We start from the raw sequence: 72,089 nt of genomic DNA, 5'->3' as shown, positions 1-72,089 counted from the left end.
TCCTACCTATCCTTTAAATAAATAGCATTATCTCTCATGTGTGTGAGTCCCCACTAACTTTCAGAACTACATGATGATGATGATGATGGTGATGATGATGATGATGATGATGACTATAATGATGATGATAATGATATATTTATTTCCATTGCATCTGGAAGGTTTACATCCCCTTGCCACCCCAAATATCTTTTGCCCCTTGGCACAATGGTCATTAGGATATTAAGGATACATTGCTTTGGGTCAAGTATACACTCTTCTTATGTGTTCTCATTAGCAATGTAAATTTACTTAATTTAGCTTAACTTTCATAGTTTTTTCCAAGATGAGTAACTAAGAACAGGTAACAAGTAGAGTGGAAGTGGGGGGCAGTCAGGAAGAATAATTTCAGAGCATGAACTTCTCCTCCCCAGGAGTAGCAGACCAAGGAGACAGAGCTGTGGGAATGAAGGGAATCTATGCAGTCAGGAAATCAGACAAATGGGAAGCATTGAAAGTAGCCAAGAAAGCTAAAAAGAGGGCTAGAGGGAGTGAGAGAGTCACTCTCCAGACCTGCTGGGCTCCTCCACAGGCACGATACTGTGAACTTGTCAGCTCAGACCCTTGACTTATACATCTACCTATTGGAGTATATTCTGAGCTTGGGTCCTGCCCATGGACCAAGTGGATGTTCCAGTGAGACTGTGTACCACATGGCTCCCTTCCCCCTCATAAATTACATTCAGGCTTGGACATAAGTGTGATGTAGCAGATCAGTCCAGTTGGTTTGGTAAGACAGATTGGGGCAAAATGAGATTAAAGGCAGAAACAAGTATTGGAAAGTGATGTCCTAATCCAAGAGTGAAGTGAGGAGACCAAGTAGAAGAGGATATCTTTGCCTTTTCCTTGAGGATTATGCACATCTGGGGCCATGTTTCTGCATGACCACCAAGTCTGCATCCCAATAGTGATTCACTTTTGTCATCATCTTAAGAATTTCCGCATAAGAGTCAGCTTGGTCTAGAAGTTGTTTCATTTTAGTATTTAGGATTGAAGACTGTATCCACACTTTCCCACAGTTAATTCAGTTATGGTCCCATTAGACAAGCAAGTGTCTCCTTTACTAAGCCAGCAGGTGTCAGTATTGATCAATTGGAAATAAATATGGTAGACTCCATGGTAGGTGTAGACCAACCTGTGATTAGGAAAAAAGTTGAGTTTGGCATTTCAGGTTAAAGAGCTACTGCTTATGATCTGTTGGCTTCCTGACTGCTGAGTTCTCAAAAGGATGCATGTTGTGTCAACACCGACTCTCTGTAAGTGGAAGGCAAGGTCTTCATGGAAAATGGTCCTGATGGTTCCACTTTCTAGTTCCAAAGCTCTGAGAGTTACTTTATTGCCTTATTTTCTATATTCTTTCTTTCTCTTTCTAGCTAATTGTAGCCAGTTCCTCATAGGCCATTAAATGCATCTTACATGGTAGATTTTAGCTCCAGAATGGCATCTCTTCTTCAGTTTATTCCTCAGATATTAAACTTAATTTGAGAGAAATCTATGCCAGAAATAATCAGGTAAATAAATCATGTAGTATGCTTCAAAATCAAAATGTAAACTTGAGGAGAGATGTTTTTGACTATGCATCATTCAAGGCACTGTTCTCTCCTCTAACATGAAACTCAATTAAGACAGTTTGGTAAATGTTTCCAGGCATATTCCTTTCCTCCATAAATATATACTGAATTATTTATGTGCAAATTTCTAGGCTTCCTCTTGAAGCCTACTCCAACCTCTTTCCTCTGGAGAATCAATTATCTAATACGATTCCTTCATCTTTAACATTTATTTTCTCTCAATATTTCTCGTTTAGTTTGTTATATGTGCATTTTTGTACTGCTGGACTGTGACTTCTAGATTTTTTAAGAAAGACACAGATATTAGATGTTATCTACCCATACCTCCTTCATTTCACGTGTATGTTATGACAATAGCTAGCATTAGTTAATTCACTTTTGTAATTGAAACACATAGAGTAATGCCCTACATACAAGAGGTACTCAATAAATATTTGAATGGCAGGCATTTCAGTTACATTAAAAAAAAATCCCCTTCTGTACCCACTTAGTGGGAAGCTCATAGTCTGCTAGAGGACATAAAATACCTTGTAGTAAGTCCTATAGAAATGGTACACATAATGTACATTGGAAATTCAGAAAGAAAATGGCTCTGAGTGGCTGGTCATAGAAGGTTTGTGTGAAAAGTGGCTTATAATTTAGAGATATACATGTAGAAAAGAAAGAGGAGAAAAGAGGGAGATAAAGATATTTGAGATAAAGCAGACAGCAGATAGATATTTGGCCTAGGGACAGGGGATCCCAAATATGTATGTTGTTCAGTTAAATGGAAACTTGACTCAATTTTCTAAAAAGTATGAAATATGATAAGAAAAATAATTTAGGTCTTGAACACATTACATTTTATGAGGCTAGTAGGGAATTATTGAGTTTTGATCGAGCAAATCACATCAGAGAAGATGATGATATTCCATGTTTTAAGAAGGTGCAATGTTATAATTTAATATTTTAAATTGCACTGTATTATCACTTTTGAAATTCTTCTGGTGCTTCGAGTAACTTAACTTCTTTGGATAATCCTTGATAATTTCCTATGTGACAAACTTTTCTTTTAAATCCATGCATTCCCAAAATTGAGGCAACAAGAATTTCAGATAGAAGGGAGAGCAAGTGCAAAAGCCTTACATGTGCTTGAGAAAGAGGTAAAAAAAGAAGCTATTGATAGGAATTGGAGACTTACACTTGAAAATGGGAAGAAAGTAGGAAGTACGGAAATGGTTTTCTAAGGGGGACTAGCAGTCTGGCCAAGAGGCCAGCCCGGCACCTGGAGTTTGGGGAGGGAGCATCTGATTGTCTGGGCTCTGGTCAACTCTCAGTCTCCTGGGTGAGCCAGAGGAATGAGAGGAAAAAAATCTATGAGAGAGGGCTTCCAGGGCCTCTTGGGAGCTTCTTGTGTTGTTGACATGCCTGCATTTTTTTTTTATTTTACCAGAACAGTGCCCAGTGAGAAAAGTTAAAACCCTGGTGAAACTAAGGCATTGTGAGGAAGAGGGACGAGCCGCTGAGTAGCCTGACAGGAACAAATACCACTTCAAGGGGAGAAACATTGCTTTCAGCAACAAGAAAATAGCTAGTGGAACGTGGCTAGTAGAGAGGAGTGGAGTTGAATGTATTTGGGCCTTTCTTTCTTTCTTTCTTTCTTTCTTTCTTTCTTTCTTTCTTTCTTTCTTTCTTCCTTCCTTCCTTCCTTCCTTCCTTCCTTCCTTCCTTCCTTTCTTTCTTTCTTTCTTTCTTTCTTTCTTTCTTTCTTTCTTTCTGATGATATTACTCAAGAACCACATAAAAAGATTTTTGACTCCCCTGCTTGTCAGGACTCTCTCATCCCAGTGTATTCAAATTTCCATTGAGAGAGATATAAAGTGTGTGTTCTGAACTCATAGACATTTGAAGAGTGAAGATAAAAATTTTTAAGATCAGAGAGGCTTTGAATAACTGGAGCTTAGAAGCAATTCATAAACACTGACAATAGTGTGAGAATATTATAAAATCATAAACCTTGGATGAATTGTGTGGAATGCCTATCCAGAAGAGAGCAAGATGATATGCCATAAAAACCTGAGAACCGGACCATGTCAGCTGTTTTCTGTTGCACTGCTCACATGTGGAATGCCCAGGATTTATAGGTGTGGTGAATGAACCCTGATCAGATATATTGTAGAACTTTTCTCACCTCCTTTTCAGGGTTCTGTCACTCAGTCCAAGGCTGCTTATAACATTACGTAAACATTCATGCCTCAATTATTGCCATGCTTTTACTCACATGATTTTTCTCTACCTGTCAAAAACCTCATCTTGCCCAAATGTCAGCTTTCCTGTGAATGATTCTATAATTGATCCCATCAGCTAGAAGCTATTTGTCCCCCTAAAAGCCCATAGAATTACAAATGCCTCTGTCATAAAGTCCTCACTATATTTTTGCTCATTTTCTAGCCAACTTTTTAACCCTCATTTTTCTTAAGAATGAATAGTAATCATTAGGAACAGACTAATTGAAATCTATACTTATGAGAAATTTACACATTTTGTTAACTCTGGAAATGCACATTTCTAAAATAGATCAAATTTACCTCAGTAAACAGATGAGTCATTATCTCAGTCTGAAGCATCTGCATTTCGACCCATGATGACCTTATAATTTTGTATAAGAACCATGAAATTGCATTGAGTTAAGTACCCATTGTGGCTTCCTCAAAGCAAAGTGATATTCATTTTTGTATGTAATGAGTGAAAACTGCTGGCATTTTTTAAATGACATTTTATTTTTTCTACCTTTATAAAAATACACATGGATTCCAGGCTACAGCTTTTTGGGGTTAGGGACTGTGTCTGTATTAGTACCATCCAACACTTACACAGTACCTGCATGTAGCAGTGAACAGTGACTCATCTCAGAAATGATGAATAAATAATCCCTTAAGTCTAGGAGGAGGACTTCGCATTTATTGTAGAATAACCAGTACTTTCAGCTGTGTCTCAGTGTGGAATTAGGTCTAGTAGAAGATCCATTAGCAGATTAAGGGTATTGGAGAATTTGTTGTACTAGAATAATGGCTCAACCTTGTCTAAGGAGACTGAATTTTTTTCTGGCATGTCTTTCTGAGGAAGTCTTTCAGAACTATTGGGTTCATTTTTAAGGAAAGCCTTAGCAGTGAGTAGTAGTAGTTGGCCAATCCAGCATGCCATTCACCTTGTTGAATCTTAGAATCACTCTCACCTATATTATTAGAATGGTAGACAGCATAAGTATAAGAGACTTGTGGAGTTATTAGCTCAGTTGACTTTGTTGAGCTATCAGATTAGAAAGGGGATTTTAGGATGAGAGCCAGAAGAAATTGCTAGTATACAAAACCACTTTATAGGACCTGGTCCTTCAAAAATTTCAATTCTCTCTAGTGTGACTTTTGAGAGGGGCAGCCAGTAACAGAGAGACCACCAGGACAAAGACCCCAGGCTCAGATTTCCCTCTGTTTTTATGAGCAACAACTATAGAAGAAAGCATATTTATAGCTAGTTGGTTAAAGTTTTGGAGTCAGACCTTAGTTTGAATCTTGCCTCTGCCATAACTTACCTTGAAATAGGAATGTCTTTATAATATATGAGTGACAGTAAATTCTTCACTGTGTTGTCATAAAATTTAAATGAAATAAATCATATAAAATGTTTAGTGTTATGCTTGAAAGATGTTTAGTAAGTGTTAGCTGTTGAAGTTGTACTGCTACTAGCACTCTGTTATTATTCCATAGTCATGGAAAACAACCTGTATAGTACATTCAGGTGCTCAACATTTTTTACTTTATGGAAACTTCCATACATGGATCCCCTTCCTTCCTTCCTTCCTTCCTTCCTTCCTTCCTTCCTTCCTTCCTTCCTTCCTTCCATATTTATATTGAATAGCTGGCCAAGACCTACACCAGATGCTAGTGATGCAATGATAAACTTAATATCTGTTTCTGAGGAGGACATCAATGGGTAGAGAAGACAGGTACATCAATTCGTTATTATAATGCATTGTGATGACAACAGTAGTGTGCGCCCAGTGTATAAAGTAGGATGAAAAGAAACAATGAGTAACTCCAATAGAGAGAGAATGGCCATAGGTCAAAATGAATGATCGTTTACCAGGAAGAATGAATGATGAGGAAGACCATTTTAACAGAGGGTGGGAAAAACCCAGGCATAATGGTGTTAGGGGTTTGTTACAAAAATGTAACACAGTGAATTCAAAGGACTATTGGGACAACAGGCTGGGACCCTGGCACAGAGAACTGAGTGTGAAGTTTGTAATTTAGGGAAAAGACATGGATTGCTACATGTCAGAATAATCCCTCTGGTGGAAGTGGGGAGAAGGGACTATTGAATTCCACATACTTCTTTTTAACAGTTGTCTCCTCATTTGGTTGGCTATGGTCATGTCACACACCACTCCTGAACCAGTCACTGCAAGGGGAATGGAAAGGCTGTTATTGGCTTAGACTAATCAAAATTCACCCAGTGTCCCCTGAAGCACGTGGTCACTCACCACATGAAGAAAGATGGAATTTTCTCAGCAAGAAAGGAGGCCAGAAACAGCTGTTGGATGCATTGTGTTGTCTGTCACAGAAGTCAGATAAGTTTAGTGATCAAGTGCATGTTAGGGCCGAGGAGCGAGAGATGTCTCTTAGGCTCTGGTTTAGGCCTCTCAAATAACTCTAATAATTAGCTATTTGATGTTGTTCAGTAGGCTCAGATTCAGAAAAGGGACTGTATTAGAGCACGTTCATCGAGTCCCAAGAGGGTAAAGAAAGGCCTTGAAATGTGAATTTATCTTAACTGCTCTGTGGAGTCAGGTCTGTTTTGAATGAAAGCTGAATATTCACTAAATTGTTGCCTCAAATTGAGCACATTTGGGAACAATATGTGCATATCCAATGGTTTGATCCCATTTGTCAATAAGGTAAACATAATTATGAATGCCAACATTAATACAAAATAAAATATTCTGCTTGGAAAGAAATTCTTTTTAAGGCAGAACAAATTGGAGTTTTCTTCTATATAAAGTCCTTCAATAAATGTTCCACATGTTATTTCCTCCTTGTAGATTCACTAAAAGGTCTTAAACTTGATAGTTTATTTACCATGACCATGGATCCAGAGTTCTATTTCCAAAGCAGTCAATCTTTGCATTCTCATCAGAGCCACTGAAAAAAATGAGCTGCAATAAGGGTGTATTAGGTCTCTCCCTACAGTGGGAGGCCTGTCTATTTCTAGAAATACGTTGCTATGTTACAAATGCACATACTATAGGCAGGAAGATAGTGATGTGAAATTAGTCTATACAAAGCAAATAATGGGAAATGATAAATCAGAGTTCTCAAAGCATCAGTCTTTGTTCACCATTTCCTTCTCTTCCTCTTCAAATAAGTATAATTTTTCTCCCTTTATACTTTTTTCCTTTTCTTTTTTTTTCAGAGAAAACATACTCAGTGTTCCTCAGTAATTTGACACAAAGAGAACCTAGACGATAGATTGAATTTCAGTTCATAAGCCTTCCTATCCTGCAAATTTTCTACCACATTTCACATAAGATAAATAAAAATAAAGATTATCTCCAGCAACATGTTCATTTCTGTGCGGTGCGAGTAGTACAAGGGACATTCTGAATATTGATTCATGTTGGAGACAAACTCCAATTAGTGTGAACAGCATGGAGACATTTGACACTAATTTACAACAAGGGTGTTAAACCTTAGGGGAAACACTGAGCCCCGTAGGGTAAGATTTCACAGTGACAGCACAAGGGATGTGTTCGCCATGGTTCTGAAGCAGAGAAAAAGAGACTGGACTCTGCTGTACGTCTGACATAGTAAAAAGGTTATAATTTTATAACTTTCAAATTACATAGCATTATAATCTACTTTGTAGAGTATCAGGTAATCTTCCCAAAATATATTCAACGGGGCATTTCTATTTATAGGCATAAAGGCTCTTCCATCCCTCCACAGACATTTTCTAGCTACCTGTGGTGCACACTTTTATCCCAGCAGCAGAGAACTCCATATCTACAGCAACAGCCTGTGGTTGGTCTTCCTGGTCACCTTCTGTCTATCAACCCGAATCCACTCTGTTCATTGTTATTTTAGGGCAGTTCTAATCGTATAACTCAGATGCTTTGTTCCTTAGTGACGTCGGTCACCTGCCTGATAAATTTCATGCTCCTCAGCCTTACATTCACAGTCCTGTGATGTAGAGCCATATATGCTGTTATTTTACTTTTATCATATGCATTAATGCTATCACTTGAAGAAGGGGTTCATTAGCCTACCCAAATGCCTGCTTCTTTGGGGATACCCTATAAATAGAGGACCATTTTTCTTCTTTGGCTACATGTATAGTCTTCCTGCCTCTGTGTTTCTTCTTTCTTCTGCAAAGAAGAAACTCCCATTTCACTCTATCTCAAATCTTAAGTCTAAAGACTTATGGAATCTCTGCTCTCAGATATAACCCTTCCTATGTCTTACTTCCCTAACAATAGCTTATAGAGTTTCCTTATTCATGAATTTCTTACTGATGTCCATCTTTATGTGACATTCATGGTTGATATTTTGAGCAGAGAAGAACATAGAACATTGAAAACTCACTGAGTCTTGAAGGTAAAAATGGTTCCATGTCACTCTTTTGTTCATGTGATAACTGACAGAAACTGTAGAATTCCAACAGATCTGCCTGCACATAGGAGCTCACTGACCACACTGCTTTTATTCTTTTTATTTTTAAAGAGATTTTATTTGTTTATTTGAGAGAGAGAGAGAGAGAGATAGCAGAGCAGGGCGGAGGGGGGGTGGATAGAGGGAGAAGCAGACTCCCCGCTGAGCAGGGAGCCTGATGTGGGGCTCAACCCCAGGACCCTGGGATCACAGCCTGATCCGAAGGCAGACGCTTTACTGACTGACCCACCCAGGGGTTCCTCACTGACCGCACTGACTGCCTTTGGAAGAGAAATATGATGGAGAGGTTCAGAGTTTGGTCTCTGGAATCATATAGACATGGGTTAAACCTGGCTCTGTCACTTACTGTTTATAAGATTTGGGGCAAGTTTTTTGTTGTTGTTGTCGTTTTTAATATTGATTGATTGATTGATTTGAGAGAGAGACTGTGTGTGCTCATGAGCTGGCGGAGGAGAGAGAGGGAATTTCAAGAAGACGCCACACTGAGTGCAGAGCCTGTTTGGGCTCAATCCAATGACCTTGAGATCATGACCTGAGCTGAAATCAAGAGTCAATTGCTCAACTGACTGAGCCACCCAGGCGCCCCTCTAGCAAGGTTTGTATGCATTATCAACTTCTATATTTTCATAAAGGACTGGGAATTGAAATTATGTGGTTGTTATAAGATGGCAATGTGATTGGTGAAGACATACCAACTAAAACACTCAAAACATGTAAACTCTTCACAGAAAGAGAAATAGAAAATCATGGACATGTTACATAATGACATGAGACTGTAGGCTTCTGATTGGATATATTGATTTCTCAGGTCTTTAGATCTCCACAGGTCATAACGATTGTCAAAGGTTCTACCCCTCTCCCCTCCCCCAGTGAGAGGATTCTGGAAAATATGAGCTTGCTCTTATCATTTTCATAAGAATTTATATATCTTCTCACTTGACTCTTCTCCCTGGTTGCATCTGCCTGCCTGCTAGTTATATAGCATGAATACTAAACAATATCAAGCCATTCCAAAGTGTTTATTGTGATATGAAGTTGGTCATTTTCCCTTGGATATTCGAGTTCTCTTCCCGTTCTAATATTCCCTATTTCATTTGGTAGGTGAAAGGACTAAGTGAGGTACTTACAAATGTGTCAGATGCAGGCAAAGTGTTCATTAAATCGTAACTGGAATTAGGGGCACCTGGGTGGCTCAGTTGGTTAAGGATCTAACTCTTGATTTCAGCTCAGTTCATAATCTGAGGGTGCTGGGATCTCGCCCTGTGTTGAACTCCATGCTCAGCATAGAGTCTGCTTCAGAGTCTCTCTCTACCTCCTCCTTTGCCAACCCCACCCCGCCTCCACTCACAGGCTGTTTCTCTAAATAAATAAGTAAACAGAATCTAAAAAAGAACCATAGCTGGAATCATTATTTTAGCTTTTGCACATTATTTTTCCTTCAGTGGGGGGAATCCAGCGGAATAATGTAGAATAGGTTATATGAATCTTTTTATCAACTGGTACTACTTTTTCTTTCCCTCATGTCTTACTGTGACCAGTGGAGGCAATAGGAGGTAGAATGAGAGAAATAGTATTTTCCATATTAGAAAGGATATATTAACCAAGAGGAGTGCAGAGTCAGTGTCAGCCTCACTAAACTCTGGAATGAACATTCTTTTTGTTAAGGTAGAGCCAGAAAGCGGTGAAGAAAGACAATAAAAGGAGAAGCAGTTGTGATATTGTGATTTATAGTAAGAAATATGTATTTGTCTTCATCCCCATTTCTGGCACAGAGCTCCTAAAATTTGGAATTTCTTGTGTTGAGTGCCACAAAAGTGTCTTTTGTTATATTAATGAGGTGACTTTTGGACCACGCCTAAGGATGGGGGCTGTTGCAAAGAGAACCTGCCATGTGATTAGCAGGTTAGAACTTTCATTCCCACTCTCCTGACCTCTGGGAAGGGGAGAGGGGCTGGTGGTTGAACCAGTCGTCAATAGCCAGTGATTTAAGCAATCATGTCTATGTAATGAAGACACCCCTTGGGTTTCTATCCAAAAGAAAAGGACTGGGTTCAAAGAGCTTCTGGGTTGGTGAGCATGTAGAGGTTTGGGGAGAGTGGCATGCCAGAAAGCTTGGAAGCTCCATGCCCTTTCCTCATACCATCATGCCTTATAGGTCTCTGCCACCTGGCTGTCTCTGAGTTATACCCTTTGGTAATAAACTAATAACCTAGTGATGTAAAATGTTTCTCTGAGTTCTATGAGCTGTTCTGGAACCCAAGGAGGGAGCTGTGGGAACTCTGATTTATAGCCAGTCAGTTAGAATAGAGGTAATAACATGAATTTGTGACTGGTGTCTAAAGAAGAAGGGGATAGTTTTGTGGGATTTAGCTCTTAACCTGTGGGGTTTGCTACTATTCTCCAGGTAGATAGTGTTAATATTGAGTTCAATCATATGATATCCAGCTAGTTTCTGGGAATTGCTTGGTTACTTGGGAAAACCTTCCCCTACCCCACCCCCCACCCCATACAGACACATACACATTGAAATTGGTATCACAGCCCTTAACCAGTCATTTGAAATCTGTAGCTAATACTAAGAAAGAAAGAAAGAAAGAAAGAAAGAAAGAAAGAAAGAAAGAAAGAAAGAAAGAAAGAGAAAGAAAAGAAATCTGTAAGTAAACTGGCTGGCTGGCTGTTGGAGAACTTGTGGAATTTAAGAAATAAAACAGATGAACATAGGAGAAGGGAAGGAAAAATAGAACAAGATAAAAACAGAGAGGGAGGTAAACCGTAAGAGATTGAACAATGAGGAATAAACTGAGGGTTGCTGGACGTGGGTGGGAGGAAGGGGTAACTGGGTGATGGGCATTAAGGAGGGCATGGGATGTAATGAGTCCTGGATATCATATAAGGCTGATGAATCACTAAATTCTTCCCCTAAAACTAATACTACACTATATGTTAACTAACTACAATTTAAATAAAATCTTAGGAAAAAAACAAAACAAAAAATAAAATCTCATCAAGCAACATGTAGTTTTAGGCACTTCCTGTGTACTCAGTGTTTTCCTGAAGTTTTTGAAGGAATAAGAAGGAAAGTAGATGGTATGCTGCTACTTCTTTTTCAGTCTGACCTCTCACCACTGGGACACTCAAAGCTCAGCTTTTAGTCTTGTTTTCCTTCTTCTCTACCTCTACTCACAACTTTGGTGAGCTAATACAGTGTCATGGCTTTAAATACCAACCATATGCCAGTGATTCCCTAACATAATTCTCCATCTAGATATCTCCCCTGGACCCAATATTTACATGTCCAGCTGTCTGCTACAGATCTTCATTATGAGATCTAGAAGATCTCTTAAATCTGTCAACGAGTTTAGTCATAATTACATTCATCATCTCGCTGTCCCACCCACTGCCCCCACCCTCACTCCCCCCCACTCCCCCCCCCCCCCCCCCACCGGCATCCAGCCAGCCTCATCACTCACAACAAAAACCTATTCCACTGGCACCTCTCCCTCTTAGTAAATGGTAACTACATTCTTCTGGTTACTAGGACCAAAAACCTTGGAGTTGTCACTCTTCCTTCCAAACTCCCAAGATACTTTGTTAAAAATCCTACTGGATTTACCTTAAAAATGTGTCCAGAATCTGAGCATTTTTCATTAAGTCCACTAATCCCACCAAAGTCTGGATTCCTGGGTTACTGCCTCCGCCTCTTAACCAGTTTTCCTGTTGTCAGCCTTGTTTTCACCTCTGTGGTCTATTCTCAGTTCATGAGAGTGATGCTCTAAGGACATAAATCAGACCATGTCACCCCTCTCCCCAAAATCATGATGGCTTCCCATTCAGATAAAAAGCCAGAGTCCTTATAATGGCCTCTGGGACCCTACATGATCTGGTCCATTGCTTCTCTAATTCGTCTATAACTTCTCTACTCCTTCTTCATGCTGAGGCACTCCACTGACGTCCTTGCTGTTTTTTAAACATCAGTCCTTGCTCAGGCCTTTACCTCTACCCAGAGTGCTCTTTCCCTAGCTGTCCACCAGATGGCTACTCTTGTTTCCTTCACATTATTGCTCTACAAGTTACCTTCTCATTGAGACCAAGCCTGATCACCTGGTAATCTTAAAACTGGGACTCCACATGGTTAGTCTAATCAAAGAATTTTATTTAAAGAGACAGCTAACCTGCAGAGAAAAAAATAAAACTAATTCAATCTTTACCCAATATCTTCAATTTAAAAAAATCATCATCTTAGACATCAGCATTTTTTAGAGAATTTTCCTTTTTCTGTCCTCTCAGTCTCGATAACTCTCTCAAGCATGATGGCTATTCCAATTTCCCTCTCCACCTCATTTTGCCTTTCTCTCTGGAAAACAATCATATATATAATGTATATTACATATTCTCCCCACTCTCATGTGTACTCTCAACTGTTTCTATTTCCTTGATCTCTGCTCTTTAGTGTACGAAGCAGTTTAACCTCTCTGGAATCCACAGTTTTGTATTTTGTTCTGCCAATTTTTTTTGACATCCAATCTCCAAAGGAAACCCCTAGTCCTAACCTGCTGAGCAGAAATCTTCACTTTTGGAGAAGGAATATTACAAACATTCATAATTTATGAACCTACAGTCTATCCCTGTTGGATGGATGTCAAAGGACACAGACTGAGGAATTTTCATGGGTTATGTGAGAACTGAGCTGGACTTTGAGAGCTGGGTATAATGTCTATAGGCCAAAGGTAAGGGATTCAGATAAAGAAAAAATGCAAGCCTAAATATGAAGGGATGAACTAGAATCCCAACAAGGACAACATGATAAATGGAAAGGACAGGGAATCAGGTTGAGATATAATTGATATGGATGAACTAGAACTAAATGATCTGATTGTTAAAAGCTGGAGAAGAGCTTCCAGTAGGGAAGACTGAAGGTGTTTGAGTCATGCTTTATTTGTAGTAGGAATATTATCCATACTGAGGCAGTGGTAAAGGGGTTACACTAATCATTTACAGAAGGTTTTATAAACCTGTTGCTTCCTCAGGCCTCTTGTGTTCAATGAATGGCAACCTCATAATTCTAGCTTCTTCTGTACAAAACCTTGAAGTCTTTCTTAAGTCTTATCTTTCTCTCATAATCTTTATGAAATTCATCAGAAATCCCATCTTCTTCACCTTCAAAATACATTAAGAATCCACTCATTGCTCGTACCTTCTCAACTTCTACCCGATCCAAGCTGTCATTGTCTCTCCCCTGGGATTACTGCTATGGACTTCTAGATGGTCTTCCTGGCCCATCCTTGCTCTTCTTCAGTTCATTCTCATCATTAATAGATAGACTTTATATTTAAATATAAGTCGGATCATTTATTTATCTGCTCACATCATTCCAGTGGCTTCCCACCAAGATCACATAAAAGTCTAAAATGCCCCCCATACTCTGGCTCTCAAACTGCATTTTCTTTCACTTTCTCATCACTCTACTCCAACCATACTAGCCTCCTTATCATTCCTTAAATATGCTGAGTATGCTCCCCTCTCAGGGCCTTTGCACTTGCTATTTCCTAGGCCTGAAAAGTCCTTTCTCTTGTTCAAGAATGCTTATTCAACACATGGCACAATCTCCCCCTTCCTATATGCCTCCTCCAATCCAACAGAACCTGCTTAAGGAGGTCTTTCCTGACCATTTCATATAAAATAGCGTAGGAATGCTGGGTCTGCTACATGTCTCCCTCCCTCTTACCCTGCTTAATTTTTTTCCATGGTGCCTCCCACCATCTGTGGGAGATTACATATTAACTTGCTATGCTAGATTGTCTTTTATTCTTCCTGATTCACTCTACTCTTCTGCACTCACTCTGTGCCTTGGGAGGATCACCACTATGGACTGTGACACATAGGCATTCTGGCCTCTGGCTTTCTAGATTCCAGTTAGCTTCAGCCAGTGGTGGGCACTGGTGGGAGATGAGAGGAGGGCACAGTTTGAGTGTTAATTCCCTGTCTCCCTTCCTGCCATTCTGCTTTTTGGTAGTGTCTCTGTTTCTTTTCCCTAGGCCACAGCTCTCACTGGACAGTGTTCTCACTGCTCACAGCTATAGGCGTCTCTTACTGGGTTCCTCTCTAGGGCTAGAGGAAGGGAACAGAGGCCTACAGAGGCCTAGAGAGGTAGGAACTCTCTGCTATTGCTAGAGCCCCAGGGTACTTCACCAGACCTTATTAGTTTCCCTTCATCTTGTAACACCTTTCTAATCAGCCCCCTCAGTAAGCTCTCTCTAATCAATTATCCTGCTAGACTGAGCCATCTGTTTCCTATGGAGATCTCAATTTACATGTTTATTGGTTATGTCTTCTGTTCATGTGTGTACTCATCGACATACAATAAATGCATAGTGACTTAAGAGTAGGGATTTTGTGACTAGAACAATACCTGATACTTAATAGGCAATTCATAAATTTGTTGATGGATAGATAATGAATAAATAATGTATTTCTTTTCTGCTTACAAGAAATTAATGAGATAGAAATTATTGTCTCTATGTTGTCGATAAGGAAATTGAGGTTCAAAGGGGCATGATCATGCAGCTAGTATAAGACAACTCTGACTGGAATCACTGTGTCATATTTGCATTGCTACCTTGCATTATTTTTTCATTAAATCACATAATACCTTTCCTATTGCTATTATATGAAAGGTTGTCAATTTTATTATCCTTATCCCATGGTATTGGATTATGTCACATAGTTTGTGAATTCTTCAGCTGCCACGGCAGTTAAGAAATAGCCACAAAGAAAGACCTTAGCTTTTAGCACAGTAGAAGGCATAATGACCTATCAACCAGCAAAAAGAAGATATTTTAAATCTAACACATATTAAATCCAAACCACATGTAAATGTTCTCGGCTGATAAGGCTGTTTCTCAAGCATACTATTAGAACTGCTTCAGCAAAGTTGCATTAAGTTTCCAGTCAGATGAGAGAATGAAATCTGGGCCAGAGGAATAGCTGATTCAGAGCCAGCTAACAGGAAGTGCTTTCAACCCCAGATGAGTTTGCTGATTTAAGACAGAGAGGATCCCATGTCCCACAATGGAAAGCAAAGGCTCTAGTCCTAGTTTTGTGCCAGTCTAGCTGACTCCAAATCCACGATCTGTGCTCCTCTGAAAATTGAACATTCCGCCTCTTTTTTCCTCTAAAACCTACCAAAAATACTTCTTTTTAGTCTTTTATCCTCCTTCATAACAGCTAGCTTTTGAAGGTTTTGAGGAGAGATAATAAAGGTGCTAGTAGGTTAAGGTCTTTTGAGGGCAGCACATGGAGAAAGTCATAACAAACAAAGAAAAACCAAAATCTACTGTGGATATAATTTCCAAATGAAGATAACCAAAATATCCTTGTTATTAAAGGATCTTTTAGGTTCAGACTGCTCTTATAGGGCTTGAACATTCCAAATCCCTTAAAAAGGGACTTGTCCTCTCTCAGTGGTCCCATGGGAAGCAAAGGAATCATCATCCCAGCATCTTTTCCAACATAAAAAAAGCAGAGTAGAGGGAGGCTACTGCCAGTCACTTGACCAACAAATGCCCATTGGGCATCTGTCATGCGTCAGGTGATACAAAGGGTGCAGATGATTCAACGGGGAGCTAGACATGGATGGACCTTACCCTCACAGTGCTTAGACCCCACCAGGGAAAACAGAACCTGAAATAAATAAGTTACTTCTGAGTATACAAAGGGCAATGATGGAGAAGTGAAGAGTGTTGCTATACCTTATGAGAAGGGCAGCTCATTTGATAAGCAGAGGAAATATCCCTGAGAATGAGCCTGGGAGGATGACTAGATGTGGGAGGCTGGGGACTGTGCATATTGTACTTATAATTATAAACCCAGAACCAGCACAGGACCTGGAAGATACTCAGTTTGGGTTATCATTGCTGTGTCACAATCCACTCCAAATGTCAGTAGCCTAAAATCACAACTGTTTCGTTATTTTTCACAATTTGATGCGTTGGTGGGACTCCACTGGCCATTATCCTGCTCTACATGCCATTTGGCTTCACTTGTAGTCTACCAGAGGCTCAAATACCCAAGGTGGCTCACTCAGATCTCTGGTACCTTGGCAAGGGTAGCTAGAAGACATGGACTCAGCAGGGATGGCTGGGACAAGTGGGCCTCTCTGTCCCTGCAGTTCCAGGGACTCTTCTACTCCAAAAGTCCTCTCTGTGGTTTCCCCAGCAATGTGGCTGGACTTCTTAGGTGACAGCTAAGATATCTCAGAACTACAAAAATAGAAGCTGCCATGCATTTGTAAGGGACTCTGGAATAGAGACACTGTTGCTGCATCCTACTGGTAGAAGTGAGTCCTGTGCCAGTCTTGACTCAGTGAGGGAGAGGACCATATGGGGAGTATGACTGTCAGAGGTGTGGTTCATTGGAAAGGCATCATCTTCACAAACTACCTACTCTTCTAGGTGCTCAATAATTCAATAATTTTATTTTTAGTCATGGAATCAGGGTGAGAAATTAGTAGGAATCAGTCAATGTGGAGGGAGAGGCCTAAGCAGCATCTTTGATGATTAGAAGGCATGTGTACATAAGTCTTGTTGAAGGACCAGGGAGGGGTTCACTTCAGAGGAAGCCCAGAGAGAGGAGAGATAGGGATGAGGCCAGCGAGTGAGCTGGGAACAGGCTGAGCCTGAGCCTGACTCCCCCAAGCTTTTTAGTTATGTAAGCCAATCATTTCCCTTTCTCCCACTGCCAGTTTGAGCTGGTTTTCTATCTTTGAATCAAGAGGCCTGACTAATGGTAGGGAGGCAGCAAATCCTGCTGCCCAGGGAGGAAGGCCCTGAAGGTGACCTCACTGTTGAATGCAAAGCCATTTGGAAACAGCCTGTTCTGTACAAATGCAGAGCATTATGATTATCCCTGATGTGCAGGCTGTACACTCACCTTGAGTAGGATAGAATCTGCCCCTGACATCAAAAAGAAAAAGGTCTGTGGGTGGATGTTCCTAATGGCTTCAGAAAGCCCTTTCCACATGCATAATTAACAATGACAGCCAACCACTGCTCGGTATTCCTGCAGAAGCCAGTCAAGTATTTTAAAGGCTCTTCTCAGATCTCCACAATGTAAATTTGCTTGTGTTGGTTTTCACTAGCCACAATTCCTGCTTTCTGAATCCTCAACCCACACTGCCTTGAGGATTCCTATACTACAAGTTTGCTGAGCGAATTCAATAAGATAATTCATGTAAAATGCTCAGCATAGTACCTAGTCACAATCTAATAAAGCCCCGGGAAGCATAAGTTGCTTTTTTGTTGTTGCGGTTGTCTGATCTTATATATAGAATCCCAAGGGCTTTCATAAGTGTAGTTTTTTTAAAAAGTCCCTGCCTTTAGTCCCCTAAAAGACCAAAGAAAGGGAGAGCTAAATCAAATGGGAAGAAAGCTTGTCTAGGGTCCCCTTCCTTGGCCAAACTGAAACCCAGACATAACCATCATCTTAGGTATGAGGTCCTGGAGGACTTCAGAATGGAGATGTGTACATGTTATCCCTCTCTGACTCCTGTATTAAATCAAGGCTCATGTAAGGCTTGGGAAGCAGTGGTTGAGGTCCTCAGTGAGGGCTATAAGGCCCACTCCAGTGGCCTGACCCCTCATCTCTGAATGCACATATGTGTCTTGCTGCCTCCTGCCATATGGCCTCCACACCTGCCATCCTTCCTACACGCAGTAACTCACTTCCACCACATTCAGATCTCAGCTCAGCCTTTACTTCCACATTGAAGCATTTCCTAATCCCAGTCTAGGCCTGTTTGCATTCCTGCATGGTGTCCTATCACTTTAATTTTTGCCTTCAAACTTTGCATCACAGTTCATTTATGTGTGTCTATCAGTGCAGTTCTTGGATAATTAATGGATTCCTTCATCTTATTAAGTTTCATGAGAGCATGATCCAAAGAATTTGGTTTGTTTCTTTTCCTTTCTCTTAAGCACCCAGTACAGCACATGACACACAGTACATGCTCAGCAAATTCTGGTTGAGGAGTTGGAGAGAGAGAACGATGGATGCTATCCATTGGGATTAGGGACAGAACTCATCAGTTAATTCAATCAAGCCAGGCCATCCCTGAGAAATTATTGAGTTTCCAGAGAGGTAGGTAATAATTTATTCTAGGACACCAAGGGGGAATGGCTATGCTCCTTGTCTAACCCTTAAGTCAGTTGATTGTCCTTTGGGAATTGATTTCTTTTCAAATGTTTCTCTCCTTGAAAGATGGCCTTTCCCAGAGGAGTAGTTCTCACTTGCAAGAGACATACATATAGAGGCTAAGACTTTTTTCCTTTTGCCATAGGTTGCAAAACAAAGTCCAATGTACACTCCATACGACCTATATCTCCTTTCATTCTTTTTTTTTTAAAGATTTTACTTATTTATTCATGAGAGACACAGAGAAAGAGAGAGGGAGAGAGAAGCAGAGACATAGGCAGAGGGAGAAGCAGGCTCTCTGTGGGGACCTCGAAGCAGGACTTGATCCTGGACCCTAGGCTCATGCCCTGAGCCAAAGGCAGACACTCAACCACTGAGCCACCCAGGTGTCCCCCTATATCTCTTTTCTAAAGCTTTTTTCTAAAAGTCTAGAGAAAGAGGCAATATATAAAGATTAATAGACACTAGTTAAATATACCGGCTATCTAAAAGGGTCACTCATTTGTGGTTGTTTGTACTTAGCTGCCTACTTCAAGGTAGAGGCAATAAAGTATAATGATTTAAGGAATGCACTTCAGGGCAGGCGAGGCTGAGTCAAACCTAGGAGCTGGTACTTACTCTTTACAAACTTAGACAAATGAACTTACTCTCAATTTCCTCATTCAAAATGGAGAGATTTACTTCATTGCATTGTTAGTGGCTATGAAGCACTTGGTGCCAGACATACCGTAAAGGCTCAATTAGTGAAAGTTATATCATTGCTTTTATGTGGTTCTCTTTTTTTATACCATTGCCAAAGACTGGGGAAGGGTTTGTGAAGGGAAATAGAGTAGATTAATTTCCTTCTAGGCTAAAAGAGACATTTCCCTTCAATCCAAAGGGACTCTCCATGGACAAGCTGGAGCTGTTACTAGCTAAATTAACCAAAGTCTTTGCAGTCACCATATGTTGAGCCTTCCAATACAATCTTAACTCTACCTCTCTTGTTTTTCATGCTTAGTGGAAAACTTCTTCTGTTCTATTAATGTCATGCTCTTTTACAGCCAACACTTTGGTAATTCTTCTTTTTATTGGAAGCAGCATATTATTACAGAAGCCTCCTGGGTTGGAGTCATAAAAACCTGAGGTCAAATTCTAAGTCTGCCACTGGGTATCTTTGTGAGCCAGTACACACTGCTTTCCGTCTCTGATTTTCAGTGTTCTATGGGGGATGGATAGAGTGACGAGAAATGAGGTAGATACGATGCCTGCCATAGAGTACAGAGGTGACTGGGCAGGAGGTGTTTGTGAGGACTTTGTGATTTGCCTTTACAGGTGCATTTTCCCATGACAATGCAACCTAAGGAGGAACGATATGCATGAAGTGCTAGGCCAAAACTTGTCTTATTCTCCTTTTGCCAATGATTTGAGGTGTGTGTGTGTGACTAGAAAAGCTCTACAACTTCTTTGAGTTTCTGTTACTCTCATGTATAACAGGAATGATTCTTTTAATAAATATCTTATTGAGACTAATTTTTCTCTCATCTCTCACTTCAAAATGGTCAGGACAAGGAAGAGGTGATGGTTATTATAAAGTCATTCAAGTATCAGAGGAGCTCTCTCTTCTTTAACATCCAGGTATCAGGCTCTGTAAAATTCCTCTGCATGCTTATGGCCTAGCCTCCAAAGGTGCTCACCCACCTTCCATCATCCATTGATCAATCAAAGAATTCACTGCCAAGTTCCCACTTAGAACTATGTGCCATACACCATGGTAGAAATGGGGACAATGAGAGGGAAGATACAGGTTAATAGGGAACAGCTGAGGAAATAGATGATCACAGCATAGGATTGCAATGGAGAATGGTAGAGGTTGTGATAGGAGAGAGTCACAAGGGAGGGGAAGAAAACCACGAAATTAAGTGCATGAAGGTAGAAGACATTAGATCTTGAGCCTAGACTCAAAAGATAAGAAGAGGAAGGAGATGTATAATGCTGAGGCAAGATAGACCACAATAAATAGGTGGCACAGTAGTAATTTTGCAAAGCTTAGATGTAAGGTAGCAAAGGCACAATCACCCTTTCTGAGGAATATTCCTAGTAGTTGCCACTTTTTGAAGCATTCCAGGAGGAACCAGGTCTACAGACCAAGGGTGAGAGTAGGTTTTGTTTTGATCTCACTAGCTTACTCATTCAGAGCAAACCAAGTTAGACTATTTAGAAAAGCCAAGTGGAAAACTTTAGTGATTTGGTGATTTTATTGGTTGAGATACAAATTTAGTTACATATTTGGAACACAAAATGACTGAACACAAAATGACTGATGTCCAAAATGCATGAAACTATCCTCCAGGAAGTGTCCCTCAATGGGACATTTTTCTTCAACTTTAGGCATAAGCCTAGAAATATTGTGAGATCAGTAATTATTTGCTATTTGGTTCCTTTCAGTGGGCAGAAGTACAAACAGTGAAAACTCTGGACTATTATAGTTTTTCCAAAAAATGTAAAAAATAAAGCCCAACTTATTTCCCAATATCCACAACTTAGTTTCAAGATCCAGGGGACAAAATGTTCTGATGACAATTCCTGAGAGAGCTCCGTGTGGGCCACACATTAAAATGCTTCATTAAATCATCAAAAGTAAGTGACCTTTTAGAAGGAAAGAATATCTTGTACAGGAGGCAGAGATTTTGTGATCCCAAAGTCTCAAATTAGTCAAAGACCATAATTCTGATAGTCACTAATACAAGTTAATGTGAATTTTATTCTAATGCCATTGTGATGATGTCATAAATATATCATGCAGGAGATGCTTAATTCTGTTTCTCAAAAAGTGGTCTGTGGTCCCAACTCAACAAAATTAACAATTATTTATTTAGTCCTTTGCTGATACTATACCAGGAACATGAGATACATTAACAAATCCAAAAGACCAAACTCCTGCCCTCGTGGGGCCTCCATTCTAGTGGAGAGAGTTAAACAATAAAGAGCAGGCATAGCAAATAAGCAAACAATAGAGTTTTTAGAAACTGAGCATGAAAAGGGGATTAATAGTGTTAGAAGTATGGGGCAAGGGCTGTGGGTTTCGGTAGATTAACTGGGATGGGCTTTATTGAGTAGGTTGTGTTTGAACCTGGGAAATGACAGAGGTGCAGGTGTCTACAGGAAGAGCACTCTGGGGAGAAGGGACTGTCCTAAGACAGGAGCAGTATGCCTGAGATAGAGAGCAAGGTGGGAGTAGATGGAGATGATGTCAGGGAAGTAATGGCAGCATGGGGCAGCATTCAGGATTTTTAGACTTGTAGGTAAAATGAGATGCTGATGGTGGATTCTGAGCAAAGAATTGAGAGATCCGATATGTTACTCCATATGGCTCTGGTTTCTGAGTTGAGAATAGAATATGAAGGGCAAGATGGAATCAGGTGACCAGTGAAGATGCTGTTGCAGTGATATAGTAATCCGGTTGATGATTCAGCCAGGGTGATAGATAGGTAATTGAAAATGATTGGACTCTAAGGATAGTTTTGAAATCTTATCAATGCTAATTAGTGATTGATTTAAATATGGGATATGAGGGACGCCAGGGTGGCTCAGCATTGAGCGTCTGCCTTCGGCTCAGGGTGTGATCCCAGGATCTGGGATCAAGTCCCACAAAGGGGCTCTCTGCAAGGAGCCTGCTTTTCCCTCTTCCTATGTCTCTGCCTCTCTTTCTCTCCCTGTGTCTCTCATGAATAAATAAATAAGCCTTAAAAGGGGGGGGGGCATATGAGGCATCAAGAATGAGTTCCATGGTTTTGTCCTGAAATGAGGAAACTGAGATGCCTTCAGTTAAGATGAGGAAGTCTGTGAGTAGAGAAGCTTGAAGAGAGGGAAGGGGTATATTAGTAGTTTAGTTTTGGACAGGTCAAGCTTGAGATATCCTTTAGATTTACAGTTGGAGATGTAGACCAGGCAGTTAGATATGTGAGTCTGGACTTCAGGAGAAAAGTTCAGCAAAGAGTTTAAATTTAGGGATCTTTGGCAGAAAGTTGGTACTTGTAGCCTTGAGATTGGAAGACATTACCATGAGAATGAGTATAGAGAAGGAAGAGGACAAAGGACTTTTATCATAATTTTATGTGTATTAGTTTTCTATTGCTACAGTAACAAATTACTACAAATTGAGTGGCTTGAAAAACACATATTTACTATCTTATAGTTTTATATGTCAGAAATCTTAAATGAATCTCATTGGGTGAAAATCAAGGTATTAGCCCTCTTGTGTTACTTTTTGAAGGCTGAAGGGGAAAATCTGTTTTGTTGTCTTTTCCAGCTCCCAGTGGCTGTCTGCAGTCCTTGGATTGTGGGCTCCTTCCAGCTTCAAAGCCAACAATGGCTGGTGGAGTCTTTGTTCTACTAATATCACTTTTACCCTGACTTTTCTGCTTCCTCTTTCACATTTAAGGACCCTGTGATTACATCAGGCCCATCTGGATAAGCCAGAATAATCTCCCCATTTTAAGATCCTTAATTTAGTCACATCTGCTATGTCCTTTTTGCCATGGAAGGTCATATATTCACAAATTTTAGAAACAAAAATCTGGACCTCTTTCTTGTTGGTGAGGGAGCATTATTCTACTTACAACATTACAAGAGCCTATTAATAATGCAGAATCCTGGGCAGCCCGGTGACTCAGCAGTTTAGCGCCGTCTTCAGTCCAGGGTGAGATCCTGGAAACCCAGGATGGAGTCCCACGTTGGGCTCCTTGCATGGAGCCTGCTTCTCCCTCTGCCTGTGTCTCTGCCTCTCTCTCTCTCTCTCTCTCCCTCTCTCTCTCTCTCTGTGTCTCATGAATATATATACAAAAATCTTAAAAAAAAAAAAAAGCAGAATCCTGGGCTCTACCCTAGATGTGCTGATTCAGAGTCCCTAGGGAATAGTGTCCAGGAATGTTTTATATCAAATTCCCTGGGAGATTCTTATGTACTCACTGGCTTGATGGTGAAAAAAGATGGTGATGGAAGGGGATAAGTGAGAATCTGGTCTCACTCCTCACTGAGATTATAGTCCCAGTAGATTAAGGTGACCTTCTGTGTCATCAGCCACCTCTCAAGGCCACCATGTCTGGTTATCCATGTTACATGGCAGTATGGGCAGTTCTCAGCCAAGGCCAGGCTACAGTTCAGAACCTTAGTAGTTATAGGACCAAGCTGGAATATGGCACTACTTGTTGATTCCTCTCCGAATGAACCCAAAGGCACAGGTTGTAGAGAGCTGCTTTGTCAAGGTTAACTCACAAAGGAACAAGTTCTAACTGGCTTGAAGAGATGTGACATTCCATTGCAAACACTTGCTTTAGGAGCAAAGAAATGAGCACTTGAGTGAATATTTCTCTTCACAAACATTAGAGAAATTTCCAAGTCATGTAACATGATTCAAAAACTAAACTAAACTAAACTAAGATAAAAATAAAACAAGATAGGGGATCCCTGGGTGGCTCAGCAGTTTAGCACCTGCCTTTGGCCCAGGGCGTGATCCTGGAGTCCTGAGATTGAGTCTCAGGATTGAGTCCCACATCTGGCTCCTTGCATGGAGCCTGCTTCTCCCTCTGCCTGTGTCTCTGTCACTCTCTCTGTATCTCTCATGAATAAACAAAAATATTTAAAAATAAAATAAAATAAAACAAGATAAAACTATTCATACCCAGCATAGGTGTGAATGATGAATAACCTTGAGGCAGGGATACTTAGATCTCCAAATTTCTGGATTTTTCTCTCAAACTGACCTCAAGAACTTTTTGCAAGTTTCAAGGCTTTCAAGTGAGAACTTTTCCTTAGAAGAATTCAAACATTAAAATGTGTTTTCTAAATTTTTACTATCCATGAGGTATAAGAATGCATTTTCTTTCTTTTTTTAAAGATTTTTATTTACTCGTTAGAAAGAGAGAGAGAGAAATCAGGGAGGTGAGGAGGAGCAGAGGGAGAGGGAAAGGAAGGAGACTCCCAGTTGGTCAGGGAGCTCAATGCAGGGGCTCCATCCTAGGACTCTGGGATCATGATCTGAGCTGAAGGCAGATGCTTAACCAACTGAGCCACCCAGGCACCCCAAGAATGCATTTTCACATGAAAATTTCGATTCAGAAACACAGAGAACAAAGCATGAATATTTTTCTCAAATTCCTCCATCCCTGAAGGTAACTAATTACTGTCAGAAGTGTGGAGGACATCTTTCCTTATTCCTTTACACTCATTTACCTGCATCCGTACATATGTACACACAGTTACCTTTTATATAGATGAGATCATCCTGGTTTTTTTCCTGTAATGATGTCTTAGAGATCTATTCATATCAGCACAAATAGTTTTCCTTTATTTTTTTAAACTATGGCATCATAGTTCCCTAGTTCCCATAAACCATAGTGATGAACGTTGAGGATCTTTCTTCCTCGTTAACTGTGTGACCTTAAGCATGCTACTTAACCTCTCTAGGCCTTAGTTCCCTCACTGTGAAATAGGAATAATAATTTTACATACCTCATAGCTTTGAGTATGGTTTAAGTAGGTAAAATCTATAAATCACTTAGAGCAGTGCCTGGCATACAGTAAGCCTTTAAATAATGTTGATTGTCATTAACGTTACAAAAAATGCCTAAGCAAACATCTTTATACGTATTTTTTTACATGTGTAATCTGTTTTGCAGAGTGGTTTCCTAGAAGTGAAGGGCTAATAATCATAGTGAATATACATTTAAAATTATCTTTGCTTTTCAAAAATTCTTCCCTACTTGATACTCCTATCAAGATTATGTGAGAGTACCCAATTCCCAGTGTCTTATCAAAAAAGCCATTAGGTCATTTGTGACTACTCAAAAATTTTGGAGACCTTTTCTATGTTTTGATAATTCTACATATTTGAATCCCTCCATTGTGAAGTAAAATTCAAAAACTACCTTTCCCAATTTCCTCTGTACTAAGAAACTGCCAGTTAGGGACAATCACATGACACTTTGACTGGAAAAGAATTACAGGAGAGAAGTAGGCATAGGGCATCTTGCGTTGCTGGTGTTGAAAATAGCAGAGACAGTGTGATTCAAGGTCCAGGATGGTAGCAGCTCCCTCATTAGGATGGTTCTGAAGCTTGCTCTGAGAGCTATTCTGCAATACTTAGAGCCTGTTTCTCTTAATATTCCAAGCATTTAATAATTATTAGTCATTTTTATTTCTGTTTAAATTAGCTACAGTAGATTCTGATGTCTGCAGTAAGAACTCTGATGGAGTCTCAAAAACCTTAACAGGTGGCATCTTTCAAATTTTTGCCAATCTCATGGGCGAAGTGTATTTCCTTATTACTCATATGTCTGAATCATGACTTCTTACATCCTTTCAGGGAGGTCAGATCTGATTGTGAGATTATAAATGCCATAGTTTTGCCTACAAATAAAGTGTCAAATCTATAATGCCTCCTCCCCTTCTTTTATCCTTCCTTTAATACACTGTTGTTATTAATAAAGTATTCTGAATAAGTAATTTTTTTCTGAATAAGTAATTTAAAGCTAAGGTGCTAATGATTAATTTGAATTTATAAATATTTTAACTTCCATCTTTATCACATTAAATAATTTCTATGCAAATACCTCTTTTTAACTATCGTATTCCGCAGTTAGTTTTCAGGGAGGTAGTTTTCATATAATCATTTATAGAGAACTCTAACACTTCTTTGTTTGTTATTCCTAACACGATGTTCTAATGAATGCTTCGGCATGGCATCATGTTATCCATCATTGAAAAACATGATTTACTAATCCTTTCTCTTTGTTACCTGGCTAAAATCTCTACCAACGTTATGGGTACCTACCAAGCATACAAAAAAATGAAGAACGTCAGTACGAAAATCAGGAAACACTGTCTAATGTTAAATGAGGCAAAAATCTGCCATTTTCAATGGTAAAATCAATCCATAACTTTTCATAAAACAAGAAGTAATCCTCTGAGATAGAATGGCATGCTGTTTTCCCCAGTCATATATGCAAATATTTTCAGAAAACCTAATCGAATCATTATTTACTACTTAGAATTATTATTTTAAATTTAATTTTTAGAAGAAAAGAAGAATAAATAAGTTAGTGTCTTAGCTTGAGTTATAACAAAATGCCACAGCCTGGGTAGCCTAAAATAACAGAAATTTATTTTTTCACATTTCTGGATGCTGGGAAATTCTAGATCTAGTTGCCAACAGATTCGTTTCTGGTAAAGGCCCTCTTCTTGGCTTGCAGATGACGGTCTTCTCACTGTGTCTTTAATTGACCAAAAGAAATTGAGAGAAAAGGGGAGAGAGGGAGAGAATGCTCTCTGGTCTCTTCCTCTTATAAGAAAGCAAATCCTGGGCAGCCCCGATGGCTCAGCGGTTTAGCGCTGCCTTCAGCCCAGGGCGTGATCCTGGAGACCCAGGATCGAGTCCCAAGTCAGGCTCCCTGCATGGAGCCTTCTTCTCCCTCTGCCTATGTTTCTGCCTCTCTCTTTCTCTGTCTCTGTCTCTCATGAATAAATAAAATAAAATAAAATAAAATAAAATAAAATAAAATAAAATAAAGCAAATCCCATGATGAGGGCCCCATGTTCATGAGTTTATCTAAACCTAGTACTTCCTCGAGGCCCCACCTCAAAAAAACAATCACAATGGGAGTTAGAGCTTCAACATATGAATTTGAGGGGGAGCACAAACATTTAGTCCATAGCAGCTAGATTCTAAGCTGCCAATCCTAAAAAATGTTTTGAATTTATCCTCAGCTAACCAAAATAATTTCAGTCCCTTAACTTCACTCTGCATTTATTTCAACAATGTATTAAATTAGAGCGTATTGGTAAATGCACTTCAGTAACAAATGTCTAATTTTTTATTCAACTTTCATATTTCCAAATGAAATAAATGATCTATTTACATGCATCAGTAGACCATCTGGTTCCATGCGAGTCCCCAACACAGAATCAACAATTGTCATCCATGTTTATTCATCATTCTTAACTCATTTTCTTACAAATAATGAAAATCTAGGACCTTTAGCAAACAAACAATCTTCATCATTAGTTTAAAACTTGATCTCTTTAACTATATAATAGAACATGACAAAAGAGCCTGGCAAAATATATACCTAACAAAATTAATTACTGGTTAACTCGATTGTGCCATTCCCATTTTATTGAGACTGATAAAAGCAGGGCAGAGTATGAATTTTAAAAAGCATTATGAAATTAGAAACAGTGGTCAGTATACCAGAGATGTGTGTTTGTCATTTAAGCAATTAAGTACAGTTTGCCAAGGGCATCCCTTTAATTCTTTCTTCTGAGTTATTTCTCTTCCCATCTTAGAATCCAGGGTCACTCTCAGCATTTGCATTCACCAGGATTTTTGAGCTCACATTTAAGCCACCAATATGCTGATGGGAAGGAAAACATACCAAAAACCCAGAACAGTAAGTAATTTAAACAATATAATTTTTACTTGTGCAGGAAAACAAAACCCCAATGCATTAAACAACATCGTAAGTTATCTTTTAGTAAAGACCAAGGTGAAAATTATTTGGTGGTTCTCTTAATGAACATGAGCCATGCAGTATTCAACGTTACGTCCGACTCAATTTTTACATCACACATCACTTTTCTTAACCACCAGGGCTGATTTGATTCTCCCTTCTAGACACCCCGCAACATTTTCCACTTCTTGGTATGATTGTTTGTAATTATGTGCTGTGTGATTATACAGTAAATGCCAAGAGGAACAGCGACTTCTCTTGTATTCTCAGCGGATAAATGGTTCTCAATAAATATTCATTAAATGAAAGAAAGGGGCAGACCTGGCAATTCTGTATAGAGCACTAATTTTACTCAAGGATTTGGGGGTGTTTTTAAATTAAAACATAAATTGTTTTAGTTCATATCATGATATGAAGTACAAAATTCATATCCGTTTTCAAGATAGAATTGAAAACTTCTTCCAATGAATGCTTGCTTTCCTCTGTCATTAATGCTATTTCAGAGGAAAATTTAATGATGTACTGATGTGGTGGGTTTGTGTGTGAGGCTCCAATGATCAGTAATTGAAGCCAACGAAATTCAGACATTTCATTATGAAAGGAGAAGTGACTTCTTCCTTTCCATGGAGAAAACAAGAAGCAGCAGAGTAATGAAGTGCAAAGTGTGCCTTAGCAAGTTATTTTAATGCCTCAGAGTTTCCAACTGTAAAATGAAAGCATTAGATTGGATGTTCTCCAAAGGCCCATGAATCTCAAAAATTCTGTCGTGCATAAACTCTTGGGTTTTTTTGGCTTACCATTATCCTTACTCCCACAAAGAGGAAAAAAGTAGGGTAAAAAGTCATGATATTTCTTTCTCCTTTCTTAAGCTAAGTGTTGCATTTGTCTTTTGAATGACACCTTTAAATGCTGTATAGTTGGGTTTCTTTCCCTTTTTATGAACTTGTAATCCCATTCATATGTCTAAAGGAGAAAGAACAGTAGATCAATATCAAACCACAGAAGTACATTTTTATGGATCAGCCACTCAGATATTATCAGCTGAGATGTTATATACTTCACCATCACAACCAGATGTAATGGAAAATATTGACTTCAAACACTACATGGAAAGAGGGAGGGAATTTTGTAACATCCCTCCTGCTATCTCATCTGTTCATTCCCTCTTTCTTTCTTTGGGCTTGAGATTTTATCTTCATATCAGAAAGTTTTGCAAGACAATGAATGTAGTAATTACTGCAACATTAATGCAATCTCTCAGGGGTGGTTAGATTAAACAGTTGCTATGCCTCTGTACCAAGCAAAGATTATCTGAATCCAAATAAAAGAGAACAAGTCAAAGTCAGTGTGGTGCCAAGTACTGATAAAAAATAAGTGGTTGATATTGCAAGCAAAGAAAACTAACATAAAACAACAATTATACTTTTTCGAGTCTGTGCATATTGCCTAGTGATTGCATGATTCAGTAAAGCTCTATGAAAAAGACCTGTTTTGTTCTATTATAACCAAATGCATTTGTCTTATAACCAAACACATTTAATATATGTCGGCTACAAATGGCTTTAAGGTATCAGCGCTGCTTATGTTGTGCTTTTTGTTAACACTAATAAAAATGCCTGCCGAAAGTTGCTTTTGTATACCCCATGCACAACCTAAAGGCTGGCGAAATAAGGAATTAAAATCAGAACTCCTGAATTCAAAAATCAGACAACTTGAAGTGTTAGTAAGTCTATTAGAGACAGGAACTCTGGTGCATGGCTGGTGGGAGTGTAAAGCGGTACAATCACTTCGGAGAGCAATTTGGCAATTATCTAGCAGAGTTGAAAATGCAAACGCCTACAAGTCAGCAATTTCACTTCTAGGTATATACCCCAGAAAAACAGGTATGTGTACACAAGAAGCCATGTTTGTAATAGAAAAAACTGGGAGAGGGGAGCACTAAACATCATTGAAAAGGGATTACATAAACTCTGATATAGTTAAAAAATGGGATATGATATGGCAGTTAACATAAAAGATTTATATATAGTAAAAAAAAAAAAGCAAAAAACAGAATGCACCATATATAACAGACCACTTTTATAAATTTGAAAATCACAAACAGTAATATAATATTTGGTTTCTGGCTAGTAAACTCTAAAATGATGGATTAGAAGGATAGCCACTAAATTCCAAAGAGAAGCTGTCTCTGGGGAGAGGGAGAAGGAGAGAGGGACATAGGACTGGGGAGGGATGCAAGATACTTCAGCTTTTTCTGCAATGCCTTATTCTGCCTTTATGAAAAACAATTTTAGAACACATATGGCTGACTGTTAATATTAGTAATTCTGAGGTGAAGACACATGGATGTTTTTATACTATGTACTTTTCTGTATTAGTTGCTCTTCCGATAAAAAAAAAAACAAAACTTTAGTCGCTTTTGGTCTCTCAGGGCAGCTGGAATACTGTATTTCTTGAATTTAAGGAACCACGATTCTATATTTAAATTGTTTAATACACTGTATTTTACTCATTTACAGTGTTTATACTGGATGAGTAAACTAGGGGCTTTGGAAAGCTTTCCATGGAATTTCAGTTTAATTAGGTCCATTTATATGCTTGGTAAACGTAGGCAAAGTAAAGTTTTAAACATCTGTTTATACAAGGTACACAAACCAGAAAGCATTTTCTTTGGTTTGTCCATATTATCCTGTGCCAACATGAATATTAGCATCAGTTTACAGGATTTTTCCCACTGAGAGAGTCAGGGTTAATGTTCCTATGTAAATTTCACGTGAATCCCATTTTGGAACAATTTATGTATCTACATGAAGTGCGGAAATGAGAGACTTTTAGTCCAGAGGGTCTTGTTGAAGTATAAACAATGGGAAAATCACTTTTCATGCCGTGGAGTTTTAACCCTCTCTCTCGTGTTTCCTGCCTGTGCACGTCATCCTGTCTGAGCCCCAGAGCCCGTGTGGACCGTTACCTAAGACTTTGCAAGCAGCTGGAGGAGGCCAGGGGGAAGGGAGGAAGGAGGAAATGAGCTTCAGCCTCACGCAGACTTGGGTTCAAACCCTGACTTTGTCACTTACTCATCGTGGGAGTGAGCAGACGACCGAAGTCCAGCCGTTCAGCAGGGATGAGAAGAGCCACACCTCACAGTCTGGGTGAGGACTGCAGGATCCGGTGTGTGCAGTTCAACATGATGCTGAGACATGGCACACACATGACCGGTTGCCATTATATTTATCCCCACCACTGCAGATGCAAAACCATTTCTATCTTGAATGGAATTGGAGAGGTTTGTGCTCCTTGGATGCACCTGCTGCTGCCCTATCAAAGGATAAAGGTCAAGGAGCAGCTGGAGCCCTAGTGGAGTATATTATGAGCGAGTCTTACCAGAGTTGGGGGGTTTTCTTTGTTTAGCTTATTTGCCTTTTTTCTTTTAATTTTTTGGTTACTCTTGAAAGTTTTTATTTGTTTTGTTTGTTTTGGTGGGTGGGAGAGTGCTCTGCAAAAAGCACGTCCTTGTCGTTCCGGCAAAAAGCACGTCCTTGTCGTTCCGATCCTTCCTTTGTTTCTCTGTGTCCACTCATAGTTTTATTTCCCTGGCTCTCACTTTTTCTTTCTACTGAATATTTCTCATGTTTCAATACAAAGCACCATTTCTTTCATTCACACTTAATATTGAAGGGCAATCGGATAGACTTGTGTCACAGATATTTTTAAATAATACTTAAATCCATTATCTTCTCCAAAATAAGGGCAATTGTTAGAGTATTTTGATAGTGAGTTTTCCAAAAATGTTTTCAATAGTGGAAGTCCCCAAAAAGTCTTTATGAATTGCTGATCCTGGAATTCTGGTACTGCAACAGGATGGCAAAACAACAGGGGCACCTGGGTGGCTCAGTTGGTTAAGCGCCTGCTTTCAGCTCAGGTCATGATTCCAGGGCTCTGGGATTGAGCCCCACATTGGGCTCCCTGCTCAGTGGGGAGCCTGCTTCTCCCTCTCTCTCTGCTCTTCCCCCTCCTTGTGCTCTCTCACTCTTCTCTCTCTGTGAAATAAATAAATAATCTTTAAAAAATGATGGCAAAACAGCTACTTGTGTGCAAAAAGCCTGAAAAAAGCCTGAGTTACCCACCATTCCAATGCCATGTAGATGCCCAACTCCTCTGTTTACTTTGAGATTGGCTTTGATGCTGGCTTCAACTCAGGATGACCTACAAGTCATCACTTGTCCTTCTCAAGCCTCACTAAGTGGCCACAGCCCCTGGTTGTGACTGCCAATCCTTCCTGACATAGCCCTCCAGGTAGCAACTAGCAATCTTAGCTGATAAGGAAATGGAGACTTATTTGTCCTCACTGGCTTAAAAATGTTTTGTTCTGTTGTTTTTTTCTCAGTTGTAGAAAGGGGAACGGAAAGGTGGATATTTAAAAAAGAATTAGGAAATTATGGGTTATTCTTTAATTTTCTCTAGTAGCCCCAAACATTCAGGACTGCAGAAAGAACTTAAATATGAAATGAAATAATACAGTCACACACAAGTAGTATTGGAAAGGGCATTATAATGACTAGGAGAGTGAGAAGGAAGATTATCTTAAAAGATGACAGAAAATTATAAAGCCATTTGCTCTTCCCAATGGGTTCCTATGATATTTTAGATTTATTTTAAGCTAGAAATAGGAAACTATTTGCAGCATGATGTCATGCTGCATGTATTTCTGGCCTCAGTGGTTGATCATTCAGGAGACACTCTCATGATACCTTCTTGGACAGAATCAAACTGTGCAGTAATTTTAGGGCCCAGCAAGAAAGATTTAGATGTGACTGGAAGATACTCAGCTTTCCGACAGGTTGGGTATGGAAAGTGAGGCCCAAAGAAGTAATCAAAGATGATCTTGAAGTTTTGAGTCTCGGTATCTTTGGAGAAGAGCGGATCCTGGTAGACACAGGAGAGTCTGTAGGAGAAAACAGCTGTTCTGGGGGACAGAAAGAGTTCAAGTTAAGATTTACTGAGTCTGAAGGATGTCAAAATGGAGAACATCTTGCAAGTATCTTGGCATTACTGGCCTAGCTTTTGAAAGCCCAGGGATAAAGATTTGATAATCATTGTCCTTGAGCAGATGGTGGAAAAGAATGTTGACCTATTTCAATGTGTTTATTATCTGAAAGGTATTATGAAGGGTGCCAGAAACTGCAGCAAGGCAGATCTGGTTCTCTGCTGAGTTACAAGGATTATGAAGAAATAAGAGAGAGGTAGCTATGGAAGTTTTGTATAGGGAAGGGGAGGCAATTTCTAAGCGGAAATCTGGTGGTGAGATGGGATAATGAGCTTTGATATGTAGAAGTTTACTATAGATTGAAAAAAATAGGTGCTTATTCTTAGAATGGGAGAGAGAAATGATTATTATAAGAGGCCTCCTAGAGCTGGCACAAATACATTGATGAGGTAGAAAGGGGGTCCATTTAGACAGTTGAAACCACTCGGGCTCTGCGAGAGCTATCCTCCATTTCTGAATATTCACATAAAATCGACAAGGCATGGAAAGAAATGATCAGAGAGAGCATACTTGGTATTAGATAATGTATAAAACATTTAATAAAGGCATTTCAGCCAGTTCAAAATTTGCTTGAATTTTTCAGTTATGTGGACTCTACTCCTAGTTGAGAAATGAAAATTGTGTTTATTTTGATGGTAAGGAGACATACCTTGACCAGTGTTCCTTGGCAACTCCAATATTTACCAAGGACATTTAGGAAACTGGCAGTGAAAACACATGGAGACCTATGAGACTCATTCCAAGCCTGGTTAGAATTGCTGTAAATCTAAACCAGGTGATGCTAGCACAAGGCAAGCCTATGAGGCCTGAATGTTGAGGAGGTGCTCATTCAGTGGTGACTCATACTTGGTGCAGATGGTGTTAAATGGACTTTCTGTTTTAACATTTTAGATACCAGCTGCAATTATATCAACGACAATAGTGATTTCAGCTAACTTCACCTGTGGTCAAATATATTTTACCTTGTGCATGTGCATGTGCATGCTCACACATGAACTGTGACCAAAGTTTTATGAAACAATTCTTAATTTCACCATGTGTTGCACATTCATATTTTCTACTCTAGTTCCCTTTCTTAAATTTGTCATGATTCTCTAAATTGATTTCACAGTCCCCAAATAAATCGTGACTTAAAGTTTGTAAATCATTGAGATGAACAGTGATATTCTCTTATTTTACGATCTGCTTCTATCTCCTTCTTTGTTAATGTCTTATATATTCTCGGAACAATAGCCAATTCTGATCCTTAGTCTTAGCATATGAGAAGCTATATTGTTTCCCCAACTATAAAGATTCATTATACTGGGTGAATATTAGCTTGACAATAGTGGTCTTACATGTTTACGCAGTTTTTCTTTGTGTATTTTTTTTTTAAGATTTTATTTATTCCTGAGAGACGAGAGAGAGAGAGAGAGAGAGAGAGAGAGAGAGAGAGGCAGAGACACAGGCAGAGGGAGAAGCAGGCTCCATGCAGGGAGCCCGATGTGGGACTTGATCCTGGGTCTCCAGGATCACACCCTGAGCCGAAGGCAGGCACTAAACTGCTGAGCCACCCAAGGATCTCCCTCTCTGTGTTTAAGATGATATCTGTGCTACGATGGAGGTAGGGCAAAAGACGAGAAAACAGGGAGAATTTATTTATAGGTGGCTTAGTGATTATTGTGATTTAATGTTTACAGATGACTTAGTGATCACTAAAACGTAATATAATAGAACTATATTGATAAAAGAACTCCAAGCCCGTAGCCTCATCATCTGCCCTGATTTCATGTCCATGACCCCAACCTGACAAATGAGTACAGTCTAAATATTTGGTAAGTGATTGGTTCAAAAATAGCCTCTTAGCCCAGTCAAGTTAATTAGATCCATTCTGGTGACTGTAGTAGTTCTTTTTCCATCTACAATTGACTAAATGTGAGACAGAACCCTGGATGCTGGCAGCCATATTTGCCACCAAGAGGGAAGATCCTCCCTGAGAATGGAAGCAACACAAAAACAAACAGAGCCAAGGGTTGGAAAGCCCAAGAACAATCCCTAAGCATATCATCTGAGCCTAAATTTTTGGTTGTACCTGAAGCACAACAGGTCTCAATGACTGCCACTTATAATCAAGAGTCCTGGTTAAGAACAACAAGAGAAGTGAAGAGAAATTTATACCTGTATTTGAGTGGCAGCATCCGAGGAGATTTTTATACTTTGTTATTTTTTTTTAAATAATGTGGATATTTTAAATTTTACAGAGGGTCAACATGAAAAGTTAGCATTCCTCGAGATGCTCTTTGGAAAGTTAGACTCCGAGTCGGTCTTATTTGGAGATACTATTCAATCTACCTCTCAGATTTTGTATTTCTGAAATTCTGGAAGGATCTAATTTTATAGTTTGACCACGCAGATTTTTCCTTTTTGGGTCCAGCCTCACTGTTTCCATGAACTTCTGTCAACAAATACTGCAGCTTTTGTTATCTCCCTAGTAGGCGTTTCCCAAGGGCACTTCCCTGAATATTGTGAAGAAATGTAAATAAAGGCACTAAGTGGAATTACTAATGTCTGAAATACACAGAAGCTGGGGGTAAATGTCTTAACTCAGGCTTGGTCCTGCGAATACAGAGGAGGAGCACTTGGCAATAAGCAGGTCTTCCCCCCAGTAGAGAAGCATGGGGTAGAGAAGCAGTATAGGGGTAGGGCAAGAGGCCGTGGTTGTGTGGTCATTTTAGTGTATTTGAGTCCCATATATTTTTAATTTTTTATTTTGAGTAATTATAGATTCACATGGACTTGCAAGAAATAATATAGAGTGATCACATATACCCTTCTCTAGTCTTCCCCCATAGTAACATCTTGGATAATTACACAGTATCAGTACCCAGGAAATTGACATCTTTCAACTTTATTTTGATTTCTGCAGTACTGCATGCACTTGATTATGTGTGTGTGTGTGTGTGTGTGTGTTCGCACACATATTTGGTTCCATGCAGATTTATCATGTATAGATTCTTGTAGATTTAGAATTACCACCACAATCAGACACAGAACAGTTGTATCACAAGGATCCCTTTTATGACCATGCCCATCTACCAATACATCCCCCAACCTATGTCAACCACTACTCTGTTCTGTCTCCGTAATTTTGTCACTTGAGATGTATTTTTAGTTTGTTTCTCTCATCCTAGAAATATCTAGAATACTTGAATGTGAAGTTGAGGAGGACACGTATAGCAAGGCTATGCGTTCTGCTCTCTTTCACCCTCTCTTTACTTAGAGAAATCTTTTAACAGCCATCTGTGCAGCCTTTCTGTTAATAGAGAGATAGTGGAGGTCAATGTGTTGTAAATGATAGGGTGGCTCTGTAGTGCTCTAACTTCCTGACCTCCAAACCTTGGCTGTTTCCTATGGTAAATGGGGTTAATAATTATAATGATCTCACAGAGTTGTTTGAGGTTAAAATGAAATAATGCACGTCAAACACTGCATGCCGTTATTAAAGAGAGAACCGGGTCAGCCCCAGTAGCTCAGCGGTTTAGTGTCACCTTAGACCCAGGGCAGGATCCTGGAGACCTAGGATCGAGTTCCCCATCGGGGTCCCTGCGTGGAGCCTGCTTCTCCCTCTGCCTGTGTTTCTGCCCCCCCCCTCGGTCTCTCATGAATAAATAAATAAAATCTTTTTTAAAAATTCTGGAAGCCGAGTCCAGAAGTCTGTGTATAAATAAATAAATAAATAAATAAATAAATAAATAAATAAATAGAGAGAGAACTCTGTGCCACACCCCCTTGGACAGTTATCACATGACTATACAACGAAAGTTTTAGAGAGGTGTTGCTCCTAGAGAGCTGGAATCTTCCTCTCCCAGATTCTTGTCATCGGCCTTAACTTTACTTTCCTAAGCCTCACAGAATAAATTGGATCCTTGTTCTACCTTGTTCTACAGCATTTAGCTCTTGTAAGTCAAATCCTGTGCTCGCCTCCTCTCCGGGCCCCACTTCCTTTAAAGTGATCCCCATATGATTCCTTAATGACAGAACTGGGTCTGTCTTTTTCACCATGTCTTCATCGCCTAGCAGAGTGCCTTGCCCATGTTTTGTGCTCAAACATGTTTTAATGGACGATATACCTTAGCAATCTTTTATCTTCACAGTTGTCCTGAGCACTCACCATTCAGCCAGTTTCTCTTAAACAGTGGTACAAAAATGGCTTTTATTAATCTCTGTCTATAAAAACAAAGGTTACAAGGTGTATCATTTCTGAGCTCCAACAACAAATGGCAATGTATTGTGTTACTTTGAACATGAGAAAAAAAATAAACTTCTATATAAACCTTTGGAGCTAATGTTATAGAGTAATAGGAAATTCTCTATTTCTGGGTAGGTTTCTAATCCTGTTTATTAAGTCACAGCTAGGTTTTTTTGGCTGACTGATTTGTCAGGAAAACCACTAGATCTTTCCATAGGAGTGGTCACTATAGCACCAATCGTTTCTTCCATGTTGGTTTGAATTAAATCCAAGAAATGACACCCATCTTGCTTCCTCTTCTTTTTGAGAAAAGGAATTGTCATCAAACCAACTGCAGGACTATATGATGTTTTCCTTGCACATAAGTGAGACTCCAGCATAAGCTCAGAAAATTAAGTCCAGGTAGCCCGGGTGGCTCAGCGGTTTAGCGCCGCCTTTGGCCCAGGGCCTGATCCTGGAGACTCAGGATCAAGTCCCACATTAGGCTCCCTGCATGGATCCTACTTCTCCCTCTGCCTGTCTCTGCCTCTCTGTGTGTGTGTGTCTCTCATGAATAAATAAATAAAATCTTTTAAAAAGAAAAAGAAAAAGAAAATTAAGTCCATGTCTGTCCCACCCCACCAACATTCAGGTCACCATCATCTCATCTAAAAAGCCGGCAGCAGATTCCTAGCTAGTCTCCAGATCTCCATTTGTCTCACTCTTTTTTTTTTTTTTTTTTTTTAAGATTTTATTTATTTACTCATGAGAGACACACAGAAGCAGAGACATAGGCAGGGGGAGAAGCAGGCTCCCTCCAGGGAGCCCGATGCGGGACTCAATCCCAGGATCCCCAGGACCTGAGCCAAAAGAAGATGCTCAACCACTGAGCCACCCAGGTGCCCCCTCTTATCTCACTCCTTAGACTCTCTCCACACTGCTGCTGGCTTGATCTTGCAGAAGCAAAAGCCCCAAACGCCATTTCTTCCTGTGACTACACCCTGAGCTGTCACCTCCTTATGACCCCTCATTTACTGTGCTCTATCCATTTAAAATGGCTTGTTATACCTTAATGCATTTGTGTTCTATTTCATCCCTTGATTTTTTCAGAAAGTATCTCTACCTGAAATAATTTTTATCTAACTGTAACTTGTCCCTCAGCTTAGACATTGGGTCTTTCCTGAGCCCAAATCCAGGCCAGAAACTTCTCCTAAGGGCACCTGAACTCCCCTCCACCACCATTACAACTCTCATCACGCTATGTGATAATTGCTGTTTGCTCACTGTAAGCAAGTGGTGGGTGGAAGTTAAGGAGAGATTCTATTTGCATATATGTTATATAGTATAGCATGGGCTTTTGGAGAAGGCTTCACCTTTGAAAACTGAAGGAATTAATTGTTAAAATATTGTGACTTGTTTTTATATGATGAGTGAGATGGATGTTGGGGGAAAAAGTTTGGTATAATTCTGTAACATTCTAAAAAGAAATATTCCTATTACACGTATTTTTCATACACATGCATTATGCTTCAAATTTTAGTTCCCAAACTAGTTTTAAGGATCCTTTCTGTCATACAAACATTTTGAATATGATGCAAACAATTTCTGCATGCCTTGTGGGCTTTCCTTAAATGGAGTAAAAACTGTGCATTATCTGCACTCTTTCCAGTCCAATTATAGATTTTCTGTGGTTAGCAGCTGGACGTTTGAACACATTCCTCCTATAGCATGGAGATCCAAGGAGTTCTGAATTTGTGATTAGCAAGAGGAATTGTGCCTTAAAACATACATCACTCCCAAATGGAGCTGAAACATTCAACATCTCATTTATTCTGTAGTAAACAATTTTGTTTTCTAACAAGGAACAGTTGCCATCCAACTCCTTCTAAATTTCGGTGTATACTTCCTTGAACAGAAAGCTTTTGGTGTTTTTGACTACTTTTCTTTGATTGTGTGCCCAGTACCACAAGGTGAAACTAGACAGTTTAAAAAAAAAAAAAGTCTCATTCAGCTTACATTGTAGCAAAACTTCACATCCTCTCAGAGATGAGTTGAAATGCCTCATCACCTTATTGTGAATCTTATTTGTCCTGAATAAAGAAACTCCTATAAGATGAAAGAAACTCAATGAAAAGAAATTCCTGCAATTTCTTATTTACTTTTATCTCTGGCAGTTTATGGGGGAAATAATAAAAACTTTACAGATACATGCACACACGCACACAAGGGTATTTGCTCCAGTATTGCTTCAAAGGGCAAAGAACCAAAAACTAGAATGTCCATTAGAAAATGGTTGAAAAAATTATGGCACCTCTATACTGTGGGATATCAGTAACCATTAAAAAATCAAGTTAGGCTCATATCCACAAATCATGATTTTTCCAAGTGAGAAAATAAGGCTTCAGAATAATGCATATAATATAATTTCTTCTAAGAACGGTATGACCAGTTGGGGGAAATGCTCTTTCTACTGGGGGGAGAGAGAGAGAGAGAGAGAGAGAGAGAGAGAGAGAGATTTGTATGTAGTTTTAAGAACACTGATAAAAGACTGGACCATCTTAATCTGTTAACACTGGCAGAAAGATAGCATTGGAAAAGGCCTATTTCTTTACATGTCTTTGCATTATTTCATTTCTTGCAAATAACATAGTTTTTTGAAATGAAAACTAACAGAAAATAAATTCTCAAAAAGGAGAGTTACAAAAGAGAGAGAGAACGAAAGAGAAGCCACAACAAACCACGGGTGTCAGTCTGTTTATTCTGGTTCCACCACTAGCGTAGAACTCCTGCAGTCCCTGCCAAGGGCAGAGGACACCTAAGCCAGGCCATGAAACAGTAGCAGGAGCAAAGGGGGAGAAGGGAAGACGTGGATGAGAATCTGAAGAATGACCGCAGATTTTGTCAAGATTTACGGGCTGCTGAGAATGCCATTCATTTAATTCATATGTGCTGAGCACATGTAGGTGCAGGGGCTGTGGGGGTGCTGAGGATAGGACTGTGCACAAACACACAGTCACTGCTCAAGGTCTATAAATGATTAGCCTAGAGGTAGGGCTCAAATGAGGTGGGGGTGTAGGCAGTGGTCCAAGTCGTCATGGCAGCAAGGAAGCATTCAAGAACAATTTCATTATGGACTCAAGGGATAAAGAAGAAAAAGAAATCACTATATTGAGTTATATCACCAAGTCTCTTCCTGGTTTTTACTAGGATTTTTCATCTGAAGATTTATTGTCAAACTCCTTTCTACAGATAAAATGCTTACCATAAATCACATTGTAGGGATGCCACTTGAAGAAAAAGTTGGCGTAGCCACCTTGCAGTAAGTTTGAGAAACACAGTGATGAAAAGTGCATCCAGACACCACAATAAAATACTGTGAAAACATAAGATGAGGCCGTGTGGGATCCTGGTAACATTCTAGTCTAACCTGGGTAGTGAGTACATGGCTGCTCCTTTTATTACTATTTCTTAAACTGCACATACACATTTCATATACTCTCTGTAACGTCGTAATATGAAAACCAAAACAACAAAGAAGTAAATTATTTTTGAGCAAAAGTTAACGCTTCCATAATGTATGAATTAAATTTCTATATCAAACCTTCTCAATGACACACAGCTATAGATGTTCATTTTTCTGTCTTTTCTCCTTAATTATGCTGTTTCTATCACAATAAATCATTTAGGCAAACAAAGCATGATTTTTAATGAAGTTTCATGGAGATTTTAAGCAAAGAGCAAACATTTCACATTAAACTGAAATTGGGGGATCCCTGGGTGGCTCAGCGGTTTGGCGCCTGCCTTTGGCCCAGGGCGCGATCCTGGAGTCCCAGGATCGAGTCCCACATCGTGCTCCCGGCATGGAGCCTGCTTCTCCCTCCTCCTGTGTCTCTGCCTCTCTTTCTCTCTCTCTCTCTTTCTCTCTCTCTCTCTGTGTCTATCATAAATAAAAATAAATAAATAAATCTTTAAAAAATATTTTAAAAAATAAAATAAACTGAAATTGACATCTTGAATCCTTTAATACTTATATACTGATAGTATTTTGCTTTAGCTTCAGCAGTGATGAGAGAAATGATAAATATTCTAACAATATCAAGGAGCTATGAATATTCAGATTGTGAGCAAGTCCTAACTGCCCACAGTTTTCCTTTGGAGTGGGGAAGGGTTGTCAGAGAGACTTCCAGAAGAAGTGACTGACTTACCCTTGAGGTGTTAAATGCTGGCCCCACAAAATATACCAAATACTATGTGGTGATAAAGCCCAGTTCATTGCTTGGTGCAAGTGAGGAGAACACCCCTCTAGAGAACCATAACAGCACCTGAGAGACGTTGAGATACTGATTGAGGTTTGAGGTCTGGTTTAAAGTACGCCTGTCTATGCAGGGGATCTAGCTAAGATTAGGTCAATGTTATGACCAAATAATTTGGGATGTGTAAAAACAGCAAAGGGAGGATTTTGAGGTTAGAGTTTCAGAGTCTTGGACTATAAACTGTTAGTTGATGCTTTCTATTGAATAAATTGATGAGTCTTTCAATTCCTGGAATGAACAACAAAGTTGGTTGCAATGATTTTCTTCCTGGGCAAGAGTCTTCTGGAGTAGTAAAATTATGTTGATGAAGATGATGAAATAAGGAAGTCATGTTAATAATTGCAGATAGTAAGCTGTGTGGAAGATTTCCTCTCTCCGTGAGTAGGAAGTCAGAGACAGCAGGAAGGATCCACCCATCATTCCTTCCACACAGCTAGAGACTTGGCATCCTTTAGCCCACTGCCGTAGTAGGTTGAGTCACTAATGCCAAGAGCAGGTTGAAACTGCTCTGTCATTGCGTGTTTTGTAATGTGACCCTTTCTCTGGGCCTCCATCTGGTCCCTGTTTCAATATTTCTTTTTTTTTTTTTTTTTTTTAACTTTTTTTTTTTTTAATGTTTATTTATTTATGATAGTCACAGAGAGAGAAAGAGAGAGAGGCAGAGACACAGGCAGAGGGAGAAGCAGGCTCCATGCACCGGAAGCCCGATGTGGGATTCGATCCCGGGTCTCCAGGATCGCGCCCTGGGCCAAAGGCAGGCGCCAAACCGCTGCGCCACCCAGGGATCCCCCTGTTTCAATATTTCTAGGGCTCTGCTAAATCATCCTCTTGGGGCTTTCATTCTCTGACTATAGGCAGGTGGGAGATGATAGTGAATAAAAAGCAATCCCCCTAGAGTCAGATGCCATAGGTTCCCATGCCACCTCTACCACTTAGTGGCTGTGTGAGCTCGTGTCAGATGCTTAACTTTTCACTGTCCCATTGTTCTTATTTCAATAATAAAAATAAGAACAAAACTGATCTCGTTGAGGGAGCTAAAAGCCCAATAATTCATGATAACTGCTCATATTTTTCTGGTTGTTGTCATCACTCTTCTAGTTTTCACTCTACAGTGTCAGAGGTTAGACCATTTAAAATATTTTAGACTAAGAGAGAGTTTTAACCTACATATTAATTAATCTAGCATGTGCTCCTGTACATTTAAATCCAATAGAAGAACAGCCAAGCATATAACTGAGGACTCCTAATGTTTAAGATAAACATAATAGAATAAAATATTGAAGTCACTAGCATATATATATATATATATATATATATATTTAAAGATTTTATTTATTCATGACAGACAGAGAGAGAGAGAGAGAGAGAGGCAGAGACACAGGTAGAGGGAGAAGCAGGCTCCATGCAGGGAGCCCGATGTGGGACTTGATTCCAGGACTCCAGGATCAGGCTCTGGGCTGAAGGCGGCACTAAACTGCTGAGCCACCTGGGCTGCCCCTCTAGTTTATATTTTTAAATGATGTAAAACCATGAAACAATTTTGAGAAAGATTTTTTTTTTTTTTTTTTTTTTAGTCCTTATAACTTACTCACAGGCATTTAATTGCTGTGGGTTGAAAATGTGCTGAACTGGTCTGGTTTTTCTTTTGGTTCTGTTATAAAAATAAGGTTGTTTCTGCCTGATTTTAACCAGCCAGATTTGAGACAGTAGAATTTGGCCAGTTAGTCAAATTCCCTCCTCATCTGCACCTGCCACTGTGAGGTTCAGCTGGCAGTTGCCCTGTTGTTGACCTGTGGGATCTCTGAATCTGTCTTCCTGCTCTAGAAGGGGCTGAGAGAGCAACATGGGGCCATTCTGCTGTGGGTGCGCCATCACAGTAAGGCACCATGGCCTGGCTTGCTTTCTGAAGTGCACAGTGGGGGGGCAGGCAGTGGAAAATAGGAAAGAGGGTATATGGAAAAAGGAATCACATTTTGGGAAGAGCTGGCTCCTAGAAGTACCTAAATTCTAAGGGATGCTTCTACTGATGTGGCATAGACTTTCTAACTCCGTGTATTTATAGCTAGGTGTAGAGATTTCTGTTGTGAATTTGTCAAAGAACATGGTCATGATTAAAAATGAAAACAGCTGAAATACAAGCCAAGTGTCCAAGTCATGTCCTAGTATGATCAGGCTTTATTCTCATAGATATATTAAAGAAAAATGGAAAGAAATGTACAGGTGTGTTTTCTTATAAATCATTGAGATCATTGATGTAAAACCTGTCAAGTAACTCAATTATACTATTACAGAAAATTGGCAATTATTCAGTTAAATCTTCTATCCCAAGCAGAAATTACATCTATAATGATTCTCCAGCATTTAGCTGAATGTTTATTTCTACTGTTTTTTAAAGCTTTATTTATTTACTTATTTGAGAGAGAGAGAGAGAGAGAGAGAGAGAGAGACGGAGAGTTGCATGAGCAGAGGGAGGGGCAAAGGGAGAGGGAAAGAGAATTTCCAGCAGACTCCCCACAGAGCGTGGAGCCAGATATGGAGCTCAATGTCACGACCCATGAGATCACGACCTGAGCCGAAACCAAGAGCCATCCAGGCTTCCCTCTTTCTACTTTTGATAAACTCAACATTTTATAAGCAGCTTTCACCCTTTTGGGCCAGTGTAGGAAAGCTCTTCTTATATTAAGACAGAATTTATGGCTAATCAACTTCTACCGTTACTTCTATCTCTGCTTCCTTGAGCTTCACAAAACATATGTCATCCCTCTCTAACTTGGTTTCCTCTCAAAAACTCAGTCCATAGATACTTACTGAATATGTATTTTATGCCATGATGCAAAGACCTGGGAAAATCAAGCAGAAGTGCTTCCTGACTTCCCAGGGTTTGGAGGACACTACCTTATTTTCATCAAGCCTCTTATTTTTCAGGCTTACTATCACTAATCCCTTTTCATTTCTCCCATAGAACATATTTCTTACCCTCAGATCAAGCACATAAGACAAGAAACAAAACTGTACACATTTCTCCAGATGTGATTGAACTAATGCAGAGCACAGTGGCCACTATTAGCCAATTTATCTTTGCATCACCATTAGCATTGAAAGCAGGCCTCATACACATCTGAGTGCTCAATACATATTGAAAGGCTGTGGATACTCCACTCTTTCTCATGTGGTCTCACTGGTCTGAGTTCTTCTATTAACTTCTCGTGATGGATGCAGCCATAGATTATGCATGATTAAAACAAATGCTTGGGGAATAAATAGTGAACCATATGTGACTTAGAAGTTTCTTAAAGAAGAAATTAAATCCACCTTAGGAAATTCCTATGAAAATAGTTGCATTCAAGTGAGTCTGCTGCCACAATAAAAAGCATTTTTTATCTAAATGATGAATTCTGTATTCAAATAAAATCATGAAGAGAACTCTGCATTGGTATGTGATTCAGGATAGATTTGTCTATCTGTTGGCTGCACATGGTTGTACTGAACGAAGGTGATCAGGTCAAAAAAATTTTTTTAAATGCTCACTTTCTCACTTTGGATGTAGGTTTTAGGAACTGCTATGTTAATATACTCTCTCAACCTTCAGAGCCCACTCTCTTTGACTACACACACACACACACACACACACACACACATGTAGAGTATTGGATATAGTTATGTCCAGGCATTATTTCCCATGCCTAATTATGCCTTGAAGAGTAATCTTCAAAGAGGACAGAGACTCCCAATATAAAAGCAATTGCAAATGCCTCATGTGAGTGTGAACGGCAGTTAAAGGGAGAGACCTATGGAAAGAATCTCTGCTGTAATGTGATTCTCTTTTATTGATCTCACCAAAAGACTGTTCTCTACCTCTCTGTTTCCCATCCTGGTGCATTGGCCACCTATTTTTAATTCATCCCTTCTTAGATTTCCTAAATAAAACTACTTATACTAGTGAATCTTAGCTTTTCCAAACAACAATCTTTATGCTTAGGATTCTTATTCACTAGCTTAGGAGCTTTTTTTTCCTATGGTGAATCTTATTTGTGTTATTTTTTTTATTTGGTTTCAATAGTACTCTTAACATTTTTAGAAGCTCCAAATAACTTTTTAAATCATTCTGACTTCAGTAATATTCATGACATCTTGCAATACAATGTCTATAGATTTATATTTATTTTATTTTACTTTTTTTAAGAGAAAGAAAGGAAGAGGGAGAAAGAAAAATCTTAAGCAAGCTCCATGCCCAGCATGCAGCCCCAAGCAGGGCTCGACCTCACGACCCTGAGATCATGACCGGAGCTGAAATCAATAGGCAGTAACTTAACTGACTGAGCCACCCAGGGGCTCTGTCTAAAGACTTTTTAAGCAGCATGTTGATTCTTCTCCACCAATAATTTATAATACTGGCAGGATCAGACACAGCTCACCCACCAGGAGCTGCTTAATGTGTCTCAGTCAGTTGAATTGATGGTCTGTTCTCATCCAGGGAAATTTGAACTACTTTTAACATCAAATAACCAATCCATCCATTACTGAATCTATCAAAGCCTGTGATCCCCAATGACCATTAAGATGCTCTCAATTAAATGGGCTGGTCAAATCAAAGTCCACTCATGTAGTGCCTACAGACACGGTCTGTGCTGAAATGACACATTTTCAAAACCCAGAAATGAGTGCTAGGCAAGATGGGAAATAAAATGAGCCTTTGCATTGGGAGTCTCTTTCCACTGCAGAATAGTCTTTGAAACATAATTAAAGTCTGGGAAATACTGCATAGAAAGAATTCTAGGTATTTCGGCATGGCAAAGAGTCTGACCAGCAGTGCAACTCCACCTGTTAGATATGCATAATCAAAATGATCATTTTAGGAAACAATTTGTCAAAAAGACAAAGTGTTTATAATTCTTTTGAGTTTTGAAAAAGACGTCTCAGTGAGAAGAAACCATTTTTAACGTTTCTTTTAAAATCCTTGAAATGGTTTTTCTTTCGTTCACTCAAAACTTGATTATTACGAACCAAGGTATTTCAAAGAACTTATTCTGCTTTGATTTTCCACACATTCACTCTCCATTCTTTCAGGGTAATATTTTAAATTAGCTTGTGCTGTATCACCTCTAAAATATCAGTTTTATTTGAGAGATAATACAAAATAGCTTCTCTTATTTTACCTTTCTCATCCCTAGTTTGACTCTCTTTTTAAATTCACTTTCTCTTTGCAGTTGCTGCTTGTTGCAATAGAGCAGTAATTTTTTTTTTAAGATTTTATTTATTTATTTGAGAGAGAGTTAGCAAGAGAGAGAGCACAAGCAGGAGGAGGGGTAGAAGGAGGAGCAGACTCCCCACTGAGCAGGGAACCTAAGGCAGGAGTCGATTCCAAGACCCTGAGATCATGACCTGACCCAAGGCAGACACTTAATTGACTGAACCACCTAGGTACCCCTCAATAGAGCAATAACTCTTATCGTGTAAAAATGAGGATAAACATAATTTCCAATAAATTTGAATTTAGATAAATATACTTTGTTTTTAAAGCAGGTTGTCCATGTGACTGAGAGCTTCAGGCAGAAATGCATTCATTTCGATATTGGTGCTGACAGTAACTGATGGTACCCTTGGGCAGGAGGGAAAAAATAGGAGATTCAGGCTATGTGCACATTTTCCCTTATTAACTCACTGCAAGGCTCTAAGCTCCTATGAGGGGCAAAACAAGCCTCTTCACAGAAGAAAAGAACACATTCAAATTTTTTAATAGTTCTGAGATAAGAAGTCATCTGGGTCATCACTTCATTTTGCCATTGGCAAATCTGAGGCCCAAAGAGAAGTGATTTGTCTCGGGTCCCACAGCTGGTTAGAGACAGATGGGGACCAAGAGCCAAGCCTCTACTCTCCCAGTGCAACCCATTTTTCTGCTTCCTACTTCCTTGGATAGGGACAGTTACCCCTACCTAAAACACAGTGTGAAGTTTTTCTTTCCCATAGCCCTGGAGCCCATAAAGGCCCATACAATTGGCCAGCAGATCAGATCATCTCTATGATATAAAAGTGAAACATCAAAATACCTCTTGCAACTTTCATCCCCTGGCCTTCAGCACACCAATCCAATTAGAAACAGTGTTTTTCTAATACCACTATAGGCAATGGGAAGAGACCTAACCAGATGATAAGTTGCATGCAGACTTCTTCAGACCTTCTCTTTTGGTTTCACCAAGAAGTCCTAGCAGCATATGATATATAAGCGATTGACACTCATTCCAGGCTTTGTGAACACTAGATGTTGACCACATTTTTCAGCATTGTATGCTCTTTTTTTTTTTAAGATTTTTAATTAATTTATTTTAAATTTATTTTAATTAATTAATTAATTTATTAGACACAGAGAGAGAGGCAGAGACATAGGCAGAGGGAGAAGCAGACTCCCTATGGAGAACCTGATGCGGTACTCGATCCCAGGACCCGGGGATCATGACCTGAGCCGCAGGCAGACACTCAACCACTGAGCCACCCAGGTGTCCCTGTATGCTCCTTTATATTCAGATATTCTAATCCTATGGTGGAGCTACCTTTAACATTATGAAAGGAAAGTCTTATGGTTTAGAGGCTGAAAGATGTAGACTTTTTCTGGCCCAGAAGAACCAGAAGTTTCCTTACCCTGGCAGTTCTGGAACTACTGCTAAGCCACTTTGTGGAGCTGATGGTTGGTGAGATAACTAAAGAATTTCAATAAAGCTACCAGCACTGGGATTCCACACGGAATTTTGTATTCAGACCTCCTACCAAACTTTGCTCACGGATCCCAGTCCCAGCCCTCAGCTATGATCTGATATGTGTGAGAGGCCTTCTGCCTCACTCTGAGAACCTCATCTCTCCAGACACCACAGACCAAGCAAGATTCAGATTTTCTTCCTCCACAGCACCTAGCTTAGAAATATGAACATAGTAGGAATGCAAAACATTCTTCATACGTGACAACAGATAGTTGTTTTCTCTGTACCCTTGTTTGGATAGAGTAGCAATTCACCCACTTGGCCCTACACTATCCATATTTTAGTTGCTCCCATTACTAACCTGTTAACCTTTTCCCTTTCAAGTCAGACATTAAACAATACCCACTTCTTTACTTCTATCAGTTCAGCTACAATGTTTCTGAAGTCCTTTTAGGGCTTGGGAAGAAAGGAACAAATATATAAAAGTACAATCATTATGAATATTAGAATCTTTCTTTCAAATCTTTTTGAATGTAGATCCTTAGAACAAATCTTGTAAGCATATTGAATATAAATTTCAAAACTTGTTACGATTTTGAGACAATTCCTTATTCATTTCAAAGCATTCCAGCTTGCATTAATATTTATTTTTTAATTCAGTGGGAGGCATTCCTTTCTCAACAAAGCCAACTAATTACCTGAAAGAATCATAAAACCAGAAGTTCAAATATTAAGAAAGGAATTCAGGTTAAAGCACATTTGTGGCCCACCTATTGAAACACCATAATGACTGTGATGATAGACTGCATTTACATGGCATTGTATAAATCAAAAGAAAAATGTGCTGTCTTAACAAATCATTGTGAAAAATCATGACTGAAAAAATAAAAAATAAAAACCCCAACACAGTTTAGACTTCATTTACCATCTTGAATTTGACATAGAAAAGAAAGTAAGTTCTCAAGTGGGCAAAATGCTGTACAGTTATTTTCCAAAGTGAGGAATAAAAAATGAACAAAACTTGGAGGAGAAAAAAATGCAAAAATAAAATGAAAGTGTAGAAGTGATTCAGCATGGGGCATCTGGGTGGCTCAGTGGTTGAGCATCTGCCTTTGGCTCAGGTCATGATCCCAGTGTCCTGGGATCGATAGTCCCGTATCAGGCTCTCTGCATGGAGCCTCCTTCTCCTTCTGCCTATGTCTCTGCCTCTCTCTCTGTGTCTCTCATGAATAAATAAATAAAATCTTAGATAAAAAAAGAGAAATGATTCAGTGTGAATTCACACACACATACACACACACACACCTACTTTGACTGTGGGTAGGATCTGATCCCCAAGACTGACACAGCAATTTCACCAAGTGGTGTGCTAAATGTATTCTGCTGTTTTTTGCTGGAATCCAGAAGGAATACCACTTCTCCATTTTGCTCACTTAAACTGTGGCTCAAAGGGAGCCCAGGAAACTGTGAGACCCTGAACTTGAACTCAAAGAGTCAAGATGAAAAAAACTTTTTTCCACAAAGATCAAGGAAAGTGAAAGAACTGTTTACATAATCGGGTTCAAACCCTGCTTTATTCTCAAATTCCCCTCTGCTATCTCGGCTTGCATTCAGCGCCCAGGCTTTCATCACTGGCCACATTATCATTAATGTGAGAGGCTGCCAGCAGAGGGTGGAGTCTGGACTTTGGACATCAAGAAGACCACTAAGCTGCCCAAGGTGACTCCTTGATGACGATTCATGGCCTAGCACTTCATAGCAATTCAGAGCTTGCACGGATTTCCATTGCAGCACGCACATTTCACGGATACGTGCAGGGATCACAAAGCTTTTACTGGGAAAAGCAAGGCTCTAATTGTCAGGGAAGCTCTGTTACTGACCCTTGAAATAGAGGAATGACACATCTATCAAAGGAGCCCACAGAACCCAGCACCAGAAACTAACTCTCACCCCTCTGGGTGTCTCTGCTATCGACTTCAGGCCAAGAAATTATTATGATTATCAGATGAAGGGGAAGGGGCGGAGAAACAGGAAAGCTTATAGAGCAGTTAGTAGTCATGAACTTATGAACCACTTTCTCATTTAATTCCAACACTGTTCCATGTAGTAGATTTTTAGGATCCCTATCTTAAAACTGAGGACACTGAGGCTCCTTTAGATAACTTGCCCTAATTCATCCCTAGAACAGTGCCTGGTGTACATAAGCACTTCTAATATTTGTAGAAGGGAGGAAAAGAAGGAAGGAGAGGATGGAGAAATCAGATGAGGGGACCATTATTGTAAACAAAACGAGAGAGGAAAATTCAGCTTAGAGAAATAGTAAGGGGATCTGAGTGGAGCAGAGATTCATAAGATACTTGAAGGACTAATATTATAACATTAATACAAACAGATACTATTGGGCACCTGGTCTGCACTACCTACTGTCTGCTTTACTTATATTAACATATATATTTAGTTAGTTAAATTAACTTCTGCTTTACTTATATTAACTTATTTACTTAATTATATTACTTATATTAACATTTAATCCTTACAATAACCCCATTTTACAAATAAGGTCAAGTATCTTAGGTCAGTTTCCCTAAAAGCAGAGCCTGAGGTGGATTGTCTTGTGCAAGTGATTTTTTGAGGCAGTGAGAGAATCAGGGGACCTTGTGAGAATGTGAGAGCATGAATTAAACCACAGGTTAAACTGATTTGAGGCAGGGGACTGAGCATTGATGTTCTTCATCAGCCAGTCATTGGTTACCGGGGGTTCAGGCAAGTTTTTGGAAGAAGGGCAGCAGTGAGCTGTTAGCAGCCAACACTTAGCATCCTTAGCAACGTATTTAGATCACCTGGAGTTAGTTTGCACCTGCCTATAATGGGGATCTGGGTGTGATATCACTAGGGTCTGCTATCTCAAGTGATGAGCCTCCTGTCCTCTGGTTAGTGCCGGTGCCCTTAAGCTTGCCCTTATGCTGTCTTCTCTAACCTCACACTCTGATTAAATCTGAGAATTGTTTCAGAAACTCTGCTCAGATTTTGCACTTTCTGTTTGAGCGGGATGAGGTGCCAGGTATAGAGGACAGAGGCAATGAATTTAAGCAGGGAGGCCAGGAGGCCATCCTCCAGGAAATAGTGACTGCACAGAGAGGGAGCCAGGATTTTCTTCTTAAAATGCATATCTGACCATGTTAATCCTGTTATAAAGAAACACCAGCAGCTCCTCACCACCTGTAGAATAATGGCTTTACTTCTTGGAATGGTTTCCAGTGGTTGCCAAAAGCTGACTCTAGCCAACTGACTACCTGCTCTAAGGATACATCCACCCCCTTGAGGTCCTGCCACAATGAACATGGAGGAACAATTCTCACCAGTCTTGGAACATGTCACGGCTTTCCTGCGGTTGTCCCTTGTGAGCACACTGCCCTTTCTCATTACCAGTACGTTCCATGCTCACTTCCTACCCATCACTGGAATTTCTGCTTACTCTACAATGCTCACCCCCAGTGCCACCTCCTCCTTCATTGCAGTTTTCCTCAGTGTCTTCACTGGGATTGAGTCATCTTTGTTCTCTGTCCCTGAGTGATGTCTGCAGGTACTTCCCGTACACATATCACAGGATGCCTTCCACTACAACTATATATTTCCTCATGAGATGACAAAATTCTTGAAAGCAATAAAAGAACCAGCTAACAAAAACTCAACTCAAACGAATGTAAGCTCAAGAGATAATTTGTTGGTTCCAAGACTGTGGAAGTCTAAGATGAGAGGCTGGTTCCTGGCATGACGGAATCCAAGAATGAAAATGATGGGAGGTTTCCCTCTCTCTCAGCTTTGGCTCTGTCCACATGCCAGTAAATATGGTCACAGCAACTCTGAGTTTGTCATTTTAATAGCTAGAATTTTAAGTGAAATGGATGAGCTGTTTCCCCAGCAACCACATGAATCTTGGTCAGTAGTGATTCCAAATAGAGTGAACCTCTCTCTCTGGGGCCCTGTTGGTCCCACATTTATCAGTGCCCTCTCTCGGACTTGAGGTCGGGTCCACGATGTAGTTATCCTGATTGACTGGTTTGGGTCTTGTGTCCACTTCCATTTGATTAATAGCTTTACAAAAACTACATGGATGGATCACCAAATGGAAAACAGAGGTTCTACTACCATATCACAGAATAGTGATGAAAGACAAGACCACTCAACAGATATCCATTCCAGGTGACAATATCATTACTCCTGAGAGAAGAAAGTGTTGAGGAAGTTACCAAGAGCAAGGTAAAGGGGAAGAAAGAGAGAGGAGTAAGTGGAGAATGGGAGGAAGGAGTGGTGTAAAGGAATCCCATGATAATCTTGATCAGCTGGCAACTTGCAGGAAAGTAGAGAATGAAGCCTAAGGTCTGTAGGTCAATGTCTTTGGGAGTTCTTGTTCTGCAGAGGAGCAATAAAAAGCTCAGTTCTGTTTTAAGTAGAATATTAATACTTTACAGGGCTTCAAAATAAAGAATCTCATAAAACGTTGAAGAAATGAGAAGAATAGTCAGAGGGACTTTGGCTTTAATAAACAGTTAAAATATATTCCCCTCGAGATTTTAGGAACCTAATAGAAAGTACAAGAGCTCACAAAAGCAGAAGAGACTGTTATATGTTTCCCCTTATTGTAACTTGTATTTTAGTTTAAAAAAAAAAAAGCAATCAGTTCATGAAATAGCAGAGTACTGATTTTTTGTGTCCAAAGTTCCCTTTTTCCTTGTTGAGATTTACTTTTCTCTTTTTTTTAAATGACTATTTTCCCCCCAGTGTTGAAGCAGCTTTATCTTTGTCTTAATTCAGGGTTTGTGTTTAAACACTGTTCTTACGCACACTGGGACAGTGTAACAGGAAAACGAAAGCTGAGCCTCTGTACACAGAGTGGACACTGATGACTCACCATCCTCATAGTGTGGAGGCTCTGAGCTGTTTTCTGAGTAGCAGAGAAATAGCCAACCCGGCCTCCTCTGGACCAAGGGAATTCTCTCATGACATAGGTCACCTGGAGGAGGGTGTTTTCATTACAGGCATAATTGGTTGTATGGAGAATCACACTTGCAATTTGGACCCTGTTGCCTTTGTTATTCAAATTGATCAACATCAGCCTTTTCGTGGCTGTCATATGATGCTGGAAAGTCACTTTCTGATAATGAGTTGACAACAGTCATGGCACAAAAGGTATCTGAGGGGAGTCCTTTTAATTTCTATCAAGTTCCCCCAAACCAAGCTAAATAATCAAGTGTCTGAGACATCTTCCCTGTCTACCACATTGCTGCCCCCAAAACTCTTCATTTGGATATTCTTGAGCTGGAACCATGTTTTTTCAGAATTATAGAAAATGACGTAGAATTCCTCTTCCGGCAACTGTGTTTTGAAATCATATCCCTTATGACTAGAGCTTTGTAAAGAAGCAGAGTTCAAGTACATTTTAATTATATAATACTTCTTTAGAGTAACCAAGAGTATCTTTCACAACCGATTCTTAATACTGTGAGCCATTAAACTAGCTTCCTTCCAGAAAGTTCACCTTCACTTTGAAGAATTGCTTTCCCATCTCAGCCTCAGTTTCTTAGATTTGTTATCCAAAACCCCTTATCAGTCACCCTCGAACTTAAGAAAGCACAGAAATTCCCCAGAGAATTTGTCAAAACTGCAAATGTAGACTCAGCAAGTCTAGGGCATACCTCCAATCTGTAATTTTAGCAAACAGCCTAAGTGATTCTAATGCAGCTGATGGCAAAGTCAGCACCCCACTTTGAGAAACGCTGGTGCAATCATTTAGAAGTAGGGCTTGGCATTCAGAGAGAGTTAAGTTTTGGCTTAGCCTCTAGATAAGTTCATTGAATTAATTGATTAATCTTTATATGTCTCAGTTTTCATTTCTATAAAATAGGAACATTAACAGTTTCTGTGTTATAAGGTTGTTTGGTGGAATCAATGAGATTATGAAATCACTTAAGCATAGTGCCAGGTGACATATAAATGCTCATTACTGTGTATTGTTAGGACTGCGATTGGTACATAGTAGGCACTCAACAAATGTTTGTAGAAAATTGAATGAAGCAAAATTATATTATATCTTTATATAACATAAAATTATATTATGTCTTTCCAGGTGATTAAAATGCTGTCCTAAGCCTTGATTATTACAAAGAGTCAAGGAGAGAGGGAGAGGGAAAGAGGCTTTAGAAATGGGCTGCTCAAGAAAGAAGAGGCTTGAGTGAGGAATGCACTGGCCATTTGAGGAACTAAGAAACATTCATTCCAAATAATTTCAAAACAGACTATTTTGAATATAATGTACAAAGATAATTTACAACTCTCAGTTCTAATCAGCTAAGACTAGACTCAACTAGAGAAGAGGGCAAAAACAGAATTTTTATGTCCTAATTAAAATGACAAGGATGGGGTGCCTCGGTGGCTCAGTTGGTTGAACAGCAGACTCTTGATTTGGCTCACAACCCTGAGATGGTGAGATAGAGCCCCATGTCAGGCTTCACACTCAGTGGGGAGTTGGCTTGGGATTCTCTCTCTCTCTCTCTCTCTCCCTTTGCCCCTCCCTCAATCCATGTACAAACATGCACACGCTCTCTCTCTCTCAAGTAAATAAATAAATAATTTTTTTTTTTAATGGAAAGGAGTCATAATACCATTCATGTGAAGAAGAGACCATGCATTGCAAACCTAGAATACAAATCAAAGAAACAAACCCTTCCCGGAGCATTATCAGAAATGTCATTGGAAGTAATGAAGCATAATGGAAATGGTGATCAGTAAATAATGATAAGTATAATGGGCTCAACAAGTACATGACACTAATTTGAAGTTGTGTGTATCAGATTTTACAACAGTTCACTGACGGGTTTTCTTAAGCTCTTGGGGATTATTAAGATTTTAACTGTTTTCAGTAGATGGCTGATTATAATTTACTCTGATTCTTATTTATAATTACCATGTATTAGCACTTACTCTGTGATGTGCATTTAAATGTTCATTATTTTAATTAACATTCATAGCAACCATGTGAGATGGGTTGTCAGCATCTCTATTTTATAAATTATGAAATGAACCTCAAAACTCAAAGGAGTTGTTTGACCAAAGTGACTTTGAGGTGATGGAGATATGATTTGAACTCAGGTGTCTCACAGCCATTGATGTTCTTCTACTGTTCTGCACTGTCTCTAGGTGGTGATTAGTGCATGCCCTTCCCTAATTAGCTAGATGTGGCTACGGACCTCTTTACCACACCTGGCCTGCCCCATACCATGGCATTTCTCCATGGAACCCTTAGGTTTCATCATCCTTATGATGGTTGATTGAAATAGACAGTTGCCCAGTTTATACACGGCTTTGGGCGAATTACATAATTTAATTAGTCCAAAGTACATCTAGTGACCCAAAAGATCCAGGCAATAGGAAACTTTGATCTGTGGACTTTAGTTTTGTATTTCCTCATTTATATTAAAATAAAAAGTGATAAAAATGATTTGGACAAGCTCATTCAATGACAAGAATGACCTTAACCATAAGAATGGTTAACATACATTAAATACTTACATGATGGGCACTTGGCTAAGCACTTTACATGGAATATCTTATTTAACGTACCCAACACTGTGGCAAGGTATTATCTCCATTATAAAAATAAATAGATATAGTCTTAAAAACCTTCAGTGATATGACCAAGGACTCAAAAGTGTAAGTGGCCAAGCCAGAACGAGAACCCAGGACAGAGAAGTTTGTGGCTTTGTAGCCAAGGTTGGAACACAAATGAGTAAAAAAAAGCCAGGAGGGGACATTGGCAAATCCAAGAGCACATGCATGTTTGCAGAGATGGTTACTCATCTCCAGCATTGTGAGTGCTGGAATGTGGTCTTCTGATTTTTTTAGTCAGTAATCTGAATATTTTTTATGTGAATTCTCTTAACTTTAAAATGTCAGCATCTATTTTGTTTCACTTGTGTTTCTGTAAATATTTTGAGTGCCCAACAAGCACATCTTTGACTCTGGGCCTCCTGGATGAGAGCCTGTGCTCTTAGGCTACAGGAACTCCAGTGTCCCTTATATCATCTCTGCAAGGAGATATTTCCAGGCCTATCATTTCCTAGATCTACAGCTTCCCCTTCCTTCAGTAAATGAAACACCATTCCTAGAACTCTCTCTTACCAGAAGCAAACTTCTACTGCTCTGGCCCCAAGGTTGATAAATGCTCACATCTATGAAAGAACAAGGGCCAATGTATTATTAAAAGAGATATATGGTGCCCTTTGAAGGTTACTTGCCTTTTTGCTTGGGAGAGATTAAGCAGATATACTTTGAGGGGCAGAATTTCTTCAAAGTTTGGAAAATATGACCATATGCATACTATCCTTGAATTTTTATTTTCCTGGAGGCCATCTGCCTCCTGTTATCCTGAAGCACCGAGTCATGACAGCAGTGCTGCGGCATGGAAATTGGCTCCAACTAGGTTTCCATGTTGGCATCCAAATACTTGTTTTTATTGACAGATTCTCCCCTTGGGGATTTTTCCTCAGACAGCTGGGCTCCCAGTGTGCCTAATCTTCACCTCATCTTCAACCAAAGCAGGACAGGGGAGCTCCACGAGCTTAAAAAGCCTGAGCAGCAGTACTTCATGCATTTATTCCCCTTCCCACTCATGTTTATTAATATCTGGGCAGAAATGTGACAGTGAGAAGTTTTGATGTGTGCAAGGAGGACAGCTACAGCAAATGAGCATTCTCCGTTTAATATAGTATCAACCAAGTAGGCTGTGCTGAAAAAAGGAAGGAAAATAGATCCTAAATCTATGTGTAGGCAAGGATTGTGATCCTAAATCTATTTTGCACAGAATAACCAAATGTTGGCTTGAGTTAACAAATAAGCAACAAAATAAAGTAGAAAGCTACGGTAGGACAGAACCTTTCTCTAAGTCTGCCCTTTAGATTTATAAATGCCATTTTTCTATGGAAACTAAGGGGTTTTGGGTGACTGATGAATGCTATCTGAGAAACAGGATTTCAGAGGATCCTTAAAACTTCTGCAGAATTGGGAAAAATACCTTAATTTTGCAGAACAGTCATTTGATGACTAATGGGACAAAAGGTAACAGTCTGGGTATCTAGAGACTTTCTCCTACTCTCTACCTGCAAAAGAATTTGGATTTCGCCTACTCTTTCTCTTTCCCATCTTCTGCAGAAGGTTCTTCCAATTGTTGTGCTGAATTGGGAGACACGATGAAGGAAAAAAACAGAAAGCAGAGAGGAACTCTCCCTCTTTAGAGAACCCTAAATGGTAGGATAATAATCTACTAAGAGTCCTTTGTGTGGGAAGACAGAGCACCGAGATGAGGAGTAGGTCATCCGAGTGATAGCAGACGTTGAATGGAGTAGATAATGAGGGAGATGATTCTAGAATGGAGGATGAAACATTCTAGAGACATCTGAGTCCAAAAAAGAGAATGGATGGTTTTAATAATATTCCCATTTAAGGTGCTTACAAGATGCCACAACACTTTAGAATTCTTATTTGGATGATAGCACTTCAAATTTCAAGTTACTAATGGGCTGAACCACGTGGCTCATGGCTTTAACAGGGTTGCAAGTGTATATGACATTGCCTGCATTCCTCCTTTCTTTTGTCAAACCTTCTAATTATTCCCAAAGTCATGGATGCTTAACTCAGAAGCACACACACAGGTGGCTTTGTTTCCTCAAACAGAGGTAAGGAGCCCTTTCAATAGTGCTATTCCCAGATTTCAGAATAATCTGCCTCTGGGAAGTTAGGGGTCAGCAGTTAGTGGTGACTTTGAGGAGTTCACTATGATCTTGTCAAGGGGTACAGGCACCTAGGTGACTCCCTAAATCTTTCATTCGTCCATTTAACCAACGGTTACTGACCACTTAGCTTGTATCGGGCACATATTCTTGATTCTCAGAATGCAATAGTTGACAAAAATAATTACCCCTCCCTCACAGAGACTACATTTCTTTTTATACATTTTTTTTTTCTAGAGAAAATGCTCCCATTAGGTAGGCAAAGAAATGTGATGGTTAGGTTATGAACTTGATATTTAAGTAATTGAGAAAATTAAATCATCTCTTAGAATCCTCACCCAAGAATTATAGGGAAACAAGGGTTGAATAAAATATTCTTTCCTTTATCCATCCAAAAATAACTAAACTTAAAGGGAGTTAACAACATGTAGCCTCAAGTTAACGGAGCTTGGCATACTTTCAAGAGTCGCAGGGAAACAAGGAGCTGCAGGGTCCGTGATGCCAGCTCAGGTCTGTCAGCCCGCAGCTGGGTCCCAGCTGAGTCAGCGTGTGCTTTGGGCAAGTTGCATAACCTATAATATGGGGTTAATAATAGTACCTACCTCATTAGGGTTTTTGTGTGTATTAAATGAGCTAATTCATGTGAAGTACTTAGCTCAGTATATGCCAGAGAGTGTGTGCTCAATTATTATTATTATCTGTTCTTATTCTTTTGTTTCCTTGCCCTTACAGAATGGGCTGGAGGAGTTCGGCTCCTCTTAAAGCAAAACACTTTTCACAAAAGAAATGAAAAAAATATATAGCCAAGAAAGACCCCCTGACAAGTGAAGAGAGGCATCGAGCAAGTCAAATAATGGTATGTAAGGGTGGCGGCAGGTCTGTGCAAAGTTTAGAACAGGTAAAACATCCTCGGAGTAAGAGCAGAGGCTGTGGTTTCTCCACATGGCACGTGCATGTGTCTGTGTCTCTCTGTGTTTCTGCACACCCAATGGAATGATTTCCTGTTAAGTGCAGCTAGCTCTGTGACTGCAAATGACAGCTTTGACAACTTGCACCACCAAGGAGGCAGTAAGACTCCACTACTCCTGGTTCGGTAGTCCAGGAGCTGTTGCCAGCCCTCCAACTCGGAGAGGATCCCCTGGTGGAACACATGCTGATCTCAGTGACACGGACAAACAATGCAAAATGCCAAGCATTGAGCCAGCAAGGTGATTTCCTGGGCAGAGGCCTCCTTTAATGAAGAAGCCTTACTCTTGAGTCTTTCCAGTGTTTGGATCAGCATCTAGATTTTCAAGCCCAATTTTCTCTCGTTGTGCTTTCTCAAGGGGGTGGGAGAGGCAGGTATCAATCATTCCAATCCCCAAATTTGTCTCCCACCTAATATTTAGTGGGAATACTGTCAGAGTTTAAATCATTAGGCAAAGTGTTTTATTGCGTGACTTCTAAGATTGTCTAATTCTGGTATTCTCTACAAAGTCGTAGTTTCCCTTTAATCATCCCAGGGACAGTGTTTTCCATTTTGAGGCCAAATTTGTCCTCATGTTCTGTGCTACTCTGCTTGTCACCAGGAAGAAGCAGGATGGCTCAGTAAAAGGAGCAGAAGGAGATCAAGGGGGACCTACCTGGATTCAAATCCACATTCTTCCATAACCTGGTTATTTGAGAGTTGGCTGCTCCCAGTCTGTTTCCTTATATGTAAAATAATATCCATTGAGCTACGAGGCTCTGAGGATTGGAGACAATCTCTGTCAACTCACTAATTATCAATATTGCTATGATTTAATGCTTAGAGTCTTCTCCCTTCTGTACGTCAGCTTCTTTCTTATTTCCTCTTGAAACATGCTTTTAGTAGCAGCATTATCAGAGACAGCGAACAGCAGTAATTGTGACCATGTGCTTTGAAGCCAAACTGCTTGGCTCTACAAAGATGAGCATTTTACTATGTGCTCACTTTTTAACTTCTTGTGCCTTGATTTCCTTACTTAAGAAATGAAGATAGTAACACAATCTACTTCAAAGAGTCGTCATGTCATGGAAGACACGAGTGCCACATGCATAGCTTTTAAGTGTGAGCTAATATTATTTCTTATTTGTATCTGAAAGTCGTCTAACATCGTACCAGCACAAAGTCATGAACCAGTGAAGTAGGAGGGTCTTTTGAGGCCTGGCAAGCAACGCATTGAAGAAGGGAGAAGAGGGAAAGCCCATCTCCCCCACATCTTGCACAGCCTTCTTGGCAATAGCAGAGGAGGATCTGTCTCAGAGTTCACAGGGTTTCAACTCAGTTCCCAAGAAGAAGGATCATTCTTTGCTTACCTGTGTGTCCTTAGTGGCTGGCACAGAGAAAAACTCAGGAGAAAAATACTGGAATAAGTTAAATCTAAGGCAGAAAAGGAATGTAGAGCTTTGAGTTACTGCCAAGCTATGAAGCCCTCTGACTTATTCGGTGAAACCTTAACAGCTACAAATGGAAATACACAAAGTAACCTAAAGCCTTAACAACATGCCAGTAGGGGACTTACTACCAAGTCCGCTTGCTCTAGGTGATTTATTTCCAGACACTCTTCAAGACTATTAAAATACCTGGTGAGGCCTGACTAAACAGGACATCTGGTCAACTTAATAAAGCATATGCTCCTGGGTGCTGTTCAACACCAGTAACCTGATACTCTTGCTGCAGCAAGAATTCTTTTGAATCATTTTTCTGGCAGCAGGGTGTCCTATCCAAAGGTGGGACTATTATCCATGTGACCTCTCAGATCCATTTCTCCCCTATGATGCATTCAGTGACCTCCTCCAGTGTGAAAAATGGTATCCTTCAGCTTGAAAGGGCTTCCCCCCCCTCCTTCTTCATCATGAGTCATCCGTTTCTTCTTACCAGTAGGATACTGTCCTTCTTCATTCCCAAAACACTCCTGTAAGGAAGGCAGTAAGGGTATAAAAATAAACCCTACAGAAGCAGAAACACCTCATTGGGGAGCTGCCTGCCTGGTCCAAAGCCCCTGTTCTAATACTACCCCACCACTGTGGCCACAGGCAAGAGAGTTGTTCCAAATGTCAGCTCTGAAGCCAGACTGCCTCAGTTTGCACCCTTGCTCGGCACTCACCTGCTGTGTTACCTTGGGCAAATGGCTTAACCTCTCAGTGTTTCTATTTTCTCTTTGTCAAATGAGGGTAAAAATGGTACCTACCTCACAGCATTCATTGAGGACTGAATACAAGCAAACATTTCACAAAGGAGTGGGTACATAGTAAGAGCTCCACAAATGATCTAGAATTTTTATTTCCAAGATTACCACAAATTTCTCCATCGAATATATGGATGCATGAATAAATGAAAACTGGAATGAAATGCTCTCCAGAACTGAGAGTAAAAATGTATGATGGCCATAAGTGCTCATCACATTCTCTTAGTTCTTTCCTTCCTGTCTACTGACTCACTAATGTCAGTACTCGGTTTGGAGAAGATTCTTCCTATGTTTTGCTAAAGAAAATGTCATTCCTCTAAGCCACTCTGAAATGAACTAAAATTTCCATTTTCATTCACCTTGAACTCTGAGTCATTGTCTATTTCCCTCGAGGGGAGAGGCTGGTTCTTTAAGTTAGGATGTAGAAAGAGAAAGAAAGTAAGTTCTGTGACAATTTAATTCTTGTTTTCAAATGTGTCCTTAAATAATGTGCCCTTGCCTTCTTGCCTTGGCACCCAGACGTCGATTGGCATAGGGCTGTATTCCTAATGCTGAGCTGTCAGCGTGCCAGTGTGGTTTGTGTTGCCTTCCTTTCTTGCTTTGAGTTGCAGATAAAGTAAATTTGTGGAAGCCAGTCACCAATATTGGCATCTGTGAATGGAGAGGAAAAAAGTAAATAAAAGTATGATCATCACCTGCAGAGTAGAGTACACTGATCTGAGATGTTATAGGTGAACGATAGAATTACATTTTATCATTCTGTCTAGGTCCTTCTGATTTCATGTTTTGTTTTGTTTTTTCTTCTTAGAAGGGAACTTGGCAGGAGTCTCTGACAGTGATAGATTCAAAAGCGTCTGGCACCCATTGTCAGGTGTGTTTCTTAAGCACGCAGGTGGCGGAGGTGAGCCATCTGCATTTTCTTGGGTTTCTGCTGCCTCGTGCACCAAAGAACAAGGATAAGAGGAAGTGGATGGCTGGAAAGTTCCCAGCAGCAGAAGAGAACTGAGATTCCTATCACTGTTTTCCACAAGGGCAAACCGATACTTTCCTTTTGCTCAAGTGCAGGGGAGAGGATGAAACAGGCTCTTTCTCTGCAGGTCTGTTCCCTGGCAAAGAAGCCCACCATCAAAGAATACAGTAGGGCTCCCTCCCCTGAGTGGTTTGGCAGACACGTTTTGTAACCAGTTACGGTGCCAGCAGTTTGTAGCAGCCTCCACCACAGCAAATCCACTGTGATATTAAAAAGAAAAACAGCCTGGCAATGTGGAAATTATCCCCTCTAGCAGTATCTCCCAAAACAAGAGGCTTGATTTTGCTGCCCAAGTGAGAGTGACAGCACTGATTAATCCTTTATTCCAAATGCCATCAAATTTCGGTTGCTGATTTTTTAATCTCTCATATAAAAAGGCAACATTGTGGCTATTTAAATAGCCCAAGTGAAGCAAAGATTTGGCAATTGCATAGTAAATTTAAGTAAGCCAAGCTAAGAAGAGAAGAAATGGGGTCGTGCAAGGTAAAGAAATCTATTATCCCTGAACTTTCTGGATTAGCTCACTCTATGGTGAAACCACTTCTTTTCTGCTGTAGTAACTCATGCAGCCATCTGGATTATTTAATCTACACAGACAGCTGGGCCAGACACTTTTAGATGCAACATGGAATTCTTTTTGCAATCTGAATAATCTACAAGGCTGAAATTAATAAGAGCATTTCCAGTTCTTTCCTCATTGTGTGCCAGTTCACCCCTGTGAGGAGCATCAGGAAGAGTGGGGATAAGGAAGAAGTTTGTACCCTTAGCCATTGAGCACTTAAGCTGGCCAGGTCCAAAGCCCCTGTTCAAATACTTTAGGTAGAACAGCTTCCTGTGTTTGGCCCTTGGTGCTCAGGTATTGTAGGGGCTCAACACACATGTGCTTGCTTTCTCCTTTCAGTAACTTCTCCTCCCCATGTCTCACTCCCCAGAGTTGTGGCTGCAGAGGTGCAAGCTCTTCATCTACAAAGCTGAGGACCATGAGGCTAAGGAACTACCAAAAGGCCCGGAGCTAGCAGAACCCAAGAAGAGGCCAGTCTACCTGGTCATTGTTCGGCTCTCTGATCTCTTCACCGGAACTTTCAAAGTAAGAAAGACAGTGAAAGCTAGTACCATGGTATTCCAACAAACTAATTCTGTGGCCTTGGGCACTAACTAGCTCTGTGATTTTGAGGCAAGTCGCTTAATTTTTCTGAGCCTCAGTTTCCACATCTATAACATGAAACCTGCTTTCGATACCCCCTCATGGGGCTAATGTGAGGATTCAGTGAAAAATACATGTCAAGTTCTTACGAAAATACCTGGCATCAGAAGGACTTGGTAAACAATAACAATCAGTACCATTTGTTGAGCATTTACTATATACCAAACACTCTTGGAACTTCTTAAATTGTAGCTCTTCTGACTGACCAATGGAATAGTTATTATTATACCTATTAAATAAGAAGAAGAACGGCAAAACTAAAGGGCAGATGCCCCTTCTGATACAAATCACCCAACAATTAATAGGCAACTGTTTGACATGATGGCTGATGAATCAGGGCCTGAGCTCTGGGCTCAAATATCCTGGGATTTAATTTCAGTTCTTCTTCTTCACATCCAGGTGACCTTAGGCAAACGACATAACTAATTTCACCGAGTCTCAGTTTTCTTATCAGAAAAATGAGACTAAGAATTGTACATAGCAGGTTTGTTGTGATGGTAACTCATCAATATAAATGAAGCGTGTATAGCACATAAGGAACTGATAACACTCAAGTTGAAAATGGGGTCTTGGTTAGGAACTCACTGAATCCACAGCTGCTCACTACTAGCTGGGTGACCTTGGGCAAGCCACTTAACTTCTTCTCAGGCCTGATCTCTTCATCTGCGAGATGGAGCTGCTGCTGTGAGGACCGAATGGGTTAAAGCACATTAAGTACCTACTTGGCAAATATTCAATAAATAAATAAATAAGTATATTTGTAGGCATGGGTTTTCATAACTGATGAAGACATCTAGGAGACAATAAGCAGCATACTGAGGTCAGAGTCAGGAAAGTCTCTGAGAGTTGCAAGGAGGCAGAGGCTGGGTACTGAGTGGCAGTGAGACTACATCTGCTGTGAGCCACAAATTCAATTCACTGCAATATTTAGTGTCACCGGTCTCTGACTAGGCTCCAGGAATATACCCACAGACATGGGCAGTCTCTGCTATCTGGCAGAGCCATTAATCTGGGGGGACATAGAGGCTAGGAAGCATCTAACTATGACACTGTACAAGGTGTTACACTAGAGAAAGGCAAACAACAAGGAGAAGCCAAGTGAGTACAGTAGGAGCAGTGACGTGTACAAGGGGGAATAGCATGAGGCTCGGAGGAGGCAAAAGAAAAACTAGGTAAGAATGCTGTTTTTGGATCCACTAAGCCACCACAGTGTATTAAAAGAAGCCAGATGCCAGCAAATATGAAAGAAGACATTGTAAAAAACATTGAGGGTTGACATGGGCTTCAATAAAATCATAAATATCATGTTCTTCCCTTTAGTCAATTCTAACTGCAGGGTCCTAGGTAATCCTTGTTTTCTCAGATTTAACTTAGCTAAGATTGTCTGGTTTCCAAGCTAAAAACTTCCCAGCTCTGCTCCACATCTCTGTATTAGGTAAGACTTTATTTATTTATTTATTTATTTATTTATTTATTTATTTATTTATTTAAACAAGTGACAGAAATGTACTCAAACTCCCTTATGTAAAAAGGGGAATTTATTGGCTTATTTAACTGCAAATCCATGGAGGTTTCTAGCTTCAGGCACACTTAGCGCTTCAAACTACACAACCATGTTCTCAGTCTTCCTCCTCATCTTTCACTTTGTCTTTTCTCTCTATTGGCTTTTTCTCTCAGACAGGCTCTTCAGATTAGCAACCCCTGCAGAGAGTCCTTTTCTGCCAATAGCCCCTCCAGAAGTTGTCAGTATGTTTTCACTGCCTCGGGCACGTGATCATCCCTGAACCAATCATCTAGACCACGGGTTGGAGTGTTCTCATCATGCCAGTGTCCAGAGCCTGGAAGCCACTGGGTAAATTCAGTGATACTCCAACTGAGTGAACAGAAAGCTGGAGCGATGTGGTTGCACAAAAGAATGATGAACTCAGAGAAACTTCTACACATGGCAGTGGCCTCTAACATAAGAAGGCAGGGAGAAGAAAGGGAGACGAAGCGAAATGGCTCCATATGTGCAAAACCAGTATTTCCAGACCGATCAACTCGATCTTGGATCTGCAGTCACCTGCATCATGGATTGAACTCTTTTGAACTTTAAAGTTATCTTTCCTCATTTTTCTTTATTGCAAGTCTTTTTGATACCTACTTCCATCTCTTGTTCTTGATTTTCATAGAGAGTTTCATAGTCATACAATAGAAAAATACATTTGGTCGAAAAAATATTTCATAAAGACATTTCCTCTGTACCTAGATTAATCAGAGGTCATGTGTGCGTGGGGCTCTTAAGTAGATTGCTTTTGGTTCTCAGTGCAGCATCAGTTTGGACCCCTTAAAACGTTTCTACTGAAGGATGATTGCTATGCACCATTCAGATGTTGAGTGTTGGGGACTTTCACCTGGACTCTGTCTGTCTGCTCTCTGTCTCTCTCTCTGCCATTGAACAAAGGAGTATTTACACAGAAGCAAAGATTCTGGGATACATGGGCTCTTTGTCCTTTTGAAAGAATATTTGGACATATTTTCAGCTTTTCTCTGTGTGCCCAAACTTCTTTTTATTTTATATTTTAAAAGTTAGCTTTGATTCTTCAAATAGCACACCTGTTCCAAAGAAGGACACTGGGCACCAGAGAAAGCTTCAAAAAGTGTAACTGTAGAGCATAGCATAACTCTATATTCCCACTTACCCTTCTGTTGTCATTGTTATTTAAAAGACCTTCATCCCTAACACTAGAGCCCCTTGGCTGTCACCATGGCTGCTTCCACTCTCCTTGCTTATTTAATGGTATGTGAATGCAACATGTCATCAAGTCCCAAAGCTCCATTTTTGTGCCTGTTCAAGACCCTCTGCCTCATGATCCTTAACCTCAAAGAGTTCATATTTAAAAATTGGAGGGGCTAAGTGTACTTCCCGTGTGAATCCATAGGGAGTGACCTCAAAAACATCAGTCATATGCTCAGCCAGTAGAGTTGCCCCTAGAAATTCCCCTTGGATGTGTGATGCCCTGTGTAAAATATGCAGCTCCTATTAGCTTGCAGGGAAGATTTCTGATGTCTATCCTACAGTGATCCTGGCTGACTTATGCATGTGAATTCAGGTCCTCTATGTACACTCCAGGTGGTTGTGGCCAAAATGCATTTCTTCTGAATTACATAATTGTAGTTCTCCCCTCAGTGAGGTGGTTGCAGAGCAAAGAGAAGCTGAGTTAATGGAACAACTCCAGGACATTCTCCACAAGACAGTGTTTAGACAGCTTCAGAGCTATGCATGGGGTTCATCATGTGGTCAGACTTCTAATGGTTGTCTAGACACCTGGACATCCAGGCTGCCATTTGTCCCTGATTCATGGTGGATTCTGAAGGGCTTTATTTATAACTCAAAGAAACTTGCACATACACACACACACACACACACACACGGATATGCACATACATGCACACACACAAACATATACATACCTCAGGAAGGAAAGGGGAAACCTTTCAAAGGATATCTATAAATGATATTCTTTAATGTACATGGTTCCTCCCATGGTTCTCCAGGCTCTGTCTAAATGGTTTAATGTTTTCATCTGGTCATCAGATTTCCTGCAGAGAGGAGAGCTCAAACATCTTGTTTGGGAAAGACTCTTGCAGCTGTGCAAATACAGTCTTCTTGAACATTAATCCATCTGTCAGGTGAGATTTCTTTTTTCAAATAGCAAGAATTCCAAGTGGGGAGGATTAGTGTCTGCTACAAAAATTCTCAGCTATTCACAGCTAAGTTGTAATAATATCCATTTGGAATCTTCTGGGAATTTGAATTCTGGGTTTTCCTGGGAAGGAGTGGTCAATCCTCTCTAAGCCACTTGGTCAAAGAATTTCAGCATCATCTTTAATCCTGACCCACTCATTGAAGGGCCGCCTACTGATTCTACTCACTTCTCATTTATTCAAAAATATTAGCTTCTTCTCAGGTGCCAGCCACAGTGCTAAGAGTTCAGAAAGCAAAGATGAATAAGAATATCTGCCTTCAAGGAACTTGCAGTCATAGGGAAGAACAGGTATTTTGACACATGCTTTGTGTACAAGATAGAGTAATATCCAAAAAAGGGAGTGGGAGGTGTGTTTCAGGAAGGCTTCTCAAAAGAGAAGATAACTGAGCCTGGGGATTAAGGAACAAGAAGGAGTGGTGAGGGACAGGGTTTCAGACAAACAGACTACCATGTGCAAAGACATCAGGAAGTGAAGGAAATGTGAAAAGGTAACTCTGAGTAGAGCCCAGTAGGCAAGTTGGTAACTTGGGAGGACCTAGTAGACGGAGCACATGACAAGATTCATAGGAGTCAAATCATGCAGAGTATCTGGATCATTCTAAAGTGTAGAGCCTTTGAAGATTTTCCATTAGAGGAGTAATTTGAATAGGTGTGCCTTTCTGAAAATTTATTTCTGGGCTATTACATGGAGAATGGAAAATCATGTTCTCCTTACTTTGCATGTCAAATAATCGGTAATTTATATAGCTTCTCTTCTTTAGGAGTCTATTCCAGAGATGGCAAATATGCTATGATTCCCCCTCTTCCTGTAGCCTTGAGAGATGTTGTTCATCACTTTTAACATTTTTCTCACCAAATCCAAATGCAGAGAAAAGCCGTTTTTTCAACCCTAATATTCAAGTGTTTACTATCAACTAATTGGAGTTGTAAATGCATTGAATTGTGTTCTCTATCCCTGGCCTATTGTTCACCGGACCTCATTGTTTTTTTTTTTTTTTTAAGATTTTATTTATTTATTTGAGAGAGAGAGTATGTATTAAACACACAAGCATGGAGGGTGGGGTTAGGAGGAGAGGCAAAGAGCCCCAACCCAGCAGTCAATCCCAGGACTCCAAGATCATGACCTCAGTGGAAAGCAAACACTTACCTGACTGAATTGTTGGACTGAATCACCCTGGCTACCCGGCTTCATAGTTCTTTGCATGATTTTGATTGCTGCTGTCCTCATACACTTGCCTGTCCTCAGCATAAGGTGCCTCACTCCCAGTAGAATGGGGTCCCTCTCCTTCTCTTGTTCATTCTCTCTCATCTTCGCTGCCTCTCGTTCTTAGCTTTCTGTGGCATAGGGGACCAGAGTCCATTGTGTTTCCCAAATCCAGCAGACATATAGCAAGCTCTCCAGGGGTCCTCTGGAGTACCACTGGCTTGGCTTAAGGTAAACGAGATGCAACCACTCACTCTTGTCATGGGCTGGATTTCCTGGGAGCTGACTCTGAGACAGAATTCAGTGTAGACAGTGATTCTTTGTTGTTGTTATTGCTTTTATTTTTTTAAAGATTTTATTTATTTACTCATGAGAGACACACAGAGAGAGGCAGAGACATAGGCAGAGGGAGAAGCAGGCTCCACACAGGAAGCCCGTTGTGGGACTCAATCCTGGGACCCCGGGATCATGTCCTGAGCCAAAGGCAGACGCTCAACCACTAAGCAACCCAGGCGTCCCTGTTATTGCTTTTAAAGATTTTATTTATTTATCTATCTATCTATTTATTTGTTTGACAGAGAGAGAGAGACTGCAAATGGGAGTTCAAGCAAGGGGAGCAGCAGGGGGAGAGAGAGAAGCAGACTCCCCACTAAACAGAGAACCTGATGTGGAGCTCCTTCCCAGAACCGTGGGATCATGACCTGACCCAAAGGCAGATGCTTAACAGACTGAGCCACCCAGGAACCCTGATTCTTTGTTTTTTAATACTCAACAGAATATATTTGTTATTTCTACAGATGTGAATTAAGTCATTCTGTATAGCTTCAAATAAATACCAATCTTACACTTCATTAAATTCTCTGATAAACGCTGAAAAGTGAAACACAATTTGCATGTCCTGTCATCAATGCCTTGGTTTGTGATAGCAGTATAGGAAAGAAGCACGTAGCTGCTATTTTCCTGTGAGGGAAACCTTTTTTTTTAAAAATCATATATATATGATATATAATCATATATATGATATAAAATCATATATATATAATCACATATATATGTATGTTTTGTTTTGTTTTGTTTTTTGTTTTAACACAGAAGGTTAATTCTGACCATCTAAATGCACCTAAGGATATGAGAAAGTACGAAGCCAATTGATTTCTGAATAGCATTGAGTGGATCAGCATTAAAACTCACTTATTCACTTTAGTACAAACCTCACAGTATATGTCCTGTACTAGAAATTGTATAACAATTTAAGTACAGATTTCAATAACAGTATTTAAGTGTTGTTATAACATAAATATATTACTTAAATACAAATTTACAAAATAAAAATTCAATGCAACTGCAAAAATAACGTGCAGCTATGCTATGCATGCACATCACCTGTTCTAAGGGGAAGCATATGAGCATCTCAGTGCATAGAAAAAGTGGGATACAGCTATCAACCTCTTAGTACATCCTAATGAAGGCTTTTTTGCCTTCAGCTTTTTAAAAAAAATTAATATAAGCTAGATGATAATCAGAAAATATTTTATGTTTAAAAAATTTCTTTCATACATAAGAAAGACCTATTTTATTATTTCCTCTAATAGTTGTTTAAGTGTCATACAAGGTTAAATTTCAATAGCATACAAGTATTTATCATTTCTGTATGAAAAAATGTAAGGAAATTTGTTCAAAACCTATGGTTATACTCCTTTTTTTTGTTTTGTTTTGTTTTTACCACAAATATTTATAAAAGAAAGTGTAGCATCACCGTAAACAGCTGAAGCTAGACTATCTACAGACAAAATTAGCAACAAATCTGAGGCACTGTCAATTCAGGTCCACAGGAGGACAAACGTGATTAAACACGGCCTCAAGCAACAGTGTTAATGTCATTTACAAAGGAGAGAACTGATATAAAAACATTCAAAGCCTGAACATTGCTTGGCATGTGAGAGGGAAAACATCAAATTAGCTGGAAGGTTCAGGAACACAAAGTCTTATTTACACTATAGAAAGCTCAGGTGTTAGCCCTGAACATAACTTTCTTTCTTTTTTTTTTTTTTTTAATGAACATACCTTCAAGAGACATTCAACTCAGATCGCTTTTGTTGATTTGCTGCAGTACCAATCATGTGCCACATCTTTTGTCCCTAAGACAAAACAACTCTTCAGACAATACTGCAAGTATGTCACTAAACACCAAGAGCCATATCTGAAGGGATTTCTTTAGGTAGAACAGATTTTTTTTTTCCTGTGTGTAGGATGATTCTAAAGGACCGCCCATGGGATCAATAGCTATGGAAGGGAAGGGCTGGAGCAGGTGCACAGAGGGAGAAGTGCAACAGCTGTGAGGTCCATGGACAGCGTCAGCCAAGCCTGCCGGAAGCCTGAGAGCTCCAGTAGCCTTCAGATTGAGCCCAGGTGGCTCATCCTGCATCCCCCTACATCAGCCAGTCACAGATGTGAGCTGGCCCAGGACAGGGAGTCATCCTGGCTGAGGTAATTCTCTACCACTGAGGCAAACTCAAAGACATTCTCTTTCCTTCCCCAGCCTCTCCAGCCTCAACTGCTTTCCAAGCCAGAGGAGAGCAATCACTGAAGCTGGTAGAGCTAGTTTTAGAATTTCTTAGCCTGCCCAGAGAAGGGCTTTAATTACAGCTTTTTTAATTTATGATTTTTGTTTCCTGATTTGGGGCCCTCAGCTAAAAATTAATACCCACGGTTTCATTTTACCAGCCTGCTGCACTCAGTAACTTGTTACACTGAATAGATGGCAATAGCTAGATGGTAAAGGTCATGACTTGTGTTCTTATACCACTTTCTGGCTTAGCAGTTATGACAACCCAAACGTCAAACATTTTTTTCTTCTGATAATATGATATGCCCTAGTTTGGGGGTTGAGAAGTATGGTGACTATATGCGAGGAAGTTAACATAAGGATGGGCACATAAGCGGTACCCCCCACACCTTTTATGCTGGATTTTTTAAAAAAAATACTTTATTTATTTGACAGAGGGGGGTTGGGGAGAGAAACACAAGCAGGGGGAATAACAGAGGGAGAAGGAGAAGCAGGCTTTCTGCAGGTCAGGGAGCCCTACACAGGGCTCGATCCCAGGACCCTGAGATCATGACCTGAGCCAAAGGCAGATGCTTAACCAGCTGAGCCACCAAGGCACCCCTTTGGTGCTGGCTTTTTATCTTAAAGGCTTTTTATCTTAAGGAACTCATCAGCCGGTTTGACTTATGGCTGCTTCCAGTGCCTATGGCTTCCTAGATGCTCCTGGAAGGAGCTTCACCAAAGGTAACTTCAGATCTCCATGCTTGCAATGATCATTTACCCCAGTTTTTAGGGGAGCTTGTTACCCCTTTTCCTGTATTCTCAGGAAAATTAAATAAAATTAAAATGTGTTCTTCCTGTTGACTTCCAGATGAATTCCTACATAGCATAATATGGCTGTCACTGGGGTCATAAAGAGCCATCTTTCAAAATTAAGTTTACCTTGCAATTCTACTATTACCAAGTTAAAGGGAGAAAAAAAGAAAAAGAAGACCAGAGTAAATAAATGAAATATACCGGGAAATTGGTAGATTACTGGCTTTTATCAATATCTAGACTTGAAGTCAGGATGTTTTTGTTTCAGGGTCATGCTCTGAAATAACCTTAGATAGTTTACTTCTTTACTCAGGCTGCCTTG

At 39.9% G+C, this 72,089-nt stretch overlaps 2 long non-coding RNA genes across 3 annotated transcripts; one reads left to right on the top strand and one right to left on the bottom strand.

Annotated features, from left to right (window-relative positions):
* Positions 1 to 37,132: 37,132 nt before the first annotated feature.
* On the bottom strand, positions 37,133 to 52,128 carry LOC144314040 (uncharacterized). Its single transcript, XR_013379697.1, has 4 exons — positions 51,736 to 52,128; positions 40,504 to 40,614; positions 39,258 to 39,347; positions 37,133 to 37,240 (listed from the first exon to the last, which is right to left on the bottom strand). It is a non-coding gene; the product is annotated as an uncharacterized LOC144314040 (long non-coding RNA).
* A 79-nt stretch (positions 52,129 to 52,207) lies between these two features.
* Positions 52,208 to 68,963, top strand: LOC144314039 (uncharacterized). 2 transcript variants are annotated; one of them, XR_013379695.1, is made up of 4 exons: positions 52,208 to 52,506; positions 58,764 to 58,887; positions 63,182 to 63,336; positions 65,131 to 68,963. It is a non-coding gene; the product is annotated as an uncharacterized LOC144314039 (long non-coding RNA). The 2 variants fall into 2 exon arrangements; XR_013379696.1 differs by lacking the exon at positions 52,208 to 52,506 and adding an exon at positions 56,738 to 57,977.
* Positions 68,964 to 72,089: the final 3,126 nt, after the last annotated feature.

This window comes from Canis aureus, chromosome 5, assembly GCF_053574225.1.
Source record: "Canis aureus isolate CA01 chromosome 5, VMU_Caureus_v.1.0, whole genome shotgun sequence".
NCBI lineage: Eukaryota > Metazoa > Chordata > Mammalia > Carnivora > Canidae > Canis > Canis aureus.
Note: the sequence above shows the minus strand (reverse complement) of the source record. Positions and strands in the feature narration are given on the sequence as shown.